We start from the raw sequence: 54,906 nt of genomic DNA on the forward strand, positions 1-54,906 counted from the left end.
CGAATTATTGCTATTTGCTATAGTGCTGTTTCTCCGCCCATTTCTCCTAGATCTTCTATCCACCTAATCATCCTTTACGTTCTCAAAAGATAGACCGGCAAGGCCATTCAGTGTGATTTAAGTGTTCAGCCACTTCACAATCTCTGTACATTTCTCCTCCCACTCTTCCTTTACAGTTGCCAAAGCCAACCTGTCTCCCTGATCTGATGATCTCCTCTGACACTTTAATTCTTTCACTATCTCCTCTTTAAAGTGGTTAATTACATTTTGTTTCTTTCCCTACACTCCAAAAAAGAAAGTCCTTTGCTGCTGTTTTTTCAACTCATTGCCCTAATTTATTTGCTTTACTGTTAAATATTGCTACCACCTACACACTCTTTAACCACTGGCAATTAGCTTTGTCCCCTCCATCTTAAACTTCTCTGTCATCTCTCTCCTGGTTCTCCTTACCACTCTGACCATTTGTTTCTGTGTCCCTTGTCAACTTTTCCCCAAGTTTCTGTCTTGGGACCTCTTCTTTCTCCTTTCTCCTTTGATGATTCCATCTACTTCCATAACTTTACTAATATTTATGTGAAAAGGTCCAAATTTTATTCATATTTAGCTGCTTCTTTTCTCCCAAACTCCAGATTTACATTTTCTAGATTTTAGAAATTTCTAAAATTTTAGAGATGGAGAAGTTCCAGAGGTCACTTATCCTGTCTTCATTGCCTGGGTATCTCCACCAAATGACTCTGTTTACTCCCTAGCCGGTTTGCTCAGTGGTTAAAGCGTTAGCCCTGGGACTGAAGGGTCTTGGGTTCAATTCTGTCAAGGGCACCTGCCCCGGGGCGGGGGGGCAAGCTGATGTGTCTCTTTCACATCTATGTTTCTCTCTCTCTCTCTCTCTCCCTCCCTCCCTCCCTTCTACTCTCTCTGAAAAGCAATGGAAAAAAAATATCCTCGTGTGGGGATAAAATAAATAAATAAAAAGGCAGTGTTTCCAAAATTGAACACCTCATTTTAAAAAAAAAATATCTTTATTGATTTCAGAGAGAGGGAGAGAGAGAAACATCATTGATGACAGAGTCATTGATCTGCTGCCTCCTGCATGCCCCCCACTGGGGACTGAGCCTGCAACTGGGGCATGTGTCCTGACCTGGAATCGAACCACCATCTCCTGGATCCTAGGTCGATGCTCAACAGCTGAGCCATACTGGCTGGGCGAACACCTCATTCTCTTTCAACTCCATTCCCAAAATGATTCCTCTTCTTGAATTTATTGTTTCTGCAATAGTTACCCTGAGGCACACGGCCTCCTTATTCCCTGTATTCCATCAGCTACTAATCTAGTAGATTCCACTACCACAGACTCTCAATTACATTCACTGTTTTCTATTCTAAACTACCACATTTCTAGTTTAAATACTAATTATCTCCCACCTAGAGTATCTCCCACCTAGAGTCCACCCAGTGGATTCCTGGGTAGACTACCCACCTGTAGTCTAGTATCTTTCTACTTGGAATTTTGAATTATTTTTGTTCATTACCACCAAATTAATCTTTCTAAGGAGCAGGTCTGACCTGCCACTCTCTGGCCTAAAAACCTTAAATGTTTCTCATGGATTACTAAATTATTCACAAGTTCCCTATCCTCGCACTCAAAGTCCTCCATGTTCTGGACTCAATTCTATTTTTCTAGACTTCATGCTGTGCCCATCACCCGGAATATCCTTCCTTCTTCTTTACCTGGCAAACTCCTAAGTTCTTTAAAGCTATTTTAAATGAATAAAGGTATTTGAAATAAATACCACTTCCATCACAAAGTTGTTGTTTTTTTTACCCTAAGCTATGAGCCTTCCTTTGAATCCCTGTAACACTTTTTTATTTCAATGCTTACCAAATTTTGCCTTATACAATAATCTGTGTATTCTAGTGCTTCTCAAACTTTTCCATTAGAAGGGCACCTACTTATACAGAAAAATAAACAAATAGCCAAAACTACTTGTCACAAAAGGCTGCCTGGAAATTTAAGTTCTAATATGAATTTTGCAGTTATTAATATTAGACTGTTTGTTTTTAATATGAAGTGACTAACACTCCAGGAAGATGGGTCTATTGAATTTGGGGGATTTAGGATCCACCTGGAACACTGTGAAAACCCTCCCCACAATGCCCACTAACCTAAGGGCAGCGAATGCCTTACTATAGATGAAAACCCTGTAAAACTAATACAGTACCATCTACAAAAGCTCAAGAAATATTGTTGAACTGTGACTCAGGATAGGTTAACTCGTGTTAACTGCATTTACTAAATGTTTACCATTAGAACTGTGCTCTGTTTCAACGAGCTTAGTCCACGGGATGACCTTAAACAAGTATAAAACTGTACATAAGGGTTACATCGTGAAACGTAAGCCTTTTGTGTTCTGCAAAAGACTCAGATTGAGGACTCAAGTCTCTCGATTCCACACACTGACACATCGGAATCGTGCTGAGTACCAAAGTCCACTCTGACCTCCAAATTATTTTCTGGAGCTCGATAGTTTTCTGCTAACACTGCGCAAAACTTCAGCCTCTCCGACTGAAAATAAAAGGTTTACATCCTTTCGCTCTCCGGTTTGAATTTCGGCAAAGGTACCGAGGAGCTGAAAGAAGCCAGATCCCACCAAACGAACAAATATGCCAACGCTAGCAGCACCGCCCCTTTACATCCCCCACAGGCTTCCAATTGGTCCTTATTGCTCATTCTCTTTCCAGATTGGTGTTTCAGCTTGCCCATCGCCTCCCTAGAACCCACTTTTGGCCAGCGACTATTGGTAGATTGTTACGTCATTGCTCCATCTACCTCACTCCTATTGGTTCCCATAGGAAGGGGCGGTCGCAACGTCACAGGCAAGGGCCGCCATTTTGACTGAGCAACCCTAGTGACAGGAGCGAAGGAGCAGCGCAGGTTGTCCCTATTTCCCCTCCCCCTTCCCTTCTCCGTTTGACTTCCCGGGCCCCCTACACTCCACAGTCCCAGTCCCGCCATGTCTCAGAAACAAGAAGAGGAGAACCCTGCGGAGGAGACCGGCGAGGAGAAGCAGGTGAAATGGAGGGGGTGCGGGCGGGCGAGCCGGGGGCGACCGTGATGGGGCGGGAGACGGTCTCCCACCAGTGCGGATTGGTCGCCATGGTCTCAGGCTCTGCAGGGGTTGGCCACTTCTTGCGTCACGCAGGGTGAGCTTCAACGCGGCTTGCTGCTTTGGCGCTGGTTGGTCGGGTCGAATCTCAGTCAGTGCCAAATTCTTCTTGATTGGCCAGTAAGCCTACCCTTCAACTCATTCATGCTGTGCTATAATTGGCCGAGCTTGGGCGCGGGGCGGGTGTTTGGGAAGACTGGGTGAATGAAAGGGGGCTGGTGGTCCCTGAAAGCGATGTGTATTATTGGTTATTAGGGGTAAATAACCCAACAAGCAGGCTGGGGCCTGTATCCGCAGTCCTCCGAAAGATACGGGTCAAGGTAAAGACGTTTAAAGGACCAGCATTGGGGGTTGGGAGAAGAGTAATTATTATCATGGCTAGTTTAAGGCAGCAACTTTGTCAAGAGACCTATTTTGACGATGGTTTGTTGCCCACCTTCATTGAGGACTGAACAAGATTGAAGAGGACTGGAGTCCTGTACAGAATAATAGAAGTGAAACTTAGACACGAAAAGAGTCGTGACAAGAAAGACGCCACCCTATTTCCCCCCAGACTTCCAAGGCAGTGGGACTTAGTTCAGCTGCAATTCTGTGATGAAAACACGCCAAATAAACCTCTTCTTGAGGATTGTATTTGACTTACAACATTTAGTACTGGGTTCGGGGGTTAATGAAATACACCTGTTGTTAATATCTGTGCCGGATGTCCAAGGGAAGGAAATGTAATCCCACCAAGAATTGCCACAGATTGACTTTAGGTTATTTTTAAAAGTCACTAAAGAAAAGAGCAGCGGGGCCCACAAAAACCGAGAAGAGAATAACAGTGAGAGCCACTGCAAGCCAACTGAGCTCTTGGCATGTTCCCCATACTGCCATCACTCGCCCCACTAGGGATGGTGTTGACTTTTTGGCAAAAATTGGGTAAATAGTAGTGAACCTACTGTATCTTAATTTTCCTGAGATTAAAAATAGTGTCATTTTCATCTCTGTTTACCTACCACCTTCCTACCACATGCTTATGGAAATGCAGAAGCAGTGTCCTCCCTTTGCTAAGGTGGATATCTTTGGAGAAGGCTACATATCTCTAGCCTCCTCCACAGAGAAATTCTCGGATGACTATCTTAGACTCTGAATAAGGAGGGAACATTTCAGCAGAATTATCTCTCCCCTTTGCTTTCCCAGAATTTCCTATCCCCTTTGTGTTAGGAACAGCCAGGATACTTTCCTACTCATCATGTATCACCTACAGCTTTGGCTGGCTCTTTTCTCTGTCTGTCTTTCCTAACTTCGGTGCTGAGTGAGCTGTGGCTTGCTCTGTGATTCAAGTATTGTGTTTAGGTATTACCTTTAACCCAGTACTGACAGGTCACCAGGGTGGTTCCCTGGGAGTAGTGTGGGAAGAACCTTGTCTTTTTCTTCTCACAATAGTCTTCTTGAGCTTTAGGAATTTGAACAAAGGTTAAGAATAGAGTGGAATAGCATGTCTACAAGTAGGTGGATCTTCAGGAAAAAATAGTATAAAGGTTATCAGATATTAAAAGCAGTTGCTTCTCAGTCTTTAATTTTATTGGCCCATTTGTTCCTTCTAGGACACACAGGAGAAAGAAGGTATTCTCCCTGAGAGAGCTGAGGAGGCAAAGCTAAAGGCCAAATATCCAAGCCTAGGACAAAAGCCTGGAGGCTCCGACTTCCTCATGAAGAGACTCCAGAAAGGGGTATGGAACACAGTCTCTTACCCTCTTACTTTGGAGCCAAAGGGGATGAGATCTGTAGAGGTTCTACTGAATGCTGACCTGGAAGTTTTGTTGTTGGGCAGCAGTGGAGAGGAATTAGAAACTTGTAATGAACAAAGCAAATTATTGTAAATCTCTGATATGGTATCAGTTATCCTCTAATTTCCCATATAGGATATTAAGGCTTAACGTAGGGGGGGAATTTGGGTATAGGGGATTGATTAGGGGGTGAGGGAAAGATATTAGACACTGAAACGCTGACTGCCCTAGGCATGTGCCTGTTTGCACGGTGGCAATATTAGGACTGCGCTTTTTTAGAATTAGAGCTAAATTTTGGGGGTGCATCATTTCAGAAAAAGATCAAACCATCTGTCCTACAGATTTCCTCAACTTGAAATGAATAGATTTATTTAGACCCTTTAAGTTAGCACTAGCCATTTACTCCTTCCTGTCCACCGTGGTTTTCCTCATCAAGGGAGAATCTACCTTCATAGCTATCTAGCTCTCCTGATCAGGTTTCTCAGTACCCAGAGGTACCTAAAGCTGACTGAAGGATTGTAAGTCATTCAGCTGCAGTGTATTCCTCTGTGTGGATGAAATGGAGAGTGAAGTAGACCCATGGAGAATCCTAGCTGTTGAGTCTTAGTCACAGATGCTGATGTGTTGCTGATTTGCAGTTTACCTTGCTGTAGGCAAGGCAGGTATGGGCAGGCTGTCACAACCATGGAACGTGTTGGGGGCATTGGGAGTCAGAGGGAAAGTACATTATTCTCATGAACAAGCCCAGTTTCTATTCATGGTCTGAAAAAACACTTCAATTTTGAGGGCGTTGGCTGGAGGTTGATCTGCTGATTGCTAGGGTAGCCCCAGATTGACGCCTCTTTATATCTTATTCCTTCTATTGCCCCAACACCAAGCCTATTGATGACTAATAGGTCCTCAGTAAGCCTTTATGTATGATGTTAGTAATTTTGTTGAATTATCCTGTACTGATGAGGCTACAAAGGATGTAGGGGCTATTTCTTAATTCCAAAAATATTTACTCTAGCAGGGAAACTGCTTACATACCTGAAAAAATCAGAACACATGTTACATGTGGGGAGAAGACACAAGTACACGTAATTAATGCTGAACTGTGTATGCATGAGGTTAATCATGGAAGACTTAAAAGATCTGAAAGTGGGTGAGGGTTTGTAATGGAAATGGATGTGGGTCTCCTTGCTTTTAAGGGTGGCCAGCACCCCTCACTCACCTAAACCTTCCTTTTGTCTTTTAGCAAAAGTACTTTGACTCAGGAGACTACAACATGGCCAAAGCCAAGATGAAGAATAAGCAGCTGCCAAGTGCAGGGCCAGACAAGAACCTGGTGACTGGTGACCACATCCCTACCCCACAGGATCTGCCCCAGAGAAAGTCCTCACTCGTCACCAGCAAGCTTGCGGGGTAACCTGGGCCCCTCTTCTCCCCTTCCTCACCCACTGGACTTTCATATATCATAGGCAGGAATGGAATGGGCACCTAGTTAGAGAACTTCTCAGCTTCCTAGCCAGCAATGACTGTGATTCAGCTGGGGGCTGCTGAGAAGGTAATGTGTGTTGAAGAGGGGCTCTCAGTTCATTTCTTTGGTTAAATTGAGATCTCTACACCTTCACTATAGCCCAAGTAGGGGCCCAGAAGTAGGAGACTAGGATTGGGTAATACTGCAAATTGTCTTTTTTTCTGTACCGGAAACTGGGGAGACATAGTTTCTTTTTTTGGAAGAGAATGTCTCAAAATGGGTTAGGCTAAGCCTGGGGATAATGTGGCAGGTACAACACCCAAGGGTGACCTGACATTGCTGGGAAAGGTAGATTGAATGAGACCTATTTTCTGTGCTTCTAAGTGTTTTGTTCCTTAGGCTGCTATTGCTTCATGTTTCCATTATGGCAGGTTTAGAGAATCCTCAAAAAGAAAAACTGATTTGCTTGCCTAAAACTACAATGCCTACTTAACCTCCCTTAGTCAGTGTCTCTTACAGTTTGCCCTGGCTCTTAATGTAAAGATTGGAAAACGTATAAAATGGGCACCTTCTCTCTCTCTCCCAGCATGTTGCTTTTGAAAGTATCGTGGAAGGAGCACTGGTTTAGGAGTCAAGATATCTGGGTTTGGGTCTAGTTCCATGTAGAAGTGATAAGTAACCTTGGTCAAGTCATTTAACCTCTCAGGATTTCTTATTTCATCATCTGTAAAATAGAGTTGAATATAGATAAGGTTGATTCTGATTTTAAAATTCTGTAATTGCCAGCTGAAAAGCTCTGCTAGTCATTGTAAAACTAATGAGGAAGGCCCATGGGTGAGCAGCGTACACAGGGGAACCATTTGAAGACTACATGGGGAGAGAGGAAGTGGAGATTTGGGGGGTTATGAATTCAGGCAAGAGGGCCTCATAAGTATTATGGTCTTAACGTCAAGAAAAACAATTCTAAGAGGGTAGCCATGGAATCTCTTGCCTCTGCCCCAGCCCACTTTCCTGGCCTACAGCCTGTGCCTTTGCTGCTAAAAAGGCTGCTCTGGCAGTGGAGCTGTGGGCCTGAGGAAACACGTTCAGTCATGCACATGGGGAGGCCTTCGTTTCTGATGTAATCAAATGCCAGGTGTATTGTTAGGGAGGAAAGAAGAAAAGGGATGAGCTAAGCTAGCCTCTGGGGCTTAGTAGTACAGCAGGGCTGGAGCAGCCTGTTCTTTGGAGATCATTCACGTTGGAGAAAGCTGGGAAGGTGGTTAAGGAGAGAGAAGGAACACAGAAATATCTGCCTTCCTAGAGCTCAGTAACCCAGCTCCTGTGTGATGAGAAGAAGCCATGCTGATATATGAACAGGTGGAGGAAAGGGGTTGCTGGTGGCCAAATCTTCAGTCTCGTTATCACTAGCTGGCCTGAATCTTACTGAATGCAACCTGCTAGTTATGACAGAGAGGTTCAGGGTGAGAACTAACTGTTCAAGAGAGGAAGATTCTGTAATACTCTCTTGCCCTCTCACAAATCCTGATTGGCCAAACATTTGGCCCAGTGAGAACGACTGATGAACTTGATGTGCATGTGGGGGGATGGGGTGTGTACATACTTCTCTCCTGACTGGCCATTCACTTTTCAGGCTGTCATTCAGATTGGATAGGAAAAAGTTGGTGAGGAAGGAATGGAGAGAGCAGGATCCCTGGATTCCTTGACCCCCAGACTCCTTGACTGTCACTTGTAATTGTATATAATTTTTTTGTGTTTCTTGCTCCATTTCCTCATGCTGTCTTCCTTAGTCTAAAGTCCATGTGGGGAGGGGAAAATGCTGAACATCCTTGTATAGTTTCCTCAACTGTCCCAGCCACGTTGTACATAGATATGTCATGTTATTATATATATAAATATATATATAATTTTGTACGTTTTCTTCATCTCTGATTTTCTCGAATTTTGTACTTTTTTCGTTTCTGTCTGAGCCACTTTCTCTATTGATCAATTTCAGTCCTCAAAACTGAGGTCACATTGAGTCTGGTTTTAGGAAGGAATAGAAGAAATAGGGAGATCAGAAAACTGTTGGTCTCTCTTCATCTGGTCATACTCAAGTTTAAGAAAAGAATAAAGCTTCATTCTGTATTTGCCATGTGTTTCCACAGCATGAAGTGCATAACTCCCATGGCAAAGAAGGGTCATATCCAGTCTAAATCCCAGTTGCTTTGATTAAACCTAGATTATTAAATCCACTCAAAACAACCTGTGTGTTGTCTGACCCTGGCCTCCACCCAGTCACCACCTCATCACTGTGTGCCTACAGTTAGTCTCCGCTGCTGTAAGTGACTCTGGCTATGCGTATGAAACCGAGCCTGCTCCAAGCCAGGAGGCAGCTTACATCCCTGTAAGCCTCCAGTTATTTTTATCTTGTCTAATGAATTGTTTTTCTGTCTTTGTTTTTATGGTTATCTCCAAAAAGGCAGAGAACATTTTGTTCTGTGGATAAGACTGAAATTCATTCTTTCTCTCTCTCCCTCTCTCTCTCTCTCTCGAAATAATTTTCTATGGATAGGATTAAGGCATATGCTAGGTAGCCTAATGACTTAAGTGTAGAAGAGTCATGGGATAGAGACAGGGATGGAATGTAGGATTTTTTTCCCTTATTACTTGACAGTGTTTTCTTTTTCTTCTTCTGTGTTCGTCCGCAGTGGCCAAGTTGAATGATGCTGCCCGGGGCTCCACCAGATCCTGAGATGCTGCCCCCCCCCGGGTCCTGTGCTGGCTCCTGCCCCTCCCTGCTTTTGCAGCCAGGGCTCAGGAGGTGGCTCGGGCGCGGGCTGGAGAGGCAGAAGCCCCTGCCCCTCGGTGTCCCAGCTCATGGAGCCCCTTGGGCTGAGCACCAACACCTTGAACCTTTTTTGTTTTACCTTTCTTCCAAATAACTATTGGGAGAAATCTCAGTGACATCCTGGGGTGGGGTGAGGGTGGGGGTGGCATTTGAGAGGGTGGGTGGGAGATTTAGGGGAATGTGAATCAGGACTTGGAGTTAGTTGATAACATTCCTGACTGTTCTTAACCATGTGGCTGATGTGGGGTGGGCGTAAGGGGAAGGAAGTGGAGTAAACTAAAGATGTGGGGTTCCAATTTAGCTCTGTAGGAAAATGCCGTGTTTGCTTGGATATGGCTAGGGGCCTGGTGTCAGATAAAAGAAACTGTCCATCTAAATATGACAGATGCAAACAGCTCCTCTGGTTCTGCAGAGCAAGCTGAGAATGCAATTAATGTTAATTGTTTACTTAAAAAATATATATTGTCCTTGAAACAGATTTACTGTGGGGAGAAGGGCAGTGAGTGTGGGGAAAGGAGGCCAAGAGTGTGGGGAGCCCCACAGAGTCTGGGGGACTTTTTCAGTATTTTAAATTAAAAGAAAAAAAAGACCCATGAGAAAACTCAGCCCATAAATACTCTGAAGCAGTTGGTGTGTTTTATTGGTGTTTGGGAAAAGGGAAGAAAAGACTGAAGACACCATTCAGGGTTGAGAAGCTGGTGTGGGGCCCTGAGTTTTTAAGGAATAGGGGCCCTTAATATAGGATGTGGTTGGCTCTCCACTTCTGTCACTCAGGGAGAGGGAGCAGGGATGTTGGCCTACAAACCAGGGCTTTTCCTGACTCCTGTCCATCTCTCTGTTCCTGTAGCTAATGTAGATGCATCAACGTCAGGTTTGGGATCACAAAATTAGGGATTTGATGGTGTTTGATCTAAATGATTTGTTGACATCTAAAGCTTAGTCCAGGCTAAGCAAAAAAGGAAATCTACTCTTTTCTCTTTCAGTCTTGTCTTCCTTCACAAGTTCTCATGTTTGTGAAGGAGAAATGTGACCTCTAGCCAAAAGGAACTCAAGCATCTCTGCTTGTGACCAGCAGGAGGCATGCTATCCAAACCTTCTAGAATCCTGCCACTGAAAGAAGTTAAAAATGACTTGTGAATGTAATATACAAAAGAAACAGTACCAAAGGAGAAACAAATTAAGACCTGTCTCTCCCTGGCCCCACCAGCATTCACATGTGGAAACAAACTGCTTGCCCATTTTGCCCAAGTTTGATTAGGACAGTTTATCATGATGTTTTCCCAAATGTGATTGGCTTTTCAAATGAATATGCACCAAGGAAGATAAACAAGGTCTGGGAGACATATTTTAGAGAAATCTCCATCTTATCAAGGGAAGGGTATTTCTACACTGGAGAAGAAATGTTGTTCTTGGTATCTAACTCATTTTTTCTTCTTAATCAGAAGCTTTCTAAATAAGTTTTCAACTACTTAGGGTATTCCTGACTTGCTCTCTCCAGATTTAGCCAGGAAATTGTGATACCTCCTAACCGTCGGCCTTTCTGAACAGCACGTTAGACACTGAATGAGCCAGGTGGTATGGAGATATATTAAAGAAAGGCGTGCCCTGGCCCAGGCGGCTCAGTTGGTTGGAGTGTTGTCCCATACACCAGAGGTTGTGGGTTTGATTCCCAGTCAGGACACATACCTAAGTTGCAGGTTCGATCCCCTGTCGGAGCCTGTACAGGAGGCAACCGATCAGTGTTTCTCTCTCACATCGATGTTTCTTTTTTTTTCTCTCTCTCCTTACCTCTCTCTTTAAAATCAATAAAACGTATCTCGGGGGAGGATTAAAAAAAAGCACCCCCTGCCTTTGTGGGGATTGTTGTCTAGTTGGAAGAAACTATATGAAAAAGTACATGTACTTCAAAAGCTATAAACTCAAATATTAAAGCTAGGATATATATACAGGGTGGGGCAAAAGTAGGTTTACAGTTCATATGGAAAATAATGCAATAATAAAAATACAAGAATAAACTTTCACATACTCAACTGTAAACCTTCTTTTGCCCCACCCTGTATATCCTAAACCAATCCTCTGACGTCTCTTTGAGCAAGTTGTCCCTAGTTTGTGTTTGCCAGGTGGATACAGCTGGGGAATGAGGTCAGGGAGACTAAGTGTGGGATCATTCAGTTAGTGCAATTTCATTTTAATACAGGTAAGGAAGTTGAGGTATAGAAAGAAATGACTTATAAGGTGACAGCTAGTTTATGAAGAGCTTCAGTTAGTATCTAGGCTTCTACATGATTTTTCCATTATTTCTGGCTTCCCTGGTCCTTAGTTTTAAGCTGTAACCCTACAGATCCTGGAGTACCAAGAAATGTTTGTGGCTATCTCTATTTCAGTTTAAAACTTGCCATTTCTTTTTCACTCCCTTACTATAGGGCTAGGCAGCCAGGGCAAACCAATTCTGCAGTGCCTCAAATAGCTATTCCTGCTGGTGTTTTAGCTAGGTATTTTCTAAAGTCTTTATTCCAAATTGTGGATCAAGGGTTCTTCTACTCCAACTTGTTTGAGTGATGATTGTGCTGACAAGCTTCTTGGCCATCTGATGTGTGGGGTGTCAGAGATGAAGTCACCATTATTATTGTCCAGTGGCATTTATTTTAAGCTGATGTGGCCTAGGCATAGAGAATTCAGGCAAAATAATAATAATAACTCAGAATTGCCATCAAGGACATCTGTAGTGAGCCAGTGGCAGCTTATATGTATATTGTCCTCTGCTGGGTCTTGAGGGAGGTTAACAAGGAAAGGGAAGATAAGACATGACAGTGGCATACAAATAAAAGCAAATTAATGTAGCTCCAAGCAGAATTACAAGAGCTAAGGGAAGGAGAGTCAGGAGATGTGTTGTTAGCTGAATTTTATTAGGCGTAGATGACTTACTAATAAAAGATAAGGAGTGGTTCACTTTCCCTCTTGGGAGCACGCTTATGCCTTTCTTCCCTCTCAGGCATGCATCTTTACTTTTCTCTCCTGAACTCTAAGGGTACTCATGAGACTCGCAACCAGGGAAGCAATGGGCAGTTGCAGCTTGTCCCAGCCTAACCCCCGAACCTGTCTCCAAGGCCCTCTTTTCTCTGACTTTTCAGTAAGCCAACAGCAGCCCCGCCTTGGCTCTCTACTGTTGCTTCTTCCATCCTAAGCTCTTCCTTGTTTCACTGTCCATAGCTTTAATAAACGTACTCTCAAAATAAATAATGAAATTTTAAAAAGATAAGGTGAGGCTTCCCATGCTTGGGCAAGAATATTTTAATTCAAAAGTAATTGTTGCCCTGGCCAGTTTGCCTCAGTTGGTTGAGCATTGTCCCCTGCATCAAAAGGTCACCAGTTCAATTCCCAAAGTGCATGCCCAGGTTGGGGGTTTGGTCCCTGGTTGGGGTGCATATAGTAGGCAGCCGATCGGTGTTTCTCACATTGATGTTTCTCTCTCTCTCTCTCTCCCTCTCCCTTCCTCTCTCTCTAAAAATCAATAAAAAACATTTTTTAAAATAGTAATTGTTGAACACTCACTCTGCGATTGGAAATATTAACCGTTATTGGGCAGGTAAACAATGTAAGAAATGGTGTATACCCTGGAGGAAATTGAAGCCTCATTGAGATACTTCTACATATAACACAAGATAGCATGTGATTATTCAAGCAGTGGTGAAATATTTCTGAGAAGGGAAAACCCAGAGGGCTGGAATCTAGGAATATATTAGTGGGGGAAATGGAAATTGAACTGGGCCTTGAAAGATGGGTATTATTTAAATAGTCCAGTTCAATTATCATTGAGTAAATTCCCACAATAAGCCAGGCACTGTGCTAAAATATAAGATGTGTGATATGTGGGTGCTTCTTTCAAGGAGATTATACTCTGGTGGAGCAATTGCACATAAAGAGATTGTATTGCATACTCGGCCAGACGTGGCTCAGCGGTTAAGCGTCGACCTAAGATCCAAGCGATCAGGGTTCGATTCCCGGTCAGCGCACATGCCCGGGTTGCTGGCTGCAGCTGATCAATGACTCTCTCATCATTGATGTTTCTCTCTCTCCCCCTCTCCTTTCCTCTCTCTGAAATCAATAAAGATATATTTTAAAAAAAAAAAAGTGAAAAGAAATTGTATTGCAGTGTTAAACTTGCAGCAGAAGAGGCCTAGCTACATAGAGCAAAGGGACACATAATTAATAGTTGCTAAATGTTTTGAGTGCTTGTCAGGTATCTAGCCCCATGCTAAGGGTTTAATTTACATCATCTTATTTAACACTCTCAACAACTCTGTGAAGTAGGTAGTCTTACTATTGCCATTATACAAATGAGACAACTAAAACAGTAACCTGCCCAAGTCACACAGCTTCTGAGAATGAAGACAGGATTCGCTGTACTGCCTGCAGAGGGATAGGGGAAAGAGTGATCAGGAAAGGTTTCATGGAGTATGTTCTGAAGGATGAACAGGATTTCTCCAGAAAGGTAAGTGGAAAGCAGCATTTTGGTAGAGGGACCGACACTTAGAGAAGGATGAGACAGTGAGGAATCTGTGGTGTTTCTACAGTACCAGTGTCAAGTGAGTCCTGGGGAGTGGCTGGAGACCAAGCCAGGAAGGGAGGCAGGAGCCAGGTTCAGAGGCCGTGGCATGCAGGCAGCCTAGGAACTACTGAAGGGAGTATAGAGGAGACCTGGCCAGATCTGTGTTTTAGATAGGTCACTGCCAAGTCTGTGGAGAAGGGATTTAAAGGTAATGGATTTAGTGATGGACTGGCTCTAGTGTCAAGCTGCCTGGTTTTAAATCCTGATTTTGATAACTCAGAACAAGTTTCTTCAACTCTCTCCACTTCAGTTTACTTATTTGTAAGATGGGAATGATGTGGTACCTACCATAAAGGGCTCTGATGGTTAAACAGATAAGGCATGGAAAGCCCATACTTCGGGGACTATAGCAGCACATAAGATACGGTTCCTGCCCTCAAGGAGCTTACAGACTATAGAGGGATATAATAAAGATGGGTAGACAGACTATGAGAATACAAGGATCAGGGCTACCTGTTTGGGACCCCTCTGGCTGCGGCGGGAGCTTTTGTCTCTCCTCCCTTTCAATAAACTTTTGCTTTCCCTTTTAAAAAAAAAAAAAAGAATACAAGGATCAGTGCTAAGATAGGGCTGGGAGCACAGAGTAAGGGCACTCACCTAATTTAGGGAGGTGAGAGAAGGTCAGGAAAATCCTTTCACAGAAAATATCTTCTAAGCTGAAATCTGAGGGAATAGAACTTAGGTAAGAAGGTTAGGTTGAGAAAAGGATTCTTCCAGGGGAAAGGAACAGTATGTATAAAAGGATTCAGTGTTCTTACATTCTTGAAACTTAAAATAATTGCAAGGGATGAGGCCAGAGATCTGTTGAGGGAAGCAAGAGCCAGGTCATAAAGGGCCCTTTGGACTTTATCCTGGAGGCAATGACCAAGAATGACATGATCAAATTGGCTCTTCAGAAAAATCTGACTACAGTGTGGGGAAGAGATTCGAGAGGGTAAAACTGATGTATTCCAGTTGCTGTTAATGGGATGGGAAAGTTGAGAAGGGGGTATGGCTATGTTGAAGAGAGAGATTGTGACAAGTAATGAAATTCCTAAGTGAAGAATTCTTTACTACACTCTACTTATAAATTCTTACTATGGGGCTAGTACAGTTATAAGACAGTTATGTTGCTATAGGTTAGACATGATTAGGAACTAAGGAAGGTAATGACAAGGGGGATGAAGAAAAGTGGGCAGATTTAAGAGATACATGGGAAGTGTAATCAACAGAACTTGATGTGGGATATGGGATTTATTAAAAATTCCCTGGTTTCTGGATGAATGATGATTCTATAACCCAGATTAAGAATACAACTGGAGGCCCGGTTGGGCGTGGCTCAGCGGTTGAGCGGTGACCTGGGATCCAGGCGATCAGGGTTTGATTCCGGTCAGGGCACATGCCCAGTTGTGGGCTTGATCAGTGACTCTCTCATCATTGATGTTTCTGTCTCTCTCCTCTCCTTTCCTCTCTCTGAAATCAATAAAGATATATTAAAAGAAAAAAAAAAAGAATACAACTGGAAGAGCAAGTTTACCATTTTGCACAAGTGTTGATTTGAAGTGACTATAGGACATGCAGGAGTAGATGACCAGTAAGTTATTGGATCTATAAGTCTAGAGGTTAGAGAAAAAGTCAGGATCGTAGATTCTGTGGACTTCAAGATGTATCGATAAAGCCATGAAAGTGAAAGCAGTTAGAGCAGAAAAATTGTAGAGCTGACCCTGAAGAAAGCTAACTTCTGGCCCGGCTGGGCGTGGCTCAGTGGTTGAGCATCGACCTAGGATCCAGGTGATCAGGGTTTGATTCCCGGTCAGGGCACGTGCCCGGGTTGCGGGCTCGATCAATGACTCATCATTGATGTTTCTATCTCTATCTCTCCCTCTCCTTTCCTCTCTCTGAAATCAATAAAGATATATTTTTTAAAAAAAAGAAAGCTAACATCTGAAGGGAAAAGAGACAAGGGCCCAACAGAGTTGAATCAGGAAGATGTGGTGCGAGGACAGTATAATGGAGCAGCAGGATCGGTTCATAGTGCAAAGTGCTATCGGAGGTTACATGAAGTAAGAAATGGGACTCTCTCACCTATATGACAAAAAGTGCCCAAAATTTGCAGGAAAGAAATGTGGCAAAATAGTAGATAACTCTATTTGTCAGAACTATGGTTTAGGGTATATGTATCTACTTTTTGTACTTTTCAAGATGTTGGCAGTGAACATGTACTTGATAATTAGAGATAATTTTAATTCCAAAAACAATAAAATCACAATGTTTTTAAAAATGGACTAAAGGGTGTCCATATGATTTGGCAATTAGTAACCTTTTTGAGACAAGTTTCTGGGTTGGTATGGGAAGGTTTTGTTTTAGGATAGGAATGATTTAGGCATATTTATTTTGATTTTTTGATTTTTTTAGAGAGAGGAAGAGAGAAAAACAATTTGTTGTTCCACTTGTTTATGCATTCATTGGTTGATTCTTGTATGTGCCCTGATCGGGGATCAAACCCGCAACCTTCACGTATCGGGATGACAGTCTAACCAACTGAGCTACCCGGCCAGGGCCAAAAGGCACATTTATTGACTGAGCGAAAGGAACAAGTAAAAGCTGAAGCTCAATAGAGAATGATGATAACCGAAAAGGGTCCTTCTGACAAGAGAAAGGATAGAAACGAGCTCAGGTGGATGTGGTTAAACAGTTCTACAAACATTTATTGAGCACTTACTGTGCGCCAGCCACTGTACAAGATGATGCAATGGGGTTTAGTTGGGAGGCCAGCTGAGTGAGAAATTGGTTTCCAGCAAGAGGATGTAGAATTCATCCTGCTTAAAACTTAAGGTAAAGGTATTAACAGTAGGTAAACTCACAACTGCTTGTGCTAGGGGTAGGTAATTGGTGAGTGTCAACAGCTTCATTGTCTTTGTGGAACAGGATGTGAAGTTGCTAGTTGAGACTTAGGGAGGTGGGAATTTAGATGGGGCTTAAGAAGAGTGGCCATAGTTTAGAGGATGAAAGGGAAGGGAATGGAAGAGAGCTGACATAAAACATTAAGTAAAAAGGTTAAGGAGCAGCCAGTGTTGAGGGCCTAACAGATTGGAAACCATGAATCTGTAGTCCTTGGAATGTGAGATCCATTGGAATAGTACCAATCCATATATTTCTGGATTGATATATATACCCAGGCAGCTGGGTGTTGCTAGAGAATATATATACAGGGTGTCCCAAAAATATATATACACACTTTGAATAATTATTAATTCCAATGGGTTAAATGTGAAAAGAAAGAAACATCAATTGAGCTGTCAGTTGTAAAGTGTATACATTTTTGGGTGGCGCTGTATATATTCAGGAGCAGAGAAGATATATTACTGTGTAGATACTGGAGCATGATTTGTAGACATGAAGTGGACTGACAAGGGAGCAAAGGGATTAAAGATGCTGGTTCAAGGTTCCAACTGGTTGAGACTGGCTAAGAAAAGGATGTTAAAGTCTAGTCAAGAGAAGTTTTGATAAGGTCAAAGAGCAGATGATTAAGTTGGAAGCTCAGGACATGGTAGTCAAAAAGATGTTAGAGTTTAAGATTATAGAGTTGGAATTCTTCCATGTAATGACAGAGGCATTAGGAATGGGTATTTGAAGGAGGAGTAAAGGTAACTTACGGTCATTGGAGTGTTAAGGAATTAAGGGAGCTCCCACATCCAGGTTTGAAGGTAGGTGGCTCATGTACTTGGGTGTGTTTTTTTTAATATAAAAGGAAAATTAAAATGTCTAGCTTACAAAAACAACAACAAAAGAATTATGGGCTTGGAGTGTTGGATCAGTAATATATTTAGATTGAAAAGATTGAATAGAATTTACACAGTGCACAAACTTGTCTCAAATTATTTATTAGCAGCTAGATCTACATACCCACCAACGAACATCATTCTTGATTTAGTGCCAGCTACTTACCTCAGATTCCCATACTCAGTAATAACATCAAACTGGTACCTATGCTAGAATATTTAAATTTTTCACTGGAGAGAAAATTCTCATGGTAGAAATTCAAACATTCAGACTTAGGAGGGATTATTATTTTTTTTTGGCAGAGTCAATTTACTGTTGTTAAAATCACCTCATGTGGATACAACCTCTTCGAATGTACAAAGAAAAGTCCTGGCATCACTCAGTGGTCATGAGTCCTATGATATTAGGTACATGTCTGAAGCATCTTTTATGACTAGGAACGTCTGAATCACCCTCAGACTTCCCTCTATTACATTTCTGAGTCATTTCCTTTTCCATTGACCCAAACTGCTATAACTAAGTATAAGAAATATCCTAATGTACAGAGTTTTGCAATAAAGGGGCATTAGAGATCATTGAGTTCAGTGTGCTCATTTTACAAATGGTGAAACCGAGGCCAAGAGATTGTGCCTTTTACCGGGTTACACAGCCTCTGTCAGGCAGCTTTTCCTATACCCGAGGCCATCTTCTGATTTCACAGCAAATTTGGGACTTGGATTAGATTTATTATTGTTAGAAGTAAACAAACTAAATAAATACTTGGGTTGGAAGTTTGGAAGGAACTCAGGGCCCAAGGGGAACAAGCTGGCATCCATAGTATCCCCTCAAGTAATCTGACCTATCACTGGTGCTCCTGCAGTAGACCAAGGAGAGGACTCAGGTAGGACCTGCATCTCTTAACTCAGGGTTTCAGTCTTGGAACTATTGACATTTTGGACCAGATACTTCGTTGTGGGGCTGTCCTGTGTGTTTTAGGATGTTAACATCTCTGTCCTCTACCCACTAGATGCTTAGTCAGGACAATCAAAAAGTCCCCAGACATTGCCAAATGTCCCGTGGGGTTCCCTGGTTGAGAACCACTGTGCTGACTTAAGGAAGGGGCTCTCATAACTCTGGCCTGGGCCCATTTAACCTCAGCAGTGCCTATCCTTACTCCTACACCCTTGTACCTGGCTTCTTTCCCTCTGGGGCTACCATACCATCATTAGAGGGGATCCTCTGACCTCTCTCTACCCGAAAGTAGCACCTGGAGTGAAAATGGGAAGCAGAAGTTTCTATCTCTCCCCTCTTGCCCCAGGGGGATCCCCCTGACTGGATAGGAATTTACATAATTGGTTAAAATAAGACAAAAGATGTGCAGGGCTCAACTCTTAACTGTGACTGCTGTGAATCAAGAAGAGATAGGGACCTTAAGCCCCTTTCTTACCTTGAGGATGAACTGGGTGGGATAATTGAGGGCATATCAAAGAAATCTGCTTTTGCTGCATGGCTTCCCCATTTCCCCTCCCCAGTCCTCACTCATTCTCTCCAGTGCCCATATTTAGATACCACAAGCCTGTGTTGTCATACAAAGACAGAAACCAGATGGTTGCTATGGAGATTTGCTTAAACACACATGTACACACACGTACACCCTAGGGCATGTCTCAGGCTAAGTGGTAGGGGTGAATGGCAGTTCTTGCAGGACATGCATTCTTCGTAATTTCCCATTACCCTACCTCTTCTATGCTCCACGTGTTTTCTTCTCATTTCTGCTACCAGATGCCACTTCCCACTAACCAGTGTTATTCTTTTTTTTTTTTTTTAATGTATCTTTATTGATTTCAGAGAGAAGAAGGGAGGGAGAGAGAAACATCAGTGATGAGACAGTCATTGATTGGCTGCCTCCTGCACACCCCCAACTGGGGATCAAGCCCACAACCCAGGCCTGTGCCCTGACCAGGAATCAACCAAGATCTCCTGGATTCTAGGTTGACGCTCAACCTCTGAGCCACGCCCGGCCAGGCACCAGTGTTATTCTTCAATAGCTCCTTTGCCTCAGGAAGTCACAATTTAAGAACAGAATTATTTAACGTTTTTGAGCCTCAGTCCATTCACCTGTAATATGAGGATAATTATAATACAAACATTATATGGCTTTGTTAGAATTAAATATCTGTAAAGAAACTTGTATCATGGCTGGCAGAGTAAGATTCTCAATAAATAGAATTTGTTCTTATGCTAAAATGAAGGCCTGTCCTGGGGCACCTTAGAACCAACCACTGGTACCTTTGGAAATTTTAGCTTGTGCTTCCTCTCTGATAGTAGGAAAGAGCTGTTGTGGGTGTGTCCCTTGTCCTGTGCAATGACCAAAGAGCAGAACTGAGGGGGAAGGAAGGTTGCTTTGTTTTTTGTCTTTGTTGTACTCAGCTGGAAACCTGTTTTAGAGAAAAAATCTGGGCATATGATCTTTCTTTCTGCAATTTAAAATAAAGGCAGAGGAAAAGAAGACATAGGACAAAATCATCCTTGCCCAGCTAAAATGAAAGAGTTCAAAGAAGGCAGAATGCTGTCTGGGCCTTTGGCTGTGTCCATGTAACAGGCTGGGGCTTGTTCCTACTATGGACTCTGCACATGACATCTGTTGAATTTTTTGGAAAAAAATAAACTAAAAACATAGTATTTTCTAATACCAGGTAGAGGACAGGTAGTTCCACCCCTGGAAATAGGTAAGATTTCTCTTCCTCAGCTTGAATTTTGTGTAGAGCTATGTTCCTGCAGGAGGTCTCAGCTCCTTCCAACACACTGAGGAAATAGAAGAAAGCATGCACCTTGCATTTTCACCTCTGTTCTGTTTCACAGAATAGATATTACTACCCTATTTTTTATAGGTAAAAAAACATATTTGATTGTAAAAAGACTGGAGAGAGAAAATTCTGTTGGGTGCCACTTCCTGTTGTGGGTGGATGTGGGGGTTCTTGAAGTGTTGCAAGGAAAAGTATTACCAAGGACCCACAGGAGAGGATGATTTATTTGGGAAGTGAAATGAAAGGAGTTCCCCAATGTCCCATCTCTGTCCATCTCACCATGGAAAATCAGGGCCAGGAATAGAGTCAATGCCCAGAGATTCTGCACCATATTAAGGATTAGTTCAGTTCAGCATTTGGCAAGTCAGCAGGAACGGGAGGTGCCCTGGCTATGGTAGGCTGCTCAGTCTGAGCTTCACTCCTCTTTCCCCGCCCCTCCGCTACTGCCTGCCACGTTTCTTCACCCTTATCTCTGTTCCCGCCCCGCGCGTGGCTCTCACCGCGACTTGGAGACAACTTGGCCTGCACGCAAAACGGCCCCAGCGCCGTAGGTCCCCGCAGGGCAATGGGCAAATGGAAGCGAGGGGAAAGCAGAATGCAGGGGGCGGTGAGCGCCGGCTGTGGCCTTGGAATTTACTCCTACCGCGGGAAACCTGGGGCGCGGGTCAGATCATCTTCCGCACTCCAGATTCCGCCCGCCAGCCCAGCACGCATCAGGGGGTACCCTTCTCAGCTGCGGGGCCTAGCGGAGCTGTGTGCAGCCTGGGCACACAGACCCCATCCCCCTGTCGGTGCTCCCCGCCTCCACCCCAGCTTGCTGGGTCCGGGGGCCCGCCAGCGATCACGCACTGCTAATCCGGGGGGCTGGGGCGGGGCTTGCAGCCCAGCAGGCTGCATTGCACAGGTCACAGCCTTATCACCCCTCCATCCCTGCGGCTGCGGGAGCGACTGGCTGTGGTCTAGCTGAGAGCTGCGCCCTCCAGCTATTGGTTTCCTCCACCTCCGGCTTCCCTGAGCCCGTGCCCCGACAGTGCCCCGGCCTGGCTGCAGAGGCGGGGGGGGGGGGGGGGGGGGGGGGGGGGGGGCCTGCGGCTACGTGCTGCTCTCAGGCGAGCTGTGCGGCCTCGGTGCAGAGGAAGCCACTGCCTGGGGTTGCGGCGCTGGGACCCAGGGTCCCACCCACCCGTGGCAACTGCTGGTTGTCAAGGTGGAGAAAGTCACCAGCAGAGCTGTTGCTCGTCAGGTCCCGCCCCTAGCAACCAGGCCGTGGAGTCATTGTTGTGGTACCTAGGCATTGCCTTGGCTTTATTTATTTTAATCCTTTAATAATTTTAATAATAATTTTAATAATTAATCCTTATTTTTACTCTCTATTTATTTATTTTTACTCTCTAAAGGGCCAGATTATGTTAAACCAACGTGATGACTATCCTATGACTTGGCCTGTGACTATCCTATGACTAAATCACATAGACTCCAGGTAGGGAATGGGGAAGGATGTAAAGCAAGATTGATAAAGGTTATGTTTTGTACTTAACAAGATTTTAAATTGGATATTTCAGCTGTGGTACCAAGATATATGAAATTCCAAAGGGAGACATTAGACAGAAGTGTAAAAGCTTAAAGAACCAGTTCTATGATTCTTGAACCCACCCCCTCACCCATTTAAAGAGTATAAAAAGTAGAAATAGGGTTTACAAGAGATTTTTGTAAGAATACCCTAACCATTTCTCCATCTTCGCTAATACTTGGTACTAGCAGTCTTTAAAAGTTTTGCCAATGTGAAAGGTGAACAAAAGTTAGTTCATCTATAACACATATCTACATATGTATGTGTGTATATAGATATAAGTGTACGTATGTACATGCCATTTGTATGTCCTCTAATTGTCCATATTTCTGTTGAGTCTCCTAAGTAATCTTCAAAACGTTATGCCATTATTACACCATATATCCTATGTTTTTGTATCCACCTTAGGCTCCATGGACAATGATCTCAAGACACTTTCACCACACCCTCAATCACCTTTATCTTTTGTTCTTTGGTCCCAACTACCTCACCATTCCCCAGTTCTAGATCAATCTAATCTTTATTTGTTCATTCAAAAAATATTTACCAAGTGCCTATATATTTTTTAAATATATCTTTATTGATTTCAGAGAGAGGAAGAGAGGGGGGGAGAGAGAGATAGAAAGTTCAATGATGAGAGAGTCTTTGATTGGCCGCCTACCGCATGCCCCCTGCTGGGGATGGAGTGCACAACCCCCGCCTGTGCCCTGACCGGGAATCAAACCTCGATCTCCTGGATCATAGGTCGATGTTCAAACACTGAGCCCCGCCATCCGGGCCCAAGTGCCTATTGATGTGCCTAGAGTTGCTCTAGGTATTTGGGACAGAGGTGCGTTTTCTCCACTTTGGTTGTTGGCTACTGCTTTGTGGGAGAGCGTTAGTTAACCACCAGTCAGAACCGGTACCAATGTGTGGTTTCTAGCCTTAACTTGGCAGTCCTCACAGGGAGCCAGGTGCTTTGTGAATTTCCCACAGCTGCTTTCCTCAAGCACCTCTCTCTAATCCCAGCCTCTGCTTTTGTAGACCACCTTGCATTCTAATACAAAAGGAAAATAGACAAGTGCTATATTCCCCAGCATTCCTCCTGTTGCCCTCTAAACTGACCTGTGAGAGCACCCATCTGCATCTTCCTGCCTCCTTAGAGAGGCTTTAACTGGTGCTTCTGCCCTCCCACCTGTCTTTTCCAGAATACTGTGCCCTGTCAACTGTCCCTTCTCTCACCTTTATCATTTCTTTCACATTACAAAAAATCATTCTCCTTAACCTACAAATATGTTTCAATTCCCCATTCTAAAAAAATTATTTCATCTTGCCCTAGCCGGTTTGGCTCAGTGGTTAGACCGTTGGACTTCAGACTGAAGGGTCCCAGGTTCGATTCCAACCAAGAGCACATACCTTGGTTGCAGGCTCATTCCCAGCCTCAGTCGGGGTGCGTGCAGGAGGCAACCAGTTAATGTGTCTCTCTCACATCGATGCTTCTCTCTCTCCCTTGCACTCTTTTCTGAAAAGCAATGGAAAAAATATCCTCTGGTGAGGATTTTAAAAAAAAAAATTATTTCTTCTTTCTTCAACCCGACCACTCTCTGCTTTCTCATCACGCTCTAATTTCTTCAAAAACAATTTTTCAACTATTTACTCTTTAACCCAGTGAAATCAGCTTTTGCCCTTGTTAAGTGATGAGATTATTTTCAAAACCACCTAATTGCCAAATACAATGGCCAGTTTTCAGTCCTTACCTCAATTTTTCCTTTTTTGCCTTTCTGGGAATTCCTAACCTTCTTTCCACCTTCATACAGTCAATAAATATTTGTTGATCACTTTCTATGTGCCAGGCACAAGGCTAGCTGCTGGGAAAATGAGCAGTGACAAGACAGACCAAGCTTCTACTCTCATGGAATTTACAGTGAGGGGGTATGGGGACACAAATACCCAACAAAGAACCAGACTTCCATTTCCAGCAATATAATAGACAAGATACCCTGACAAATATTCCACTACAAAACACCAGCTCTATAAATATAGAAAGCAAAAGCACGAATCCAAAAACATAAGGCTGAAGTTGGTGGCTGCTCAGAGGCATCTGCTAATCCCCAGTGACAGAGCTTCCATCTTAATGGTTTCTCAGGGGACAGGAGACAAAGCCTAGGGCTTGTGCAAAAAGCAGCTGGACTGGAATCCCCCTGAGGACTCCACTTTCAGTGAAAGAGTATACCAGAAAATACCCACCCTGAGAAGAGAAACAGCAAGAAAATTACCCTATCTCAATCTTGGCTCTGAGTCAGAGGGGAAAAAATCTCCCCCGGGAATTTACAAACTAGTCCACTTGGGATTTTATAGTCTAAATAATTCTCACTTCCTGAATTAACAAAAACTTCAAGCCCAGAATTTAAAGTATCCCCTAGCACTTGAGGGAAACCAACACAAATCCTCTCTGGAGAAAGGTACCTCAAATCTAGATCTCAAAAAGTCCCTAGAGCTAAAGTTCATTCGAATAGTTCACCAAACCCCTAAAACAGAAGGCAACAGGAAATGAGGCACCATGAACAGAAATGTTTGTGTGTGTGTGTGTGTGTGTGTGTGTGTGTGTGTGTGTATGTTTTTATTGATTTTTAGGGAGAGAGGAAGGGAAAGGGAGAGAGAGACAGAAACATTGATGAGAGAGAAACACTGATCGGCTGCCTCCTGCAGGCCCCCTACTGGGGATTGAGCCTGTAACCCAGACATGTGCCCTGACCAGGAATCAAACCAGCAACCTCTTGGAGCATGGGATGACACGCAACCAACTGAGACACACCAGCCAGGGCACACTTTGTTCATTTTTGAGAAAATGCCAAAAAAGTATAAATAACCATACTTTGTCTTCTTTCAAGTTAAAAGGGTGATTTCATTTTTAAAAGTAGCAGCAAATGCAGCTCACAATTCAAATATTTGCACAAGTGCTTTACCTGAAGACAGCTGTCATACTTTGATATAAAGCAAAAGTGCTTTGTGTGTACTTCTCATTTTGTCAGACAGAATAGTAAAAGCCATGCACTCAAGAACCAAGGTTTGCCTGGCTGAGCATGGCTCAGCGGTTGAGCATTAACCTAGGATCCAGGAGATCATGGTTTGATTCCCAGTAAGGGCACACACCTGGGTTGAAGGCTCGATCCCCAGCTGGGGTTGTGCAGGAGGCAGCCGATCAAATGACGACTCTCTCATCATTGATGTTTCTATTTCTCTCTCCCTCTCCTTCTTCTCTGAAATCAATAAAGATATTTTTTTTTAAAAAAAAAGAACTGAGGTTTAATAAAATTAACAACTTTTACTGCTTCATCAAGGTCATTCTTAAATGAAACTGCCCATGTTTCTCATTGCAAGTGTGCGGCACTAAAGAATACAATGACTACTAGTACAGTTTGGTACCACTATCTTGATATGTGCTAAGGTATCAGCAGTTTTACCCCCATTGCTTTTGCATGATCAATGAAAAAGGCAAATAACATCTAGTATTGTGAAAATAATCATGGACCCCCAAAAAGGTTTTGGGGACTCTAGGAGTCTGTGTACCCCACTTAGAAAACTGCTTAGATCCTTACAACTTCATAAGGTAGGACTAATCTCACTTTACAGGTGAGCAAACATAATCAGAAACTAAATCCTATGCCCAAGGTCACTGAACTGGTAAGTGGTAGGGCTGGGTGGATTTGATTTGAAAGCCTGTTTTCTCATGCAGCTCCTCTCTACAGTATACTTCACCACTGGTGGGTCCTTCATTACACCACACTTTTGGTTCTGAATCTTTGCACATGCTCTTCTCTCTGCTTAGAATGTTTTGCCTTGAACACTCACACACAGTTCAATACCTACCTCAAAATTACTTTCTCCCAAGGTAGAATTAATTGCTCACTCCTCTGTGTGCTTATGCATTTTGCTCAGAAGTCTAATTTTGGCACAAAACATGTCTTCATTCTAATGTCATATTTGTCAATTTTTTTCTTCTATGGTTACTGCCTTTCATATGTTGTTTAATAACTCTTTCCTACTCTGAGTTTGTAAAATATTCTCATATTTAATCTTTGAAGATTTTAATCACCGAATTTATTTTATATATATGGTATGAGGTAGAGACCCAGTTTTATTTTTTCATGTAACTATTCAGTTGTCTTAGCTCCATGTACTGAGCAACCCATCTTTTCCCTACCGATCTGAAATGCTGCTTGTTATCAATTTTCCATATACATGTCTACTTGTGAGCTTTCTATTCTGTTACATTGATTCATTTGTCTATCCCTACTAATATCACATCTTTTTTTTCCTTTTTCTTTTGAGAGAGAGAGAGAAACATCAATTCGTTGTTCCACTTATTTATGCATTCATTGGTTGATTCTTGTATGTGCCCTGACAGAGGGTTGAACCTGCAACCTTGGGGTATTGGGATGATGCTCTATCCAAGTGTGCTACCCAGCCAGAGCAATTCTGGAAATTTCTAGCAGCAGAGTGGAAAGCCTCCCCAAACTGGAATATGGGGGGGGGGACCCACAAAAAAAACAAAAGAAAGAAACAGCCTGGCCACAATGGCTCAGCTGTTGAGCATCGGCCTATGACCCAGGAGATCGAGGTTCGATTCCGGTCAGGGCACATGCCCAGGGTTGTGGGCTTGATCTCCAGCAGGGGGTGTGCAAGAGGCAGGCAATCAATGACTCTCTCATCATTGATGTTTCTATCTCTCTCTCCCTTTCCCTTCCTCTCTCTGAAATAAAAAAGAGTTTCAAGAAGGGAATGATCAACCACATCAAATACTGCCAAAGGGTCAACTAAAATGAGGACTGCAAATTTGACCACTTTAACTTGGCCACTGATGACGCTGACAAGGATAGTTTTAGTAGAGTGGTGGGAATGAAAGTTTGATTGGGGTGGGTTCAAGAGGGGAGAAGGGGTAAGGAGGTTGAAGATTTTTACTATAAAGGAGCATAAGATAATTTAGGTTCTAGGAAGCCTTTGTACAGCTGTGAGAACATTAGATTTGTATGCTGATGGGAATGGATCAATAGAGAAATTGATGATGCAAGAATATAAAGGGATAACTGCAAGTACTTGAGTTGGCAAAGGAGATAGGATCCAATGCACAAGTGAAGAGGTTGATCTGAGATAGCAGGGTAAGGTTCATTCATTTTAACCATAGGAAAGGCAGGCAGAATGGGAATGAGTAAATTAGCAGATCTGGTGGTGAGAAATGACACGTTTTTCTTCTGATTGCTTCAATTTTCTCAGTAAAAGAAGTTAACAGCAGCTGAGATTGAGGAAGGGAAGGGGGAATACTGGAAGTTTAAGGACAAAAGAGGTTGCAATGAGAGAGTGAATTGACTAAGGAAATGCAATAGTCTTGCTGAGCACTTGAGCCATGACTTAATGAAACTTGCAATGCATTTCCTTTTTCAGCCTCTGGAAAAAAAACAGCTTTTGCATTTATTTCCTCAATCTCCCTCCCTTTGACTATCTGATAAAGCTGTATTCTAGAAAGCCTAGCAGAAAAGCTACTACCTCTTCCGTAAGATTTTCCTGTAGTTCCCCTAGCCCAAAGTTAATTTTTCAATCTTTCAACTCCAATATGAAGTTGTTCATGCCTCCTATAAAGCATATATTCCATTTCACATTATGGTTAGTTTCTGTGCAAGGTTACAAGTTCCTTAAATAGAAAAAACATTTCTTCCCACAATCACAGGATGTTTCTCTCCATCCTCTCTGCCACCTATTATATGTAATTCCCTCATGGTTCTAGGTCCTGCCCAAATACAATTGTGTGGTATGGGCACCCTATCTCCTTATTAAACTGATATTTTGGGGAATAGGACCTTTGCTCACCTTTCCTGCTGATGTTCCTCAAACACCTTGCCCTTGAATTTTAGCTATTATTTTTACAGATGTTTTAAGAGATTGCTTCAATGTTAATTCACATATGTGGCATATAACTGGACCCTTGTCCTCAAGAGGTTTACCCCTCGAGTCAAATGTGCCTTACCGATACAGAAATAAATGGCATCAAGAGTCTCAGAAGTGGTGCTAACAGAGTAAGGTTCCTCTGTATATAGCACCAGATACCGTGGAGTAGCATGGGGGCTGGGCAGAAGCTTGTAGGCAATTTGGCTGGGGCAATTTCATTTAGTCAACTTACGTGTAAATGATTCTATAAAGCAACCCATGGAACTTCCCATTTCCAAACGTGGTTGGTATGAGAGTAGAGAACTGCGGATATGCAAAATAACTACAGGTGCCCCACAGGGCCCTCATTTACCCATATTATCTAAAACTGTTGTGCCCCTTCCAGGGCCGAACTGCCTCATCCCCTTCCTTCAACCTGAGTGATTCCATGGTTAAGGTTTTGGTACGGAAAAAACCTCCAGCACAAAAGCAGCCGCAGGGGCTCGCAAATCACCATCGAGGGCAGCCGCGGAAGGCTTCCGGGCAGGTCCTGCCCGCACAGAGGAAGAGCCCGAGACCCCCCGCCCGGACCGCCGTTACGTAACCGGTCCCGAGGGTTTCCGGAGCCGGAAGGCCCCGCCCACCTAGCCCCGCCCCTCGCAACCGGCAGCTCAGCTGGTGCGCCACTCTCCCGAAGCTTCCGCCCCTTTCGCCTTTTATGGAGACTATTTTGTTGAGTGGGCGCCGCGGCGTAGCACCGGCCGTAAAACCGTGAGGTCGGAGCGCCTCTCTCACTCCTTACTTCCGCTTCCTTCGAGTAAGGGGTCTACGGCCTCTCCTATCTTTCTCAGCTGGCGAAGGCGGCGTAGGCTTGAGATGTTTGGCCTCAAAAGAAACGCGGTAATCGGACTCAACCTCTACTGCGGAGGGACCAAGTTGGGGGGCGGCAGCGGGGCCGACGGCGGCGCCGCCTCCCCTTCAGAAGAACAGCTTCTGACTGCGGGGAAGGAGGCCACGGCCCGGCGAGAGGCGGAGGGAGGGGAAGCGGCCACGGTGATTGGCGGAAGCCCCAGCGGGAGACCCCCGGCCACTCTCGCGCTGGATGCCAGGAGGGTCGCGCGGCCCTCGCCCATTGGCGCCGAGGGCCTCGACGTCACCGAGACCCCCACGAGGTGGCTTTTCGCGCCAGCCCGCCACACGTCCCCGCTTGAAGAGATGGAAGTCCCGGCAGCCGACGCCATCATGTCTCCCGAAGAGGAGCTGGACGGTTACGAGCCGGAGCCTCTCGGGAAGCGGCCGGCTGTCCTGCCCTTGCTGGAGCTGGTCGAGGAGGCCAGTAATGGCCTCGGTGCGAGTGGCTCTCTGCCCTCGACGCCGCCCCCAGCAGAGGAGGAGGAGGAGGACGAGTTGTTCCGGCAGTCGCTGGAGATTATCTCTCGGTACCTTAGGGAGCAGGCGACCGGCGCCAAGGACGCGAAGCCAATGGCCGGGTCAGCGGCCTCCAGCCGGAAGGCGTTAGAGACCCTTCGGCGGGTCGGGGACGGTGTTCAGCGTAACCACGAGACAGCCTTCCAAGGTAAGGGGGTTAGTCACGGAGGCTGCACTATCTTTTGTCATCTCTTGCTGGAACTCACAGTGGGTGGAAACCGAAACCTAGTCAGTGTCGAAACGACTCCTATTTCTGAAACCAGAATATTCTGACCATGAGTCATTGTTTCCGCCCACTCGATTCTTTTGAAAATAGCTCTGTTCAAAGGCCGGAAAGGGTGGGATGTCAATTTTCAAGTGGGGTCGGCCTGAGTTCTATGGATCCCAAATAGCGATTTCCCTCTCCGTGGGTGGGCAGCGAATCGTGCTCTGGCTTAGACAAAGGAGGCCGTGAGAACCAGCATGCTTTTCTTCCTCAGGTATGCTGCGGAAACTGGACATCAAAAACGAAGACGACATCAAATCTTTGTCTAGGGTAATGGTTCATGTTTTTAGTGACGGAGTAACAAACTGGGGCAGGATTGTGACTCTCATATCTTTTGGTGCCTTTGTGGCCAAACACTTGAAGAGTATAAAGCAAGAAGGCTGCATTGAACCATTAGCAGAAAGCATCACAGATGTTCTCGTAAGGACAAAACGAGACTGGCTGGTCAAACAAAGAGGCTGGGTAAGTTTGTTTTAAGGTCGAAGAGGGGTCTTGGAGTGGAAATGGAATGGAAGGTTTTATAGAGAAAGTGGGGGTAGCTGAAGGTTTTTATGATGCACAACTCAGCTTTCTAGCTCTAACTTATGGACCTCTGGTTGCTTGATGTTGATGTAAGTAGTTGAGTCCATAGAGATAGTGGTATTACTGTCTTAATTTGTTGCATCAAAAATCCTGGTTTCCTGTAGGCTATTTTACTGGATGCTGATTCTTTCTTTTGGTATTTTACTGTAATTCAGTTGGATACTCCCCACCAGTGGATTCAAATTATGAAGCAGTACGTGTTACCGGCCAACTTGGGGATAGTAAAATACATTCCTCAGTGCACACCCCCATTTTAAGTGTGTTTCTTTTGCAGCTGAGAGATAAATAATTGGTTCGTAGTTTCATGGGGGTGGGGCTTAGATATTTCAATATATCTTTGTAAGTGGAAAACCCCCATACTTGAAAATGTGCTTTTCTTTTTTGTTTTCTAGGATGGGTTTGTGGAGTTCTTCCACGTAGAGGACCTAGAAGGCGGCATCAGAAATGTGCTGCTGGCTTTTGCAGGTGTTGCTGGAGTAGGAGCTGGTTTGGCATATTTAATAAGATAGCCTTTTAAGTGAAATAATTGACTCTTAACCAACTCCAGGCACCAAAGCCACGTCCATCTGCTGTGAAAATCAGTGTACTTATGAAGTTGGACTTCAAGCTGTCCAGGCTATAACCTACGAGCAACATAGAAAAGCAAGTGGCAAGAGGATTATGGCAAGTCACTGAAAGAAGCAGAGCTGTTTTAGCCAACAGGCAAACTTTGGGAGGCCATGGAGGAGGACTTTTAGATTTAGTGAAAATGGTAGGGTGGAGAGACTTGATACCCTTGTCTTAGAACAGAAGAGGGGCCAGTAGCCAGGCTAGTCATCTACAGTTCATTAAATATGCCCACTGAATTCATTAGCTTTCTATAGTGTTAAAAGAGAAGCACTAACAATGCCAGTGAACTGTGTAAAGTGGATTTAAGCTACAATAGAACTATGACTAGAAGCCTCAGTACTGTACAACAGTGTGAAGGGAAGCTTTTTCCTCTGTATAATTAGCTTTCCCAGGTATGCTTCTTGAATAGAAAGTCCAAGTGCTCAGGACTTTATACCTGTTCTACTTTGGCTTGGTTTAGTTTATTAGCCTTGTAATGGCCAAGAATACTTGACTTAAGGCTCAATAATTGTAGTTAGACATATGGAATGTCCTCACTTTTTAAGATAAAAACAACCTGTAAATGTATTTGTCTGTAAAAATTGTATATATTTTTACAGAAAATCTATTTCTTTGAAATGTAAAAGAAGGCTTGGATCTCAGTTTTTTCATACCCTTTTGAAATTTAAAACTTCTGTAGTTAGTAACCTATTTCTTACAGCTTTTCTATTCTAAACCTTGTCCTGGTCAATTCTAGATGGTATACAGAACCATTTGATGTAATTGTATGCAACCTGGTTGTGGTGGAACAATTCTGATTCATAACTGTAATTTTCCTATCTGAATTTGGTAAGTATTCCTTACAGGGCTTTTTTTTTTTTTTTTAAACCTGGGCTGAGAACTTGAGTAATGGAAATTAATCGTTTCACTTTGTTACAGGTGGATTTTCAATAATTGAGTCAAGGTGTCTTTTTTTTTTAAGGTTTGGGGGGGGCAGCAGGCCGATGATTTACAAATAATGAGCTCTGATTGGGCAACAACTTGTTTTGAGTTCCTTCTGTTTGACCTAACTTGTGAAATTTGTGTTCATGAGCTCATCTGCAAAGCTTTTAAAAAGATTTTCAGCTGTTCCAAATGGGACTTATTAGCAGTATGTGTATAAAAAGATCACATCAGGTGGATGAGAGAGCCATTTGATCCCTTGTTTGCTTAATAAGTTGTAAAATGATGACTTTGAAAAGCAGGCAATAGTCTAACCATGGTGCTATTTCAGGCTGGCTTGTTAAACACAGGTCTAAGCCTAGTATGTCAATAAAGCAAATACTTGTTTCTTTTCTATTAGTGATTCCCAAACTTTGTGTTAAATTTTGCATTGGCATCTCTTCAGATTTCAGACTTGTTCTATTGACCTTACCATTTGTTTCCTATTTTTCCTTCGAAATATTTGCTGCTTGTTCTGCTCCTTCTACAGATAATTTAGATCAATTCCTACATCTTTACCCTGCCATCCCTGAACTCTAGCCTATTTAGTTTTGGGCACTAGGAACCTAAGTAACCACCCTTATAGGAGTCCATAAACCTGTATCCTTCATGAGTTTTGTCCTTGGTAGTACAATGGGTTCTGTGACAGTAACAGTCATAGTTATGAGGTGGATGGGAGGAGTCCCTTTTCCTTGGACTGGTACCGTTTTGGTTTTTGCTTTTCTTACCTTTGCGGGGAAAGTTTCAAAAGTTCCCTTAAAATTTTTTAGAGGGGAGTATATCTTATATGGCTTCCTCTAGGTTCCTTTGAATTTAAATATGCTCACTTAAAATTATAGAGCTGGGTACAGTGTGCTATAAAGGCTACTAGTTAAGCTGAAGAAAGCTGTGTTGGAACTAGGGTCAATTAAAGCTTCACCCTCAGAACATGATCTTTAGTATCTGGACTCTAGATAAGAAATAGGCATGAATAAAATGACTAAGAATGTAATACGGAAGAATGCCCTGCCTCTCCCCATCTCCGAGCCATAAGGTCATCTAGCTATAGAACTATTTTTACCTATGTATTTATCATTCTTGATCATAAACCACTTATTTATATCAAGTCTGTCTCTAAGGACCTAAAAGCACTTTATGTAGTTTGTAATTAAACTTAAGATCTGGTTAAGGTGACTAAAAGGCCTGTCTCCCCATATCCAGTTGTGAAAATGAGTGCATAGATGCAAAGGGCCTTGCTTCCCAATTTACTAGGTGTGACTGCTGAAATGGTGAGGATCTTAGTTAATATTTTGGGTCAGGCTGTGAGGGCTTAGGGAGCCCAAGTGCTTTGGGGAAAAGGGTGAGTGGTTTTATAGGGAGAGGAGGCACTTGTTCTAAGTGCTGACTAGCTACATCAGGCAGATTCCTCCCAAATGGAAAAGGAGGGAATGCTTGGAAAGATGGCTGTCTCAGCAACTTCTGTCTTATGCTTCTCTCAGGGAAAAACCTTCAGCCCTCTAGTGTTGTCCATGTAACATTTTATCTGGGGTGGGCACCTTGGTTCTAGTTAACACAGCTAACATTTTTGACAGCTGTGCCATTGGGGTTAGGACCAACTACAAATAAATGTGGGCCGTAAATGTAGTGTGTTTCCCTAACTTCCTGTTTTTCCTGAGAAGAAAATAATAAATCTTTATTCAAATACAAGGTGTGGTATGGGTGTTTTCTAATCGTTGCCTGTCTTCCTCCCCCCTCTTAGGCAAGCCTTTTAGGGAAGTCAGCTGAGCAAATAAGTATAGGTGAATTAACAAGCAAAAGCAGCTCCATAAAACTAATTTGCCTTAGAGCAAAGGACGGTTCCCTTCAGAATAATTCCTTTCATTCAAATTAGAAGTGATGTGTTTTTAATTAAATGTATTACTGCTGTACTTGAGTAGTTCCTGTACATTTTGATGCAAAAATCATAATCTCTGTCCTGATTTTTTCTTTTAGTCATCACATGGTGGTACAATTTTGAAGTAAGGGTTCAATCTCCCCATCTCAACTTTTTGAGTTGAAGGAGCTAAAAGAACTCCCAAAGTTAAGGGTTTTAATAAGGTCCTTGGTACTAATGTTTCAGAACTTTTCCCCTTTCCTCTGCCAAGAGATGAGAATAAGCAAGTCAGTTTTAGGAACTGTATTCTGTATTTTCTGCTACCTTAGAGTCACCATGGAAATGTGCAAATAGGAGGTTTGCATATTGGTTTTAAGCCCTGAGCACTAAATGCTAATGTGCAAACAGGATTCTGTTCCCCCATAACTACCAGAGACAGCAACATTTTATTATAAAGAAAGGGGTTTTTGTATAAGTGCACACCCAAGCAGAGGGGTAGAGGGGAGAGTGTAACAGGACACAAGGGCCCAAACTGGCCCTCGTTCTAAGCAGTACTATTGCTCTCACTGATAGCTCTGATGTGAAGCCATTTCTGTGGCGCTATTCCTTAGCAGAACGCCTAAAAAACTTGGGTAACCAGGTAACATGAGTCACTGAGCAAGTCAAAATAATCAACACTTCCCTTCATTTGATACAACCAGACTTTCTTTCAGTTCCTGTCTTGTGACTAGAACCAGCTCTTGCCTCTTACTGTTTCAGAAAGTTTTTGTTATTTTTTAAAGAAATTGACAGGTTGAGAATTTTACAAAAATTAAAGTGCAATAACTTGTATGTATAACTGGTGTATTCCAGCCAGATTCCCAAAGCATAGGCCATTAATTCCTGGGGTTCAGGATGATCAGTTGAGTCTCCCTTAATTTATCCTATTTCTCTTAAACTCTTCTTGTTCAGAGATTACAGAACTTGGTCTTGAACCCTCCCACACTGTTAAAAGGTTTCTGGATTTCAAGATTTGGAAACTTGGCCCCTCTTTGTTTCAAAGTTACAGTGTTATCTTAGTTATGTGAAGCATGTGGAAAGATGGGGGTTGGGAATCTGCCTCTAGGCTGATTTAGCAGACCTTTCTGAGAATTAAGTGTTCTTTACTAAAGATTCTTAAGTTAAAAAAAGGCAAGCTTTTGTTACCACTCTGTACCTGGTTTCTCTTACAGTTCTGTTCCTTACCTGCATAAAATAATAGTTCCTAACTGTTGAGAAGTGTGCTAGGGCCGAGAATATTGTGGATTTTACCCCTTCCAAATAACTATTTCCATAGCTTGTTTCTGCCATTGGTTTCTTACTTTGCCTTCTCTCCTCATTCCCTGTTCAGGGATTACCTTAGTTTATTAAAAATTCTTCAACACTTGCAATGAGCTGGAACATTTAATGAGCTGTAGGCAGTCAGATGTTGAGTCTCAATCCATTACATGGCAGTGGACTGCTTGCTATGTACCATGCACTACTGGATGCAGGAATTATAAAAGGATAAATTCTTTCCCTCAAGAAACGCAGTCAAAAGAGATATGGAACAGTCAAAAATGTGACAAAATGCAGGGTGATCTGAATGAATAAAAAGCTATGAAGGACATGGAGACCATTAGGGAAATTTTAATATGGGCAGTATGTTAGTACTGCTTCAATGTTAAATTTCAGAGTGTGTTATATGGCATGGTTAGGTAAGAGAATGTATTTGTTTTTAGGAGATAACATCTTGAAAAATTGGTGCAGAGCTAAACCACAGAATGAGAAAGCAATTGTGGCAGAATATTAAAGCTCACAGTCTAGTAGGATAACCATGGACAAAAATAATTAGAATACAGTGCACAAAGTGCTATAGTAAAGGTATTATAAGAATAAGGTGGGACACAGGGTGACAACTTCTGGAAGCAGAAGGTGGTCAAGAAAGCTTCAAAAACATTTGAGGTTAGACCTTAATGCGTGGAAAAAACATGCAGAAAAGCATGGAGTTGGGAAAGAACCTCTACAGCTGTAGGGGGAGAGATTTGTAGATAATTTTTTTCTCATCATTTGATCTTTCCTCCCTACCTTCCTTCCCCTTCACCATACATGACCAGTGAATATATTATCTCTTCGGTTTCTTCCATTTGGGGCCTTATATAAAAATATTGGAAAATACTGGTAGAAAAATAAAAGATGTCTTTTTGGTCTTAGAGGTCTCAATTTGGTGCAAATGACACAACTGGGTGCATTGTATTTACTTGAGAAGTAAAGATGGACTTCATTGTTTTTTCTGTCATATTAAAATGGTGGCCCTGAACACACAATTCTAGGATCTTGAGTGCAGGAGTTGGCTCTGGCAGACCTGCTTTGAATAAAGTCTTAAGAGCATCACCTGGGATAGCTCACTCACATCTCACTAACCATGGAAAGGAACCATTTTGAATATAGGACTGAGGAAGGAACTGCCACCCATAGTTACTTAACTGGACCCCCAGATACTGAATGGTGGCTTTACACTCCCTACTCTTGTTCCCGTGGGAGACTCTCCCACAGCTATTCCCATCCTGGTTGAAAAAACCAGTTTGCTCTGACTGCCGAGACTTCCCCACAGGCTGCATTCTTGCCTATGAGCTCATTGTTTTGGCTTCTCTGCCGGTATAAATCCACAGCCAGTGCCAAGAGGTCTCAGCCGGGCCCCTAACTAGCTGGAGCTGCATTCCATTCAGAATTTCACCACCCCCATTTGGTCTTCCCGCCCTCATGTGGTCACATGTGTATGTTTATTCAAGTTAGCTTGGGACAAGGTGTGCTGGGAAAGAGCCAAGGACGCGGACAAGGAAAAGAATGTTTAACTGTTGGGTTTCATCCTGGTTTAGATGAGTTTTCCACTTTATTTTGATTAAGAAAACAATTCTGTGCCCCTAAAAAGTTAATTTTCTCACGGGGGAGGGGGGCAGTGGGGAAAAAGACATCTATAATACTTTAAACAAAGATTTTAAAAAAAAATTTCTTGTCTAGTAGAAAGCTGGTTTTGAAATTTTGCTACACATTTCATTGTCTTTCTCACCAGGCTGGTAGGACTGGGGTGTCCAGATTTTGAGGGGAGATAGGGGTTTCCCTAGGAACCGTCGCTTTCATATGCATTCTACTCAATAGCTATGCTCAGTTCTCTCTTGCATTCCACTCTCAGCTCCCACCTCCATTCCTGAGGTTGCCTGGAGCAGTTCCCACCCATCTCCTGTCCTTGGTGGCTAGGGTTGGGGGGAGGAGCAACAGCTGGGCTCCTGCAAGGAGCAGCTGTTAGGTTTCACTGCTTGTTACTGAAATTTCCTGGGAGGATAGCTTGTTTATTTCCTTAGACTCTGAAAGCTCAGATCTGAGGCAAGATGGGACCCACATCCACTGATGGGAAAGACATTTCTCTTACTTTAAGTTTTGGATTAATACTAGATGCTTAAGCACTTCCTTTCCATTAACCGTCCCCTTTTCATCTTTAAAAAACAACTAGACTGAGGTTGTGGGCGGTGACGTTTCTCATTTCTCAGAAATCCCTCATGAGGCAAGTAGAGAAGCAGAAAGAGGGAAACAGCTCGGTGTGGAAATGAAGTGGGGTTTTGTCTGCGTTTTCATGTTTTGAAATGAGGTCTTGTTTTTGGAGCTTAGTAATGGTGGGAAGGGGGGGTGGGTTACCTGCTTCCTTGCCCCTTCCCCCCACCTCCAAGTTTGTAGTCAGGTCTGAACCAGGGTAGGGTTCCCCATTGTGAACCATGAAGGATATATATCAGTGCTAGTGAATGAAATAAAAACTTCTAATAACAGAAGGATTTAGAAGCAATCTCTGATACAGGTTATTTTTTAATTCTTGATTTTAGAGAGGAAGGGTCAGAAAGAGAAGCATCGACTTGTTCCTCTTATTTATGCATTCATTGACTGATTGTTGTATGTGCCCTGACTGGGGATCTAACTCACTACCTTGGTGTATGGGGACAACACTCCAACCAACTGAGCTACCCAGCCAAGGCTAGGTTATTTTTAAAAGAAATGCAGCTGCACTGCTTTTATTTATTTTTTATTTGCACTTCTTTTAAGTGCAGAAAGTATTAACAGACAACTTTGAGTGATAAACTTTGTCCTAGGGAAAAAAACACCAGTGACTCAATTTGTAATACATAAGCCTATGTTTGCATTACAGTGTACCTTAAACAAAGACCAAGTATATTTGTTTTATTATTTCCTTGGACCCAAATACTGAATACATTTGAAACGATTTTAATTCCTTGCAACTTTGGGTTGAAAAATAAAATTTAGACAGGATTTTTCTCCTAAGATGCTAAAAAGTCATGAAAGACATTTGAAAACAACAAAAACACTTAAAACCATTCAAGTTCTGGATCACTGCGGCCCAAATTACTGCATGTTTTTATAAAGGATGCTCTGTGTGAGTGAAAACAAGAGAACAAAGGAATGAGGTAAAATTTTGTGGGGTTCTGGAGCTAGTCTCCCCAAGATGTGCCAAACTCACATGCAGATTAGTTTGAGCTGAAAACAGCCCAACAAACTCAGGAAGTGTGTTGTGTTTTGTTTTTTTTTACCTCTCCCTTACCTGCCTAAAGAGATTCAGATAAAAAACCCAGCTTCAGGAAGGGAACCCTGGCATCACTTAAGGACTGATGAATTAGGAATTAAGTATGGCAAACTGGGAGGATCCCAGCAAAAATCTGTTCGTTAAATTCCCCTTTGTGTCCCATTGTTTCTTGGTGGCCCTGCAAGAATTTGTTTACCAAATGTTTGCTTTTTTCTTATCTACATGTGAATTGCCTATGTGAGGAAGTGAGAAATAATTTTCCTCCCATCTTTCTAAATTCTGGCTAGGTTTATAATCCAATTAACAGACAGATTAACAGGAGGAATGTCCAAAATTTATTGAGGGTGTTCATAATGTCCAAAATTTGGGGGAAGGGAAACGTTTTTGTCGAATCTGTTTCTTAAAAACCAGCTTAGAATCAATATCCCAAAAGTCATATGTTGGGGTGGCAAAACTGGTCACCCTCTCCTACCTCCCCCTCCTTAGTCTAAAATGACACATATACCTCATTTCACCGCACTGTCTTTGGAATAGTTGTGCTTATGTGAATTCCCCATGCACATGTTATAAAAACTTGATTTTCTCTTGTTAACCTGCTGCATGGCATTTTAATTATTCAATCGGCCAGAAGACCTAAAGGGGCAAAAGGAAAGTTTCCCCAATTTAAAAAGTGAAAAGACTAGACCAGATCTCAGGCCTTCATTTTCTCCCCTGTAAACTGGTTTTGTCTTTCTCAGTATTGTGAAGATTTAAAGATAATATAGACAAATGCTTTACCTTAAAGTACTATACAAACCTAAGGAATTTTGAGAAATAAACCTTAAGTCTGGCAATTTTCAACCTTTCTCATCTCATGGCACACGTAAACTAATTATTAAAATTCTGCCGCACACCAAAATATTTTCTGCGGATCTGACCCCCGAAAAATAGGAATCACTTTGATTCATTCACTCCGGATGGCTATTCTTGTGCTGGCTGTTGTCACTGTTTTATCTGACAATCTAAGGAAAAGAGGTCAGTGCCCGACTAAATAGGTATTGCATGTTTTAAAAATTCTTGCAGCACAGTGTGCCGCTTTCCTCTATTAGCCATTTCCAAGTCATTGAATTCCCTGGGAGAAGCCACTAAGCAGACATCAGTAGGTAGGAGGCTGAATTAAAAGGTTTACAGCTGTATTTTGAAGTCCACAAACAGGACTTTCTGTGGTGGGACAGAGCAGTTCAGCCAGATGGAAATCCCAGGTCTCTTACTACCTGCCTGCCAAATTTGCCCTAGCACCCATTTTTGTCCAGCCCAAAAGCTAAGAAAGGTTTTTGCATATAAAATAGTTGAAAAAAATATTGTGTGACAGGTTAAAATTATATGAAACTAAAATTTCAGTGTCAAAAAGTTGATTGGAACACAGTCACCATGCCCATTTGTTTACATATTGACCTGGGCTGCTTCTGCGCTTTAACAGGAAAGGTGAGTTTCAGCAAAGACTCTGTGGCCTGCAAAGCCAAAAATATTTACTCAGCGTCCTTTAGAGAAAATGGTTGCCCACTCCTCTACCAGAGCTAAAAAGGAGCCTTACAGTGTGATGAAAGAAGCAAGCAACCAAGAATCAAAGGAGGGGATGAAAGAAGGGGGGTACTCTGGTTCCAGGGGCAGGTAAACTGCCCTTCCCGTCCAGGGTAGGGCCTTTGCCACCTTCCCGTTTAGCCTAGGGGTCCCAGGGACACAGTCTGCTTTTTATTAGTTACTCCACACTTTTTCCCCAGCTGTTTCTTCTCCATTCAAAGTTCCGTGGAGCTGTGTCGTCAAGAGATCCACTCAAGGCTCAGAGAGTACAACACACACATTCTAACCCCCACCTGGGACCTTCCCAAAGTGGAACCCATCTCTTCTGTAATACGGAGGTTCTTTCCCAGGCTCCTCTGGCGCTGAGGAAATGCTGTTCTGACTCCTAGCTATCGCTGCACTTCCCCTTCAGCTGATGTGGCTGACTGCTTCCCTAAGATCTGGCCATGGCTCATGCATGTCTTATTTGGACTAGTCTTGTACTCTCCTCCTCCGGTCCTTTCTACCTTCAGACCTCAGCCCTGAAACACCCTCCTCTAGAGTTTTACCCAGTCTTCTGGGTCAAGGAGCCCAAAGTTATATTCATGATGTATGCTGTCTAGTTTAAGGTTAACACAAAACCACTCTTGTTGACAAACTTAGAGTTAGGTACTTTCCTGAGGCTTTCTACTTCCTGTAAAGGTGCCTCTCACCCTTTAAAGCTGACACCTCTTCATCACCTGCCTGTGACAAATAAACCCCCTCTGTGCTAACCTCCCCACCGGACTCCCAGCACCAGAGATGGTGGAATTGAGGAATGTTCATAGGAGAAAGAGTGGGAACCCCCACCACACAGCCCCAAACTGCAGTTCTGTCTAGTCTAGCAGGATACTCCGTGGTTCGAGAGTCTCCCTGATTTGTTTATTCCAGTGGGAGAGGTTAAATTAAAATGAAGTTCTCTCTCTCTCTCTCTAAAACTGGGGAGAAGGGGAAAGCAAGAAATAAAAGGATCTGGTTGGAGAGAATCTGAAGGGGCGCTTCTCCTTGTGTTTGCTTCTCACTCTCTTTGCTTTCCCACAACCCTCAAGGTCTATCTAGATGCTCCAACCATAGTTCACAGTCCCCCAGCCTCCTGAGGTGAATTCCTGCTGAGACACTCATGCCCTAGGCCAGCAGCAGTTCCTGTGCTCTGCTTCACACCTAGTTAACAGAGGTTGAATCTGGATAATGGAGGTGACAGTGACAAAAAAAACCCACCACCAGTGTCCACAGATCCAGCTTGCAGCTGTGAGCACTTGCTTGCAGGGCAGCTGTGACACCTGCTTGCAGGGAGGCCTAAGGGGTTGGGGAAGTATAGGATCTAAATTTAGTCTGAAGGTCACAACTTAATTGGGTAGGTAATTACCCTGGGGAAGCTGGGAGGGGGAGGGGAGAATTCTGACCCAGCTGAAGACCTCACCCCTAAGTACACCGACCTAGAACCAGTCCTCTTGCAAACACTCAGAAATGAGCCCTCTGAATTTGCTGGCCTTTTACATGCTTCATCTCTCTTGTGCATATTAATATTGTTCCTATCACCACCCCACCACCACCTCAATTCTCAGGGGTGCACTTCCTCTGCGTCCTTCCCTAAATTCCCCCCAGTGCACACCTCAGGCCCCTCCACACCTCCCTGGGCTTGGGTTGCAGCTTCCTCTCTCCCAAGTCCTTCCAAAGGGCTTCAGAGGTCAACAGTGAGGTGTCTGGTCACGCTACTACGCTAAGGAGTTGCTTGGGGTCAGGTTCCCCTTCCTGACAACTTCCGCGCTGACTCCATACAGACCTCAGTGACCAGAGGAAAGAATCCTTAGGGACCTCACAGAATCCTAGCTTTAAAACGAGAGGGGGCAGGGGCAACCTCGGACGAGAGCCCGCTCCTGAGACGTCGGGGACTGGAGGCCCTACGGGCGCTGCTCAAAGGAGATACCGGAGCCGCCGGAGCCTTGAGAGAGGATGTGGCTGCCTTCTGCACCTGTGATTGGTTCTCACGCTCAGGCCAGCTCCTAACCTGCCCAGCAACAGCCTTGAGAGGCCCTACCAGGGAGGGGGAACTTCGGGGAAGTCAGCTGAGCTGGAGCCGCCGCCCCGCCGCCCAGCCAGCCGCCCAGCCTGCAGCTTCCAGGAATCGCTGGGAGGGCCCCAGCTACTCACCACCACCCCTCCCTCCTCTAAGGACTGCGCATTCGGTATCTACTGGGCTGGCTCCAGTCTCACTTCCCTGGCGCCCCACATCTCTGATCCCCTTTCAGGTTCACCAGGGAGAGGAACACATCTCCTTAGTGTTACTGTTTAGTCTGAGCAGAGCCATCGAGGCTGGGGTTTCCTCCTGCTCCCATTCCTCACTCACTCCTTTCCCTGGGCTAAAGTCAAGTTATATTTTCCTTTCCCTCCCTTCCCTTTTGCCTCCTTCCTCACCCACTCTCAAGGCATAGTCCAAAGTCTTCCAGCCCAGAGATAGCCTAAGTCCAAAGGCAACAGTGTGGTGTACAGCAGCAGCCACAAGACAAGCCTTGGCCTTCACAGGGTCTGGGTGTGCTCAGGAAATGGTCACTGAGTTCAATTGTTTCTGCAGGCCTTTATTAATGGTCTTCCTCAGCCAGCTTTGTGGAGGTGCAGAGAGGGGTGGGTGGGTGGGGAAGGATGCTTCCAATGGGGAGAGGGGCCTGATTCTGTAGCAATGACCCCTTCCTAGGCACAGGGACCCCTGGGAAGCCTGGCTTCCAGAAGTGCAGACCTGGGCTTGGCTCTCATATTGGTCGGGGTCAGGGAGAGAATCTGTTATGGAAAAGGTTGCCTGCTCTCACACCACCTCCAGCAAGCTATTTACCTTGAGAGATGAAATGGGCAGGGGAGGCAGGAGGCAGGAGACTAGGGTGAGCCATCTCTGAAGAATGTGTCTTTGGCAGGACATCCAGTACTGCCTAGAGCCAGGCTAGGCTCCACCCCCTCCAGCCATTTCTGCTGAGGGAATGGGGGACGGAAATCACTTCTCCCTCCCCCCACCCTATGAAAAGCAATAAACCAACAGCTTAATAGGGAAATGAATAATAGCAAAGGATGGGGGAGGCAGGAAGGCGGGGCCAAAGAAAGAGAACAGGAAGAAAGACCCTTGAAAAGCCGGCTGCCATTTCAGCTCAGCCCCAAATGGAAAGAAATGCTATTAGATTCCAAGAGATTTTTTAGAAAGACCCAGCCTACCAAGAAACCCACAAGAGACCAGGCAGTTTTTCCCTCAGCTCTGGACCCAGGCTCCCAACTCCATACCTAAACTGGGCGAAGTGGTGACCTCTAGTGGTCAATGACCAACCTGCAGGGCCTATGGCCTGCCAAGATGCTACCTCCAGGACCCAGGCTGCTGAGCTCAGGTGATTGGGGCTCACACAGTAGCCATTTTGGACCCAGATTCTCTCCACCTGGGCTCTGAGTGTTGTTTCCCCTTCTCGCCTGCCTTTCGCTTTGACTGTACACTGCTTGTGTAGGTGGCCGGTATCGTTGGGTTGGGTTTCCGTGAAGACAATAAAGAACCTGTTTCTCATTTGTCATAATCCTCTTTAATAAAAAATAAATTAGTTCTGGGATGGGGCCATTTCAGGAGGTGGGGAGTGGGAGTAGGGGCCAGGCTGCCTTATTCTAACCTTTCTCGCTCCATTCTCTGCCCAGCTGGTCCCTGTTCTGGGAAGTTAGTCTCTCTTCCTGGGGTAAGGCAGGCTTGGCAGTAGCTGACCCCCACCCCTAGCTAATGAATTATGAGAGGTAGGGAAAGAGAGACTAGGTAAGAAAAGAAGGGGTGTGAGGACAAAAGGGCAGTTTAGGAGAGTGAGGCCTGACCATGAGAACTGAGATTTAGGGCACAAAGTTGGAATTGATGGGGGGGGCAGTCACTAAGCAGCTCAGATTACTAAGGAGCTGCAAACTTGCTTTCCTCTCTGCCTAGAAAAGTCTCAGGGAAACAGGCATCATCCCCTCCCCCTTCCTTCTCAGTCTAACTTCCTTGTGAGAAGCGATACACACTTATGAGTGCACACACCCTCACACCTATGCAGGCCCAGATACACATTTGGGGACATAAGTGCACATACACCATCACAGCACCAACACATCTTGATAGTCACTGTCAGTCATCTTGCCACCTTCAACCACCCCGGGGGGACATCCCTGGTGAGACTAGGACAAGCTGGAGAGCCAGTGGGTACAAAGCGAGCTGATTGATGGGTGACTGATGGTGGCATGAAAAACCATGAGGAGAGGGTCTCCTGGACACATTTCAGGCGGGCTCTGGGGGAGACCGCTCCAGGACATGGGCACAAGAGCGGCAACAGGTGGCTGTGTAGTAGGGATAGACGCAGAGCCGGGCCTGCACCACCAGGGGGCAATGTGGAGAGCTGTCCTTGCACTGATCATCTGCGGACAGGGGAGGCCAGTGGGCACAAGATAGTCGTCACCAAGATCCATCCCTCTGGAGGAGTGTTGCCCTCTCCCACTGGTGCTTTCTCATTTCCACCCACACTTCTGCTAACTCCATTCTACTTGGAGGTGCGGGGAGGGGGCTATTTACCAGGGCGCTGGCTGCAGGGTTGGCTGTTGCAGGGTCGTTTCTTGGAGGGCCGCAGATGAAGAGGGCATCGGCTGCTGAGGGTCTGGTTGGCAGTCAGGCACTGAACCTCCCTTGTCTGCACGCCACCCTGGCAGGAGCGAGAACACTGGGGAGACCCCGGCTACCAAATCAAACCTTTGGTGTGCTCCAGGCTCCTCCTGAACCCCAGGCCTCCTCCTCCTCTGAAAGGCGTGTGTGAGAGGGACTGCCCTGGAGCATTATGACATCCCACCAGGAGTGGGCCCACCTGTCCTTCAGGTGTACAGGACATGGGACAATGTTAATCGGAGCTGGCCTTGACCTGGGGCACAGGTGGGGGGTTTAGTGAGAGGGGCCTCCCCTTCACTGGAAGTCCACACTGAGCAAAGCATGGCACTCACCGGACTCCAGGGTGTAGAAAACCATCGGTCCTGGCAGTCCTGTCCCTGACAGGGCTGCAGGGCAGGGGGCCTGGGCAGGTGGGAACAGTTGCTAGGAGAAGTCACGTTGAACTCAGTCCCCAGTTTGGACACGCAGATGACATCTCTACGCTGTGTGCCAGAGCCACAATCTGAGGAGCACTGATGGAGAGGAAGCATCGGGTGTGCAAGGAGAAGGGAAGGCAAGGATCACACCCAGCTGCCCACAGGGAACCCAGTGACAGGCACCCCTCCCAGGCACCCAGCTCACCTCAGCCCAGGGCCCCGTGTACCAGCACCATGTCATCTCACAGGGCCCCAAGCTGCAGGCACGCATGTCAGGGGGGCGGCTTCCCACGGCACAGCTCTGCTCACTGGCTCCTGTTCCTGCTTCCTCCTGGCCTGCCCCACGGGCCTCCCCACTCCCAAGGCAGACCACAGAACGTCGCTGGATTCCCGTCCCACACTCGGCTGAGCACTATGGAGAAGCAGAGCAGAGGGAGCTGTGTGAGAGGGGCTGTTGGTGATGAAGGGGGAAAGAGGTAGGGGCTGAGAGGATCAATGTGTCCTGGATCCAGATCCTGGGAGTTAGGGAATGCCCCAGGGGTACCAGCCAGATAAAGGGAACCTTTGCCCTGGACCATGGTGGAAGTTTGTCTCACTTATCTCCGTGTTCCCAGCATCAGCAGTGTCTAGCACCTACTAGGTGCTTGCTCAGTAAATGTTTATTGAACTGTTTTGGAAAGGCTCTAATAGGGTGTCCTGGGTGTGGGGCCCACCTTGGTGCTCCAGTCGCTGTGGAACCAGGCCATAGTACAGGGTCCCATGTCACAGGCCTCTCTGCTGGGGGGCCGAGGGGGGCCTGACACACACTCCCGTTCGCTCACTTCATCACCATTGTTTCCAACGCATCGAACCAGCCGGCTCCTCTGGCCACGCCCACACCGCACAGAGCACTGCAGGGATGAGGGGATCCAAGGAGCTGGGTCCAGGCTTCCTCACCAGCCTCCAGCTCTGTGGCTTTTGAACAAGGATCTGCCTTTGATCCCTGGCTCAGCCGTTACATGGCTTTGTGGGGTGAGCCTGGGACTCTGGGCCCCACCCCAGGTTCAGCCTCTTATCTGACTTATAGATTGGGATTCCATATGAGATCTCGTTTGTAAAACATTTCTGCTGGTTAAAAATAAGTTGGAAAACCACTGCTCTAGCTCACTCGGGCCCACTCCCTTAGGTCCTCCCCCTCTGAGGGCCTGCTTATCTGGTACCACTCACCTGGCTCCAGGGAGAGCGAACCTCCCAATGGCCACAGAGGCGCAGCTGGCAGGGCTGGGTGATGTTGGGCCGGGGGAGATGTCCACAGCGCTCGGGAGGCACTGAGGAGCCACCCCCCCCAAACTCCTGCCTGCAGCGTAGCTGGCGGTGCTGGGTGCCGGGGCCACAGGAGCGGCTGCAGGACGTCCACTCACCGGCCTCCCAGCTGTGGTTATGCGCAGGGTGGGGAAGAGACAGACACAGATGGCAAAAGAGAAGATGTGTGGGGCTGCCATGTGTGGTGAGAGGGCAGACAGACTGGGGGTGGGGACCCCTCAAAGGGGAGTGGACATATTTAGCATTTGGAGTCTGGGTTCTCTTGCGGGGCTCAAGCTGCTGGGATGGAATGGCGGCCTTTCTAATCGAACATTGTCTCCGCCGCCAAGAGATTTGTGTTGCTCGCAAAGTCCAGGTAAAGCCTTCTGAACTCTTGGCAGCAAGGATGTGTTTGCCTGGAGCAGCTGTTGTATTCCTAGGACTGTAACCCTCTTTATGGGTCATACTCACTATGGGGGACATGGGGGGCCATGGCAGGGTTCCAGGGAGACTGGGGGTCTGGTGCCCACAGCACAGCTACGTTCATCCAGTTCTTCTCCTGACTCCCGAGAGATGCAGAGGAAGATGGGGCGCCAAACACCTGGAGGGGATGAGAGAGAAGCCAGGGGCTGGGATGGCTCGTAGTCTAGTGTCAGTCGGTTCCCAGATTTGGGACAGAGGTGCAGACCCGCCATCCAGGGTATGCAATCAGGAGTGCCAGGTTGGGTGCCAGTAATACAGGCTGGTGCGTGAAATCTCACCTTTTCCACAGGATGCTGAGCACTCAGAGTGTCCTGCTCGTTTCCAGAATCCGGTTGGAGACCCCAGGGGTGTCCTGGGGTGGGGTGGGGCGGGCATCTGGGGGATCCGCACCTGACGCTGGAGGATGCCAGGGGTCCGGGTGGGACGGGGTGCTGAAGCAGGTGGGGGCTCTATTCTCAAAATCTCTGTGCGGGGAGAGTCACCGAGTAGGCAAATCAGATGCTGCCACTACCTTGGAGCTTCCCTTTCATCCTTTCTCCCCCCTAGGTCTAGGGATCAGAGTCTTACCAGGCTGGAGTTGGGGGACACGGGGCTCTGGGGCCAGGTTCTCAAGGTTTGGAGGAGGTGAAGAGATGACATACTGATAAAAAACACCTGGGTTTTCCTCCTGAAAGATCATCTGGGGAGAAAAGGAGAAGATAATGAATGTTTGGGGTGGAAAAGGCCCCATACCACTCGCCTTCCCCCCATCTTTGCTCTCAGAGGAGGCCCCCTCCCTGGCAGCCCTGCTTCCCCAGGCCCCAAGCTCACATAGACATCCACAGGCTGGGTCGTGGGGCCCTCAGCTGACAGGCTCTCCCCCGTGCCCTCCTCTCGAGGAGGACGGTTGTACTGGAAGACAGTCCCACCGGCTGTGTAGGACCCAGGGGGGTCCACAGCCCAGTTTCCATTGATGATGGACCGACCCCCAGGGCCTCGAAGTGCTGGGTGGGGGGAGATCAGGACACATGAGGTGAGTCACTGTCCTCCGGTCCCACCACTTCCTGAACCACTCAGCGCCCCAGATACCCTGTGATCTCTTGGCTTCCTTCTTCCTCCCCTTGGGGCTTGTCTGCTATGCTGCATGGGGGTGTGGAGGCCACAACCAAGAGAGCAGGAATAGAGCCCAGGGAGCCCCAAACTGGGGGAGACCAGAGAACTCACCCAGGTAGTTGGAGCTAGGCCGGAACTGGGCAATCTGGAGCTGTGAGGCTCCAGCAGGAATCCACAGGATCTTCTGATAGCCCAGAGGGCCCCCGCGGTCAGTGAGGTTCCCCGAGACGAGGTGACAGGTAGAATCATCACCCCCACAGACTCCACAGCCATCTGGACGCCTGCCGGAGCCGAGGATCCCATCACAGCCAGGGCTCTGCAGGGGAGCGGAGTGGGGCAGGGGCCACTCGAAGCCAGACACCTTACGCCTCAGCCTGGTCCTCTTGGGACCATTCAGCCCTCCGAGCATCTTGATCTTTGCACCACAAGTGAGAATGTGTTTCTCTGTCAGCCCCACAGTCCCCAGCCAGCCTCAGGGAAGCCTGGGTGTGCCTGAGGGGAGCCCGGCTTGGCAGGTGAGGACTGTCCTCTTTTCCATCTCAGGCTGGTGTTTTGTTGTGATGATAAATGAGGAGACTGTGTGTGTGTGTGTGTGTGTGTGTGCGCGCGCGCCCCATCCTCCCTCACCAAACAGCGTCCGGCCACACAGATGTCCAGGGCTCCGGGCTGACACAGGGTCCCATCCTGGACCTTTTCAGTGTGTCGGACATAGAAGCGGAAGCCACGGGGACGACAGTTCAGTTCACAGCGCTGGGAGCCCTGAACTAAGAGACAGGGTAGGAGGTGGTTAGCCAGAGTCCCAGGTGGGAGGGTACTGGGAAAGGCCCCAGGCCCTGACAAAGGCTTGGCTTATGTCAGCTACTGAACATCTGGAGGTTGCCTAGGTCACTGTGGATGAAGGAACATGACAATTCTGTGCTCTGAAAGGTTCATTTGAGGGTCACTTAGAATTTGGGTCAGGTCAGTTTAGGTCACTGAGACCAGGGTTGTGAAAGAGGAGAAATACTTGAAACCTCTGATTATGGGAGTTCAGAGCTCATGAGGGGTTATCTTGGTATCAAGTGGCACAGGCCTAAAATGGAGCGGATGGTGACTTGGGAGCTAGTGATATAACCCCACCCAGGATCCGTGGTACATGCCCACCCTGCTGTTACTACTGGACAGGATCTCTCCCACTGTGTCCCTCTCATGCCATGTCTACTTCACCTCCTGGGATGGACTTCTCCCCGGAGGAAACCAGACAAAGGGCACCTCTGGACACATCCTCTCCCAGCCTGACCCCTCTACTGACCACCCACTACCATCTGACCTCCTTTGAAACCCTCTCCCCTTTCCAGGCCTGTGTTGTTCCTTCACCCCAGCCCTGGAGAATAAGAAAGAAAATATGACACAATAGAAATGCAAGGGCCTGCAGAGGAGAAACAGACAGGCTGGGTGTCTCCTGCTCCATCACTCCCCAGTCTTAAGACCCCACCCCTACCCCCATCCAGGGGGTGGGTGAGAAACCTCACCTTCTGTGAAGGGTTCCCACTGGTACAGCTGGCCCATGAACTCCTGGGAGTCAAAGGCTGCACACTGCACGGCTCGGGGGTCTGGCTGCTCAGGGGGGCAGGGCTGAGGTGGGGGGATACAGAGGAGTCAAAGCTGGGGAGGAAAATGGGGGTGTGGGTCAGGGCTGGGTTTGGGGAGTAGGGAGGAAGTCAAGTCTATGGAGGGGCTCCAAGGCCGTTACCCTGAGGAGGTCAAATGGAGGGCCCCTCTCCCTCAGGTCCAGATCTGACAGGCTGAGGACCCAGACACAGGGTCGGGGAAGCAGTAATGGAGGGGGGGTGTGGGTCCAAGGAAGAACTCACCGCTTGGATGCAGGCTCTCAGCTGCTCACTCTCCCCAGAACATCTTGGGACAGGGCTACTGGGAGCAAAGAGGCTCCACTGGGAGCTGGAGTGGGGGCCAGCCCTTAGCAGAGGCAACCAGCCATCTGGGTAGTGAGGGGCAGACTCTGTGAGGGACCTGTGGAGATTCCCCCCAGGTCTCCAGTGCTCCCGGCTCTGTTGGCCGCGGCCCCGAGGGACAGAAAGGAAAGGTTTAGGGCGTCTCTCTGCTACCCGGGGACTGGTCCAACCCTGGGAACTTGGCATTCTTGGCTGGGAGGACACGTGGAAGGAGCCACTTTCTCCTGGGGAGGGGGTGGGCAAGGGGGGATCTGTGCCAGAGGCTTGGGCTCTAGGATGGGGCCTGGTTCTCGAAGGCACCTCAGTCAGAGCAGCCTCAGGGCCTGGGGGTTCTGCAGGGGGAGACGGGGTGTGAGCAGGTAGTTGCATAGGCGGAAACTGAGTTTGAGGGGTGTGGTTTGCAGAGGATGGCTCTGCTCCTGGAGTCAGGGATGGAAGAAGCTCTGAGGTCTGGGAGAGCTGAGATCTGGGTGGTCTCTGGGGGTGCCTGCGGTTCCGATGGAGTGGCAAAGCAAAGGGCACTCTCCCATAACCAAACATTCCTGGCTTGATGGGGTCTCGAACCCGGGACCTGAGAAGGTGTTGCAGACATTGGGTCATGGCTCTGGCTGTCTCTTACCCTGCCTTCCTTCATCCCTCTATTTCCTGGCACCAGAGATAAGTGCCCCACCCCCTTAAGCCCCTAGTCTTTCCTCCCCTTTCCTTTACCCCAAGCCCCACCCCTTGCCTAAAGCCCACCCCTTCCCTCAAAGCCCCACCCCTCACCTCTTGGCTCCTTGAATCTCCTGGGCTTCCTCTCTCCCTAACTGGGAAGCAGGACCTCGAAGTGGGCCACCTCTTCCCCGAGGCTGTGGCCTGTACAGGGGGAGAGTTTCTCGGGGATTTTGGGGTCTGGGGCCCTGACTTCGGGGGAGCAAGGTTTCTGGATGTCTTGGGGGCCTGGATGGGAGGGGTGGGCCCTGGTGGAGTTGAGCTGTAGGGAGCTGACATGTACGGCTCCTGCGTTGCACCCCCACACCACATGGCTGGGAGCAAGAGGCCCACTGGTCCCAAGGACCCCAGATGCCCTCAGGGCCCTGGCCTTCCTCAGAGGGTGTTTGAAGAGCGTGTCCAGACAACACCTATATAGACAAAAAGGTCGAACAAAAGTAGAATGATTTTAGAGGGAACAGTACAGAGAGGCTCTAGTCCAATGCTCAAGGCTCAGGGAGGCTGTTACCAGCCCAAAGTCACATTCAAGGAGTTAGGGAGTTGGGGAGAAGGGGAGGCAGGGGTGGCCACGTGTGAGAAAGGGGCCACGGCTCATCCGAGGCTGCGGGAAATGGAGGCATGACCTGGAGAAGTGGGTGGGAGGTCAGGGGAGATGAAAGGATCGCAGCTTCTGGTCCCTCCCTGGCTCACCTCCTGATCCAGGCAGAGCTGAGGGAGGGACAGAAGCAGCATCAGACCGAACGGGGGCCTACAAACCGAAGACAGAGTGGGGGTGTTGGACAGGGGCCAGAGTTGGTCTTGCGACACTGCCCCTCACTCACCCCCAGCAAGCTCCCCACATCCTGATGCCAATTTCTCAGAAAGCAGAAGTTACTCATCACTTCCCCCTCCCCGCCCCTCCCAGTAACCATCTTTCCCTCCCTTCCAGGGACAGTGCCATTCCTCCACCCTGGCGGCCCACCTCTTACCTGCCCGCCCACTTCTCCATCGCTCCTCCTTGAAGGGGCAAGGGAGGAGGGGACCAGAAGTAAACACACTACTCAGGCATCTGGACGCGGAGGGGGAGCGCTCTGCAGGGACAGAAGCTTGGTGGTTACCCCAGAAAGCTTGGGGTTGGGCGTGATGACTCCTCAGAAGGCCATCTCGAAATGAGGATGGAGGGGTGGAGGAAGGCTGGCCCATCCCTTTCTGACCCTAAGGGTGAGTGGGAGAAGGCATGCTGCCCTTGTCCAGCTGCTGAGGCTAGAGGGTGGAGGGCTCAGACTCAGCCTCCTCCCCTCAGCCCCGCAGGAACTTCTTAGCTCCTCCCTAGCCCAGCTAGGAACTGTTTCTAAACCAGCTCTGGCACATCCATCTTTCTTAAAATGGTCTTCATCTGGCTCCCACTCCTGCCCTCCTGGAGGTCCTGTGAGGAGGAGAGAGGCTCGGGTGAGGACATGCCAGACGCCCCCTTGGGGAGCTGACAAGAAGCCCCTTGGGCTTTCTGTTTCCTATCTGCCTCCCAGTCTTTTCTTCCCTTCTTAGCTAAGCTCCTTCTGGAACACTCAGGCACATGTCTGCCTGCCTCAAACTAAGTGGGATAAACTAAGTGGGCTGATGGCTTAATCACTAGAGAAGCAGGTGATTTTTCCACTTGGACTTAACCTCCCTTTAGGGGTCAGTGTCCAGCATTGGTTCAGTGAGGTCTTATTCCAGGCATGACTGTGATGGACTGGAGGAACCTGGGAAGGAGAGATGCAGCTATAGCTGCCGTCACTCCCCAATCACAGGCCTGCCATTCTGAAGAGCGCAGAAGTCCGCCCCAAAGTCTAGCTTTGGTCAGTCAGGAAAGTGGAGCTTGGAACCCTCCCCTGACTCAAAGCCTGACTCTCCTATGGCTCCCCCATTGCCCTCCAGTCCCTTCCTGCTCAATACCAGCCCTTCCCACCCCCACGCTTCATCCCACTCTTAGTTATGCTTTCCAGGAAAAAAAAAATGTTTCTGTTGGATCTGAAAGGCACCCGGGAAAGGAGTCCAAGGAGCCAGTGCCGAGGTGGGCCAGCTCAGGGGCCGGAAAATGACAGAGGGAAGGGCAGGAATGTGCTTGGGGATAGCAACACTCAGCCCCACTCTCTCTCTGAGACCCCAGGACTTGGAAATTTGAGGGCAGGATCACAATGGTTGAGCCTGACCTGCAGGGTCAACCCAGCTGCTTGGGGCTGGGGAAGGGGTTGCTGATGGCTGCTCCTTCCCCTGGCATTGCTGACCACTGAGGTCAGTGACTCCACCCTGATGGAGGGGGCGGGCGGTAGTGGTTGCAGAGAAGGGCCAAAGTTCCACCCAAACCTTCCACTCTCTGCCTGACTCAGTTACTTGAGGTTGAAGGGAAGGAGAGATGAGGGTGACGGTCACCGTCTGTGCCTTCTCTGCTGTGGGGTCCCCTTTCCACTCCCTCTCTGACTCTGCTTCTCTCTGCTACCCCAGGCCTGTATCTTGCCGTCTCTTTCCATGGGTCTACCCAGCACACATAATCCTGTCATGAGCTGGGTTTGGCTTTGGCAGTTCCCTGGAGAAGTGAGGGGTGGAGGGTGGGGGTGACGTGAGCTCCTGGGGCCCTGGCCAGGCCTGGCTCCCTCTCTGGAAAAGTCCCACCCCAACCCCCTGCGCAGCTGGGCAGGGGGCCGATGGCCCCTCCACTGCAGAAACAGGACACACATTTGTGCTTTTTACCCATTTTCATGTCCCTCATTTGGTGGGTCTCACTGACCAGGGTGAGGGAAGGAGAGGTCAGAAGTGGTACTTCGGTGCCAGGCTGGACACTGGTCTGGACAAACCTGGGCTCCTCCTGGCCACACCTCCACACTGGCCAGTGAAGATCAAAGAGGCGAGAGACCTGGGCAGGGCTAATCCTTTTACCCCCAGAGGGACCCACCTCTGGGAAACGGGTGGTGCTGCGGGGGAAGAGGGCTGGACAACATGTTTCAGGGCTGGCAAGGAGAGTCCCTGTCCTGGGTAGAGCTCCTTGGTCCTCACTGTGCCCTCCATTCCTGGGTCCTGGAGGACCACCCAACAGGTGTCCTTCCTTCTAGTCAGCAGGCTGGGCTGGATCAGGGGCGCCGCTTGCATCCCTCTCAGCGCCCCTGTCCCCCAACTCTCGGAGCGACTGGGGGGGCACAGGGGGAGGGCAGGAGGTGCTGGCGCGTGCGAGGAGGTCCTGGGTATGTTTTCCAACTTTACTATGTGACTTAGTAGGAATTCTGGCTGGTTCTTCTCCCGGGCGACCGGGACAGAGTTCCACGGGATCAGAGCCCCCTCCCCCGGAATCTGACCTCAGGGACTGGAGGATCTTCAGAGGCTAGAAGAGCTGGGGCCAGGGTCGTGGCTGGGGCGCGAACTCGGGTCGCGGGGAGCGGGGGCGGCGCGGGGCGGGTGGCCTAACGGGACCCGGGAGAGAGGGCGCCGGGGCCGGGGATCCCAGGGAGGGTCGGTACCTGCTCTGCGCGGCCCCGGAGGCCCGTTAACCCTCTGCGCCCGGGAGCTCTCTCGAGGCAGCCTGGCTCCGCGGCGGCCACGGCGGCCCCTGAGCCCGGCTCCGGCCACTGCCGCCTCCGGCCGCGGCTCCGCCCCGGCCACGCCCCCGCCACGCCCGCCACGCGCCCAGTCCGCGCCCCTCGGCGGCCCCCACGTGGGGCGGCCCACCCCCCACCCTGTTCTCCAGGGCCACCCACTCCGGGGAGCCCGCTGACGGCTCCGGGGGCGAGGCGCGGGCGGTCCCGGCCGGTTTGGAGGCAGCGGTCGCCCGGGCGCTGTCCTTGGGCCCTTGCGCTGGGCAGGACGGGACTCGGGGCTGCAGGACCCGCGCCTCCCGACCGGCTCCGGGGGGGCGCTGCGAGAGGGGCGCCCAGAGCGGCGCCGGTCCCCGCGCAGCTTGGGCCCCACATGGGGGCCGTGCACCCGGGCGGGATGGCCCCGCGCGCCCCCAGACACGCGTGGGGCAAGGCCCTCTCCTCCACGCAGCCTCTCGTGCTAGCCCTTGCGGGCCCCCAGTGGGGCCGTGCACCATGCGGTTCTGACGGCCCAGGGACCTCTATGAGCCTCGGTTTCTTCACCTGTAAAATGGGGCGTAGCGGGAGGAAGGCGCTGATTTAGGAGTCGCGATCTGGGTGTGAACCTTCGCTTCAGTACTTACGGTCTTGGATGAGCACTTCAACCTTTCTGTACTGCAGTTTCCTCATCTGTAAAATGGGGCTAATCTGACATATATGATAGGCTTGGAAATATGTCTGTATCCATTCATATCCGGAATAATGCACCCCAAACTCGGAATATGCAGTGACACCTGGGATGGGGTACAGGGTTGGGGAGGAAAAAACAGGTTTTCACTTTTTAGACTATATGTTTATTTTGTTTGAATTTTTTTTTTTTAAATCTTTATTGATTTCGCAGAAAGGAAGGGAGAGATAGAAACATCAATGGTGAGAGTCATTGATCTGCTGCCTCGAGCCCGAAACCCCAGCATGTACCCTGAGCGGGACTCGAACCCTATCTCCTGGATCCTACGTTGATGCTCAACCACTGAGCCACATGCCGCCAGGCTGTTGTTTGAATTTTTAACCACAAGTGTTACCTGTGTAATAT

General features: G+C 46.9%; 3 protein-coding genes across 5 annotated transcripts; 2 read left to right on the forward strand and 1 right to left on the reverse strand.

Moving 5' to 3' along the window:
- The first annotated feature begins 2,870 nt into the window (after positions 1 to 2,870).
- ENSA (endosulfine alpha) lies at positions 2,871 to 10,683 on the forward strand. Of its 2 annotated transcripts, XM_081120486.1 has the most exons (4): positions 2,871 to 3,068; positions 4,754 to 4,879; positions 6,174 to 6,340; positions 9,086 to 10,683. In XM_081120486.1, the coding sequence occupies exons 1-4, from the start codon at positions 3,012 to 3,014 to the stop codon at positions 9,099 to 9,101; spliced, it is 366 nt and encodes a 121-aa protein (XP_080976612.1). In that variant the 5' UTR covers positions 2,871 to 3,011; the 3' UTR covers positions 9,102 to 10,683. The 2 variants fall into 2 exon arrangements, with proteins under 2 accessions (XP_080976612.1, XP_080976613.1); XM_081120487.1 differs by lacking the exon at positions 9,086 to 10,683 and having other exon boundaries at positions 6,174 to 8,320.
- Positions 10,684 to 27,606: 16,923 nt separating this feature from the next.
- On the forward strand, positions 27,607 to 33,383 carry MCL1 (MCL1 apoptosis regulator, BCL2 family member). Of its 2 annotated transcripts, XM_081120488.1 has the most exons (3): positions 27,607 to 29,429; positions 29,761 to 30,008; positions 30,521 to 33,383. In XM_081120488.1, the coding sequence occupies exons 1-3, from the start codon at positions 28,730 to 28,732 to the stop codon at positions 30,635 to 30,637; spliced, it is 1,065 nt and encodes a 354-aa protein (XP_080976614.1). In that variant the 5' UTR covers positions 27,607 to 28,729; the 3' UTR covers positions 30,638 to 33,383. The 2 variants fall into 2 exon arrangements, with proteins under 2 accessions (XP_080976614.1, XP_080976615.1); XM_081120489.1 differs by lacking the exon at positions 29,761 to 30,008 and having other exon boundaries at positions 28,636 to 29,429; positions 30,521 to 33,369.
- Positions 33,384 to 43,242: 9,859 nt separating this feature from the next.
- On the reverse strand, positions 43,243 to 53,328 carry ADAMTSL4 (ADAMTS like 4). The gene is given in 19 exon segments (XM_081120993.1): positions 43,243 to 44,113; positions 44,268 to 44,412; positions 44,687 to 44,866; positions 44,976 to 45,182; positions 45,484 to 45,660; positions 45,977 to 46,181; positions 46,523 to 46,652; positions 46,813 to 46,998; positions 47,102 to 47,213; positions 47,345 to 47,517; positions 47,738 to 47,942; positions 48,254 to 48,390; positions 49,138 to 49,240; positions 49,480 to 50,149; positions 50,344 to 50,699; positions 50,980 to 51,037; positions 51,258 to 51,291; positions 51,294 to 51,359; positions 53,201 to 53,328. Coding segments are annotated over 19 exon segments (3,327 nt in total). The 5' UTR covers positions 53,247 to 53,328; the 3' UTR covers positions 43,243 to 43,976.
- Positions 53,329 to 54,906: the final 1,578 nt, after the last annotated feature.

This window comes from Miniopterus schreibersii (genome assembly GCF_964146895.1).
Source record: "Miniopterus schreibersii genome assembly, chromosome: 19".
Lineage (NCBI taxonomy): Eukaryota > Metazoa > Chordata > Mammalia > Chiroptera > Miniopteridae > Miniopterus > Miniopterus schreibersii.

Coding starts and splice junctions, on each gene's coding strand:
- ENSA (XM_081120486.1), top strand. CDS start 3,012: ATGTCTCAGAAACAAGAAGAGGAGAACCCTGCGGAGGAGACCGGCGAG. Junction 3,069..4,753: donor AGACCGGCGAGGAGAAGCAG/GTGAAATGGAGG, acceptor TGTTCCTTCTAG/GACACACAGGAGAAAGAAGG. Junction 4,880..6,173: donor TGAAGAGACTCCAGAAAGGG/GTATGGAACACA, acceptor TTTGTCTTTTAG/CAAAAGTACTTTGACTCAGG.
- MCL1 (XM_081120488.1), top strand. CDS start 28,730: ATGTTTGGCCTCAAAAGAAACGCGGTAATCGGACTCAACCTCTACTGC. Junction 29,430..29,760: donor CCACGAGACAGCCTTCCAAG/GTAAGGGGGTTA, acceptor TTTCTTCCTCAG/GTATGCTGCGGAAACTGGAC. Junction 30,009..30,520: donor TGGTCAAACAAAGAGGCTGG/GTAAGTTTGTTT, acceptor TTTGTTTTCTAG/GATGGGTTTGTGGAGTTCTT.